At 35.8% G+C, this 72089-nt stretch overlaps 1 pseudogene; it reads left to right on the forward strand.

Moving 5' to 3' along the window:
• Positions 1-8774: 8774 nt before the first annotated feature.
• Positions 8775-45751, forward strand: LOC107865210 (annotated as a pseudogene).
• The last annotated feature ends 26338 nt before the right edge of the window (positions 45752-72089 follow it).

The following is a 72089-nucleotide window of genomic DNA, read 5'->3' on the forward strand; positions in this document are numbered from 1 at the left end:
AAAAACACTTACTCACTCTTTAAGCAAAGTACAAAGTTAAGAGCATGAGCAATGCTTGAGCAATATTGAAATGGAGTTTTTTCAGCCTTACCTCTCTCTATTTAGAATTGGCTCATTTAATAAAGAGGCATCTCTTTCCTTTTATAGTTGTATGATGATGGAGGATGGAATATTTTTAGACCAGCTGTCCAATTCGATACAAAATAGCACCTGCAAGTTTGTTACTTAAGAGAACAAAACTGTGCAGATACTGTGTGCCAACTTTATAGTACTTTGCACGTCCAGGGACCTAGCCCCTTGTAATTTAGCTGCTCATCATCGAAACTACATATAGTAGTAACTTTGTTCAACTGTCTATAGGTGATGCACATCCTTATAATAACATCTTTATTTTTAATAAAATATATTGGAGCACCCTAAGTTGAAGCACTTAGATGAATAAATCCCTTATCAAGTAGTTCCCACAACTTAGTTTTTAGTTTTCTCAACTCTATCGGAGCCATTCAATAAGGAGAAATAGAAATTAGATGATTTTCTTGCTCTAATTCAATATAAAAATCAAGACCTCTACCGAAGTCATACCAAGAAAATTTATGGGAAATACCTCCTAAAACTAAGAAACCATGAGAACTGACTTAATATAAGGGGACCCTGCACTGACATCCCATAGGTCAACTAAGAAGGCGTAAAACCCCTTTATAAATAACTTTATAGCACAAACAAAAGATATGATTTTCACTCACTTAGACTATATAGTCTTCCCAATCTCGTTTATCCCTCCCAGGCATTTCTAGAGTTACTATCTTAAAATTATAGTTAAGATAGCATGACATGGAGACAGCCGAGTCATTTCTAGAATAATTTCAAAATCAAGTATGTCTAAAATGATCAAATTAATCCAAGTATGAAAATCCATGAACAAAACAAAACATGCATGGTACACATAGGTCACAAACACAATATCTCTAACCAAAATAGACATACTTATAGGATAATTAAGTATATCACAGAACAAGTTCAGACCAAAGAAAAATCTAATAGATATATATGAATAAGTAGACCTCATTAAAATAAAATAGCAGTCATTCTGTCATAAATAGAAATAGTACCTATAATGACTACATCAGATTCCTCAACTTCGATCTTACCTGGAAAAGCATAACAGTGAGCTCTATTATCATGTTGGTCAACCTCCCTAGCAAGTTGCTCTCTAAACTTTATTGCATTACCATTACCTCTTTTTCCACCTTAACCTCCCTGATTATTACCACTTTCACCCTATAGGTGAACCTTATTGTTACCACCTTTACCTGTACCTACTAAGGACAAAGCCCTGGTCTGTTATTGTGCCTGATTACCTATTTCCTTAGAGGACACTCTCTATTGAAGTTCCCAAAAAATCCACAATAATAGCAACCCTAATTAAGAGAAGGCCTATTGTCCCAAGAATAAGAAGCCCTTTTGCCTCTAGGAACTGAAGGATAATAGCCCCTGAATGACCACCTATAGAGGCTGGCAACATTGACTGAATAGAGAGTAAGCTAGATATACCTTCTAGTTATGACCCCTAGAATAAGAACCACTAAATTTACCCATATTCTACAACTTCTTGGCTAATGTCTTAGCTTGACCAACCTACCAAATTACCTCAACAGATATCAAAGGAAAGGATAAACCTCTAGATGGTACTACTACTTCCTTCCCTATAACATCCTTGTCCCCTCCCTTAACCTCCTCAAAATTATCCTTGGTGGTTAGGTGATACTTACCTAATAAACTCGAATACCTATTTTCTGAGCTCCATACCTAGTGGGTGTTGCTCTCTTTTTTCCCCTTCCACTATACCTTTTTCATCTTTATCCCCAAACAGTAAGTGTCAAAGCTGGATCTACTAGTGTTAGGGTTGCTACTCTTACTTCATTTGCTCTAGCCAATTTGCAGCTAGAGCTTCTGGTGCTTGGGTTTCTACTCTTTCTCCATTCTTTCTAGTGTTCACTATCAATGGATAAAATAATGAAGAGAGTTAGATACCAATTTGGATCTACCAGATACCAATTAGAATCAAGTTATAGAATGGAAAAAAATAAATTATGGTCTCATAAAGTCCTATGGCCTTTCGAATAAAATTACAGACATTTTGGTGCTATTTTGGATACTCTACTTCACCCATTTTGGTATAATGAGTTCAATAAATGTGGCGCTCTGATACAAACTTTGTCACAACCTATACCTCATACACCATTTTTAGATTTCCCTAGACCATACCTCACTTAGATTTTGTTTAAGATTTCCCTAACCTAAAATTTCTAACTCTCAATTCAAGAAAAATCCTAACTCAAATTTTTGAACATTAGACTTACCCGTAACGATGAAAAGGGTTGTTATGAAATAAATATATATGAGAAGTTCATTGAAGAAAGAATCAAGTTTGAGTCCCACACCATTTTGGTGAAATTTCAGTTTTTCTAATAGGGAGGGATTTATGTGGATAGAAATGATTCTTTTAATTTTAAATAGTTTTTAAAAATAGTTAAATAAATTTAAATAGTTTTCTTTTTTCTTCATGTAACTAATTTTTAAAATATTTTTATGACACATATACTCTTTTAATTAGAGATCATGCGATATCATTGATAAGTTATTACACACATTTTGTAATTTTAGTTGACTGTGCAAAAGGTACTAAAATGACACAGCAAAACACTAGTTAAGGTGTTTAAAATGAACAACGTGTAGTTGAGGTGCTAACTTTAGAGGGCTAGCGATGTTCTTAGCCTATTTATAATACACAATACATAACATATATATATTATGATTATTTAAGTCAAATGTCTAAGCATGATAATAATGAGTAGTGAGTGGAATGGAGGCTTGACAACATCATGTTAATCTTCGGTCACTGCATGATAGTAATTTATCCTTCAAATTTTTATCAACAATATTAAAACCCCACCATTTTTGTTTCGTTTGTCATAAAACTAAGCTAAAATTTATGAAACAAGAAATCAGATAAAAACGTAGAAAATAGAAGACACTTTTCTTTCATATGTTTCTAGTGTCATCAAATATTTACAACCTGATTCTCAATATCTATATTTATAGGGATATAAAGAAAAATATCAAAGACTATCATGAATTTCACACTAACCCTTGAGAGCTCAAGGAATATTATGAAGGTGAGAGAGATCAATATGGAGGAGGTAAAGGTAAAGGTATTACTACACTTAATAGTTAAAAGTAGTGAAAAGATTACATTTAGTGGATTTCCACATAATGACATATTTCATAATATTCTTTGTTAAAATCTTACTACAAAAGATACAGTAGAAAAAAATTCAAGTTAAGTAAAAATAGTATGTGTAACTTCCCATATGCATTACTTACTACCTCGTGAAAAATTTTGTTAGAAAACCTCAATATTTTACTCCCTAAGCATAATGACACAAATCGTCACTAGGCTGATATAGAGAGTAAAACCTTTGCCTAATTTTCTCTAAGGCTAAAATTTGATAATTCTGGGTTGGTATAGTTTTAAGTGTTTTTTAAGTATGTGATGGCATAGGAAAATTTGAGAATTATTAGAGTGTTGATTTTATTTTTTTATTATATTTTATGCTATAGGATGAGTTTAGGAAGTTGTATCAACTTCAATTGCATAAAATGAATTTGTATAACTCTGATAATAGTTATTACATTGGTAAGGTTAGTTGTAATTTTTAATTTTGGGAAGTATTCTGTGAAATAGCTAAAGCTAAGACAAAGTCCCGAGCTACTAGTTTAGAACCACAATAGTGACAAAAGTGTAGCTATAACAAAGTTACGTCAATAGTAGAAGTGTTGTCCTAGAGGCAACACAATTTTACTTAAGAGCCGCTGCAATAGAAATCCTCCACTACAACAATCCACTATAGCGGCCAAAGTGCAATTTTAAATTTTTAAGTCTGAAAAAAATTTCATTAACATTATTTCAAAAACACATTCAAGGGATAGTAAAATGCAATTTTCTACTAGCTTGGAGGTTTTTCCATCTTTAAGGTATGATTCATACTTCTTCAACTTTAACTCACTCCCTTAGATCGTTAAGGTTGCAAGAATCAAAGCCTTAGTTGAATGGTAGGTTATCCCAAAGTTTATAATTTCATAAAATTAATAGTGAATGATATTATTATCAGTTGTTGTTGATACTATGGTGTTAGAAAACACTTTTTATGGAAGGGTTTATGTTTGTAAGTTACAATATTAGGAATCCAAAGAGTTTAAAGGGGTAAAAAACCCTAAAATAATGAACTAGATTAAGTTCATAAGTTATTTTGCTAAATATAAGTTTCAAATGCTTAGGAAAGGTGAATTGTTGTGTTAAATTTATGTAATTATTGTTTATACATCAAAATAGGCTAAAATTGAATGGAATTTCAAGTTTGTGGCTATATAGTGTTTACAAGTAAGGAATCAAGATAGGTTATGATTTAATAGTAGTAAAGACGGGCTTGAATTTATAATTCTATGTGAGTTGGATGTTAGTGATTAGATTTCGAGCATTACTTATAATTATGGACCATATCATATATTGAATATATATTTTTGAGATGGTATTGAAATGATATATGAATAGGGTTTTATGTTGATACTGTTATAAGGATCAAATTCCATGTTAAAACTGTTATTTTATTAGGTACGACACCGGTACTAGTTCATGGACTAAGCTAATCCCCTATAAGTCATAGCTGAGAGTCCTTCTGACTTTAGTATGTGTGTGCATCTTGCATGCATGCAATCATTATTTTATTATATTCATAATTGTGATGACTATTATTGAAGGAATTTTCCTAAATATGATTAATATACTTGTATACTTGTGTCCTAATGAGATGAAGTATTGTAATTGTAATTGCTTGTCAACTAATTATAAGTTTTGTTTTGATTGTTGCTACTTGCATTTAACTTGTCTATTTGTATGGTGTTGAGATGAGTCAGTTGGTGATTCATACTAGTACTCAGTTATTATAATGATGCTATATGTACCTTTTTGGTTGAGTGTTTAGCATGTTTCAACATTTAAAATGAAACCTCTAGTCCATGGGTTCAACATTGATTCAAGGGTAAACATCATATCTGGGTAGCCACCGGATCATCTCTACTTTGTTTATGTCCTTTGCTTTAAGACTATGAAACTTCCTTATTTAGTATTTTGGATAACATTATAGACTAAGTTTGTATACTATTTAGATGTTCTTGTACAATGACTTTTGGGTCTTGGGGGTTGTAACAATTAGAGATACTTCTGCACTCTATTTGTTTATGGATATTAAATGAGTTAGTAATTAAATTGGTTGATTATATTTTTTTTAGTGATTTAAATGGTAAGTATTTGAGTAAAGTAAATTTTGAAGGTATAAAATAGTTAGTTAAAGGTTGGGTTAGATGGTTCTCTCATCATAGAGCTAAGGTGTGAGCCACTCATGATCGTTTGAGCCATGAAAAAGATAATATCAAGGCATTACGTTCATCTATCTCGTCCTTTAATAATAGGTCAAGTAAAGTCTTTCAGAATGATTTGGAGATGTTTGTACTTTTCCTTGAGAAGCTATAGGATTTTAGGAAATAATTTTCACTTCTTTCTTCCATTCACGCCAGACTTGATTCCAATTGATATAATGGTGTTCCAAATTGGTATTTGACCTCTTTCACTTGTTTTTATAGATTATGAAAACTCATTTAACTAGAGAAACAACATCACTGGTTGTTGAGGTTGTGCTTTAGGGCATGTCACGATCCAATTCCATAAGCCATGATAGCACATACTTTAACCCACATATAGGTAAGCCAAACCATAGCCCAGAACATCAAGTAATGGGCTAGATATTAGAAGGTATAATAAATCCCGATATAAGGTATTTATCAAGTCTAAACAAGAAATGTATGAGAAATATCATAAACAAACGGGAAGGAATAAAAGAGTGCCCCACAACCTAGTAAGGTCGGTACAAGAGCCTCTAGCCAAAAGAATATGAGTATTGATAGTATCAATATACAAGTAGTCATGAATGAAAAGACTATCCAAATATAGTAGAGGGAGTGAGAATCATCTCCAGCTCTAAAAGCTTACCCTATCTCTAAATCCTGACAAATGCTAGAGTGGACATCAGCAGCGGCAACTAGTTCTTGGATCTGCATCAAAAAAATGTAGAAGTGTAGTATGCGTAAAAAATAATAAATACTTAGTAGGCATCATCGGTCAACTGAGCTAACTTATAATAAAATCATAATAAGATGTGATAAGGTAGCTAAAATCAGGATGAGAAGGCAAACCTAGAATGACGCTCAAAATATCTGAGAATAAATGATAAAATAAATAATATAAAAAGAATTAAACTAACTATAGCCTAGCTAGGCCCCTATAAGCCCAGAAGGAACAAACACAAAGAAGGTAACCCAATCGATACCAATATGCCCGATGGATACAATCAAAAGAGAAGCGGTGACGGTAATGATCATGACACAATCAAACATCAAAACAATACCTATGAATCCTTCCATACCATATGTATCAAACTCAAACCGGAAATAGTATCATTAATGGCGGACTCCAACTAGGTCTTAATATCATTAATGCCAGACTTCAATTGGTCTTAATATCATAAATTACTGACTCAAATTGATCTTAATATCATAAATGTCAGCTTTGAATCGATCTTGATATCATAAATGTCATACTTGAATCGGTCTTCATATCATAATGCCAGAATTAAACTGGTCTTAAATAAATCCAAGGTACAAGTCTAGTCAAAAGTCAGAAATGTCTAAATCCTCCTAGGATCTAAGAATAAATGTAAAATAATTAAATAAGGTTTTCTATATGTACAAGGGTCTAATTAAGATATTTGGTCTTAAGAGGGTTGGCGGAGCCTACTATCTAACCCCGAAAGTTCATACTAAGGAAATTTCTACCCAAAACTACGATAAGAAATTTAAGTCCTAATATGTGGTGTCAATAAATCTAACAATTCCTACAATGACAGTTTAATCCATGTAAAGGGGTGGATAGGTAGGCTAATTCTACCTAAAAATGGCTTACTATTTGACTAGATATTACAAGTTTTGTTACACATACAACTACATCATAATTTCCAAACCATGTCTAGCATAATACAACACTAATACCATAAAAAAGCTCAATATAAGAGAAAGGTAATCCTAGCCTACCTGGACACCAACCAATGCCAGACAAAGTCTACTTAATTAGAGATTTGCCTTTCCAAGATGCTTCTGCATGATACCATGCTACCAAAACAATGATCTACACATCAATATGAGAATAATGATACGCATATTACATAAAATTTCTTTAGGTCCAAAATTTGGTCCAAAAATCCCACGTGAGGCCGCTTATAAAATCACATCTTTAAAGCCATCAAAACATCCCTCCAGGTTTAAGGATCATTTGCCCTCATGAATGAGTAAATTTGAGCTCAAATGAGTTTAGAATCGACCCATGAGGAAACTATGGATTTAAGGTTAAATAGGATAATTAATCAAGAAATTATTTAAAAACTTATGAAAATCAAAATGCGGAAATGGCCCCAACGCACTCTCCAACATACGTTAAACCCCCAATGGTCATATTTTCTCTCTTTCTAACTGTCTAGGGTTTTGGTGGACTTAGGGCTTGAGAATAATAAGAACAAAATTAGTGAAGGGTGAAATAAATCCTCCAATGGCTGCAGCATAAACGACCATTTGACCACTTAAGTGGTCATCACTTAAGCAATATATGGTCCCTTTAAGTGACTCATGTCTTGACTGAGGCTAAAGGAACTCATGCCTAGACAGCCTCTGCTTAAGTAGGCAATATGTTGCGAATATGAAGTTGGCTAGAGTGGATAGGCAGGGACCCGACATGGGGTAAAAGATGTCACTTGGTCACATAAGTGATCACCACTAAGCGATCAAAGGTACTCTTAAGTGGCTACACCAGTTGAAACTTAGTTTTTACCAAGTTTTCATAGGACCCTCAGGATTCATTCATGTAATACCCAAAGTTTTCAAGCTCTAGACCCCTCAAAAGATAGGCCACCAGGTTATCTTTCCAATGCTTTAAGTCTTGCCTTAATTAATTGTCATGAAAAAAAGTTATGGGAAATTTCCCTGAGGGCCTAAACACACTATCGTGATGATGACTTAGGTAATGAATTGTTACCACACATGAAAATACATCATGAGTAAGTCGTAGTCACTCCAGTGAAGGCCCTAAATTTTGTTCTAGTGACTACAACTCATCCCTATAACCCATAACCAGTGGCTAGGAGTTGTTAGGAGGGACTCGTAGTCACAACAGTGGGTAATCAAGAAATTCCTTCCAGTGGTTATAAGTCCATCATACGACTCATAGTTAGACCTTACGAGTTATCATAAAGACTCATAACCCAACCAGTAAAAGACCCAAAAGCTAAGTTTTTGACTATGACTATACCTTATGACTCATAGTAAGTTGTAATGAGTCTTGAAGTGAGTCGTAACGACTCGACTCGGGTTTTCCTGCACATTTTCTTAAGGACTTTTAAGTCTTTTCCCACTCCTTTAAAAGCCTAACCCAGGTTATTTAGTCCTTCCAAAGGGGACTATAAAAGACCCAAAACCCCCTAACTCCATGATTAAGTATGATTTAACCCAAAGGGAATCAAGAGAGGAAGTTTTCTCTTCTCACAAGAATCAATTAGGGTCCTTTAAGCTCAAGAATGTTTCCAAGAAATTCTCCACAGATTCCACTCTCAGGTATGTGGGATTTCAGTAATGGTTCCATTCCACCCATTGATTCCTAAGAATTCCCTATTTTACAAGTATAACCCTTTTTCTTTTATGGAATTTCAAGTAAAACATGAAGTACTTAACTTTATATCAATTGCTTGAATACAAACCATAAGAATATGTTTCCCTATGTGAATTTTGTTTCCATATGTTTGATAATCAATCACCCATACCATGTTCAATTGATGCCATGTTGAGTATTATTTATGTTTTTCTATCTCATGATTACTTTATCATCACCATGACCAGTTAAATTAGTCTATGTGGGCGGGTTATGAACACCCGATACCTAGGTAATCGCATGTTACAATTCATTTATACTACACTTGTATCATTAAAATTTAGAACATTATTATGATAAGCATTTATCAATATCAGATCATGTTAAATAAATATCAATACATATGTCATTTAGTTGGGAGTAATACTTAGCACCATGTAAATACGGGGATGATGGCTCCTCTATTAGTTAGGCATGTGATTGTTAGTAGCATTCCTTGAGTTCCAGAACTATGCTGCCACCATAGGTTATGAGGGGTCCCCCATCAGTAGAGGTATGAAAGCCTAGTCCTTCGAGACATCAGATTAGTAGATCCACGCTAGCCAGTGTTGGTACCCTTGGAAAGGTACTAACACCCATCAAACCGAGTTACTAGTTGGGCCCTGGTTTAGCTTAAATTAGGGTATGTCAGTTGTAGTTAGCTCCCATAGTCTCTAGTTCAGTTTTAGATTATGTTTTTAGTAAGTTATACACGACCTTGTATTCAACTATTCAGTTATTCAGTTTATTCAGTACATGTATATACATGGTCTTACATTCAGTTACATGTTCATGTATTCATGCTCAGTTATATCAGTTAGACTTCCCATCCTACATACTCAGTATATTTAAATTACTGATCGTATATTCTTTGTGCTATATATCTTATAATATAGGTTCGGATGCTCAGTTCCTCAATCGTAATTAAAAAATTCATATATCATTTAACAGAAATCATGGTGATTTCTCATCCATCAAGGACTAATTATCAATCACTATTTTTAGTAGCTTATTCTATTTCAGTCAGTCAGATTTAGTTGGGGATATATCCCACAACTCCCTATGTTAGAGGCTTTCAGATAGTCAGACTTGTCTTTATTTTTTATCAGATATTATGGATGTACTAAGTGTCACCTTTAGTATTAATTGTTATTCATATTTTCAGTTTACCTTTTGCATATTACTTTTCTATTTTTCTTCAGTGCTTACAGCAGGTACCAGACCATAGATTAGCTTGGGGTCACTCGTGCCTCTAGGCACCATGTTACGAGATGGGGGTTTCCTTGAGTTATGACAAACTTAGTATCAGAGAACAAGTTCTATATGTAGTTTTGATGATGAGCAGCTAACTACAAAGAACCAGGTCCCTGATGTGCAAAGAATAGTACAACTGGCATGCATTGTCTGCCAGGTCCTTTTGTGTAACAAACTTGTAGGTGCTATTTTGTACTAATTAGGATAGTCAGTCCAATGGAATTTCGGTCATAATCATCACTCATCTATAAAAGGAAAGAGACACTTCTTCATCAAATGATGTTTTTGCAAATTCATAGGCAAAATATTGATAGAAGCAAAAATCCATTCCTCAAGTTCTTAGTTATTTATATGAGCTTAAATTAAATTGTTCTTGAGTTAGTACTGATTTGTAACTAAACTACTCATAGTATAAGAGTAGTGTTTTTCTCTTTGAGTAGAGAGTACTTAGGTAGAGTTTCCTAAGTGTGAGGCTGATTAGAGTTAATCAGCGTACAGAGTTCTGACAGCATAAGGAGATTCTTTTAGTGAACTGTAGTTGAGTATGCAGTAATGCAAGCTCTGACAGCATAAGGAGATTCTTTCAGTGAACCTGATGAAGATGAGAAGTTCGGAAATATTTCTATGCTAGCAGTGAAAGACAATCTAGTTATCTATGATTCCCTGTTTACATTTATGGAACACTCAAAAGATGAAAAATAAAAGGAGGTAATTCTTTTTTATATTAAGGATAATCTAGATAACTACTCGACTAAAGGGATAAAGAGACTTGCTAGTGTGTTGATAGACTCTGTATGTGAACTAACTACTGAGAAGAATGCATTAGAAGTAAAAGTAGAGAATCAATAACATGAGTTGAATGGTTTAACTTTCCAAATTTCTAAAATAAAAGAGTTGTTCACGAAGATAAAATCTAAAAGTCAGAGTTTGATGAGTAGTCTAAAGAAGGTAAATAAGGTATATAAAAAGGGGAAGAAAGAAGTTTCATGGCTTTAAATTGATCTTGAAGAAAGGCTGGGTGATACTCAAAAACACCTTTTTTCTGCACTTCACAGGAAGGGTGAATTGTTGTGTTAAATTTATGTAACTATCATTTATAGATCAAGAACGGGCTGAATTTGAAAGAAAGGGCAACTTTGTCGTTATATAGTGTTTACAATAAAGGAATCAAGGTAGGTTATGATTTAATAATAGTAAAGACTTTTTTGAATTTATACTTATACATGAGTTGGATTTTTGTGAATATATTTGGGCATTACTTTTAATTATTGATTATATTATGCATTGAACATATGGTTTTGAGATGGTATTGAGATGATATATGGATTGAGTGTTATCCGATACCGTCATATAGATTGGATGTCATGCCAACACTGTTATTAGATCAGGCACCACACTGGTACTAGTACATGGACTGAGCTCATCCCCAAAATCTCATAGCTGAGAGTCCATGCTGACTCTAGTATATGTGTACATCTTACATACAAGCAATACTAATTTCATTTTATCCATAATTGTGATCACTGTTATTGAAGGAATCAACCTTAGTGTGATTGATATATTGTATACTTGTGTCCTAGTGAGATGAAGTGTTGTAACTATAATTGTTTGCAACTAATTGTGAGTTGTGTTTTAATTGTTGTTACTTCCATTTAACTTATCTATTTGTATGGTGTTGAGTTGAATTGATCGATGATGTCAACCAGTAATTAGTTGTTCCATTAATACTACATGTACTCTTCTTTTTATTGAGTGTTGAGCGTGTTTTTGCATTTGAGATGAGACCTTGACTCTAGCTCTTGACTTTATCATAGATTCAAGGGTGAGCACTATGTCTGGCAACCATTGGGATCATCTCTACTTTGTTTATGTCTTTTATTTCAGTGCTAAACCACTTCTTTATTTAGTACTTTGGATAATATTTTAGACTTGATTTGGATACTATTTGGATGTTCTTGTATAGTGACTTTCAGGTCTCATAGGTTGTAATAATTAGAGATACTTCCATACTCTATTTTTTTATGGATATTAAATGAGTTAGTAATTAAGTCGGTTGATTAATATTGTGTTTAGTGAGTTAAATGGTAAATATTTGAGGAAAATGTCTTGTGAAGGTACAAAATAGTTGGTTAAAGGTAGAGTTAGATGATTCTTTCATCGCAGAGTTGGGGTGGGTGTCACTCATGACCAGTTGAGTCATGACACTAAGCTCAACAATGAATTTTCAATATACAGTAATCGATTTTTATTTCTAATAAAAGTGTAAACATTATTGTTTTGAGATATTATAGGATAAGTCTCAATGAGATATTTTTGTTGACCATAATGAATAATATTTTATAGTTTATGAACCCTGTATAATAAGTTGCTAATGTTGTAGTATATGTAAGGATGTATATCAAGTAAACTTATGGATAATTATCATAACTCGCATAGCATATTATATCATGGTATATCTGATGGGAATTATAGAAACGATTTATTTTATGCACAATTAATGAATACGCCGTTAAATATTCGCGTTATGTGGTCATCGGGTCAAGTGGAAAGTAAAACTTATTGTTTTATTTGTGGTACAATTAATGTAAAGCCCATTAATAATTAATGAAGAAAAAGTCTCACCGCGTTAGATTGATTATTGGATGAAGGTATAAAATTAATCTCAACCTCTATAAATTAGTTCTTCCACCACCAATTAGGGTTACCACATATATTTTAAATGATTTTTACCATTGACGGTTGTGATAACTTAAACTGGCGGGGGGAAGAAACCAGTTTTCAGATAACGATTTCGCTCCTCTATGTGTGATGTCTTCCTCTTCAAGTACTTTTTTTGTAGAAATTTTTATAAAGATTTTCATGTTCTACTATGCATTACGTTTATGTGATAGCATGAATGTCTATTCTGATGTGCATTAAGTTTGTGTGATACCATAAATGTTCGTATTTAAATTTAAGTTTATATTTCCAGTTCAAACTCATTCTTTAAGCATAATCAATCTCGAAATTCACCTAATTTTCTATTAATAATTTTAGATTGATATTAGAATTTTGAAGCATAATCCCTTTAGGTAAAATATTTTGACATGTAATAATTTTGAAGTCAAAATACTTTCATAGGTGTAACATATACTTCCTTAATTTACTGTTACTTCTCAATTTCCAACTTTGCACGCCACTTAAGAAATCATAATTCATATGAGATTTTTATTATAATATTCATATTAATTGATGTTTAGTAGTAATAAGCCTTCAAAAAGGATTTGAGAATTAAATAATTAATGCTAATAATAAAACATGGACAAAAAATTGTCTTTTCTCAATATGATTGAACGTGAAAGGAAAGGACAAAAAAAGGAGTGGACAAAAAAGTACTCCTTTAGTCCTACAATTCTTGTCCACTATTAACTTGGCACACATGTTAGGAAATAGTAAATAATATAGGTAGTTTCACATTATCATCCTTTGTATTGCTTTAGAAAATTTATTGGATAATGAATAGTATTTACTATAAAGGGTAAAATGGATAAAAATGAGTAAAATATCCATTGATTTTTCAAACTAACAAGTATTATTGCACATCTATTTTTCATATAATGAACAAATATTATTGGATGGAGGAAGTACTATATATGTCACTAAAATATCATCATTATTAAGATCTTTAATTTCTAATTAAGGATTTATTTATTTATTTATATATGTTTTGAATTCCATTTTTTAGTTCAAAGAAAGTTGATAATGTATATGGATCATTTAAAATTGAATTATCATTTTACCTTTATACTAAGAGCCCATTTGGATAGGATTAAAATCTGGTCAAATCAACTTTTAATTTTATTTTTAGCTTTTTAAGGTGTTTGACAAAACTAAAAAGTGCTTAAAAAGGCTAAAAGCTGATTGAAAGAATCAAAAAGTGAGAAGCTGGATACCCCTAGCTTTTTGCTTTTTTAGATTAAAATTCTTTTAGGTTTGACCAAAATATTTACCTTTTTATCCCTTATATTTTCCTCCCTTCCAACAATATTCTAAACTTGTAGCCCTTAAATATATATTAGTTTTATTTTCTCTTTGTTGCTTCACTTCATCTCTTCCCTCCAATTTTCTCTTCATCTTTCTTCTTTATTTTCATTGAATCCATCATTATGTTGGAGGTTTGTTCAAAAATTTTATTTTAGAATTAAAAATTATAAATAATTTACCATATTTATGATGTTGACAACTTCAAGGACATTTAAGTCATTTTAACAATAAAAAAGTTCTTAACATCACTTGTTTACAAAACATATCAAGAATTTTTTTTTTCAGTCAACACTTCTATCCAAACACTTATCTGCTAGGTATAAGCACTTCTTTTAAACTTTTAATCACTTAAACTAAAAAAATATTTTTAATCCTATCCAAACGGGCTCTAAATCAAAAATCAAAATGTCATAAACCTTTTATATAATTAAATATTAAGTAGTAATTATATTGTATTATACTAATGCTAATACTATATACACCAACACTAATAATACTAAATGCTAGAAAGTGGAAAGGTGTTAAGCAGTAAATATTTAAAATAATTACTCCCCAAGCCTTTTCCATTCCATCCAAAAACAAGGTTAACAGTTTCAAATTTGTATAAATAACATAAATACTAACCCCTTCGGAAGTAATTACACTTTCTCCCATTTTTTTAATTATTTTACTCTCTCTCCTTATTAATATACATAACATAGCCGACATAGACATAACATTCTGTGTATATGTTGGGATTTTTGTAATATGTTTAGGGGGTTGAGATTTTTGATAATATTGAAAACATAAGTTGTGTATTTGTGTAATTTCTAGTTCAAATTTTAGCACGCATTTCATTACTATTCCAGTTCATTTTTCCCTTAACAGGTTCAAGTAGCATAGTTTAACAACTCCACTAACATTGGTCATAAAAAACATAAACCTGAAGGTATTCCTCACTAATAGTTTCTTAATGACTTAACGGTAATAACTATGTAGACATTAAAATTTTGTTGACTCTACAAAAAGAATTCAAATTTTGTTAGAGTATTTGGGGCTACGTTACCATAAATCTAGTTTGGTGGCTACTCTACCTAAACTCTAAATTACGTCTATATAAAGGGGGCAAATATCCCTTTAAAGAGGCATCTCCAAGATCCACAAATTCATGAGATATTCATAAATAAATCAAATATCTCTAGATAATTCCACAAACTCATGGAATATCACAAAAGGATCAAAATCTTCTCTTCTTGATAATCAAATATATCAAGAAGATCCAAAAATCTTCCTTTCATAGAGATCAAATTCAAAAATTCCTATGTTCGGAAAATACGTCACTAACAGCCCTTGAATTATTGTAAAATTCATGTCCAAATCTTCTTAAATTCGAGAAATAAGCTACTGACGACCCTCAAATTAAGGAGAAAATCAAGAGAGAAGAAACAAGGGAGGAACGGATTTGTACCCACATTGTTTAGCAACAAAATTGTTGTTTCTTCATATTTTTATTAATGGTTGAAGTTTATTTTCCATGAATTAAATTATGTTGTAAACAAATTGGCATGCCCAGTGGGACCAAATCTGCCCTTCATCTCTTTTCTCATAAATTAAATATGCAAAATCTGATTGTAAAGATGGAAGCGGTACTTCAATACTCGTCTTTGAGTTTCATTAAGTCTACACTCCGATAGCCTTGAAGTAGGGGACATTTGTAGACATTGAAATTTTGTGGACTCTACAAAAAGAGTTCAATTTTGGTAGAGTTTTTGGGGCTACTTTACCCTAAATCTATCTTGGTGGCTATTCTACCTGAACCCTAAATTACGCCTATATAAAGGGGCCAAATATCCCTTTAAAGAGGCATCTCCAAGATCCACAAATTCATGAGATATTCATAAATAAATCAAATATCTCTAGATAATTTCATAAACTCATGAAATATCACAAAAGGATCAAAATCTTCTCTTCTTGATAATCAAGTACATCAAGAAGATCCACAAATCCTCCTTTCATGGAGATCAAATCCAAAAATTTCTACGTTCCGAAAATACGCCACTAACGGCCCTCGAATTATGGAGAAATTCATGTTCAAATCTTTCTACATTCGAGAAATATGCTACCGACGGACCTTGAATTAAGGAGAAAATCAAGAGAAAAAAATCAAGGGAGGAACAGATTTCTACCCACATCGTTTAGCAATAAAATTATTGTTTCTTCATATTTTTATTTGTGGTTGAAGTTTATTTTCCATGAATTAAATCATGTTGCAAACAAATTGGTACGCTCAGTGGGACCAAATCTTTCTTTCATCTCTTCTCTCATAAATCAAATATGCAAATCTGTAGCTGCAGGATAAAGATGGAAGCGGTACTTCAATACTCATCTTTGAGTTTCATTAAGTCTACACTCCGATAGCCTTAAAGTAGGGGGCATTTGTAGACATTGAAATTTTGTGGACTCTACCAAAAGAGTTCAATTTTTGTTAGAGTTTTTGGGGCTACTTTACCCTAAATCTAGCTTGGGGGCTACTCTACCTAAACCCTAAATGACGCCTTTATAAAGGGGGGAAAATATCCCTTTAAAGAGACATCTCCAAGATCCACAAATTCATGAGATATTCATAAATAAATCAAATATCTCTAGATGATTCCATAAACTAATGGAATATCACAAAAGGATCAAAATCTTCTCTTCTTGATAATCAAATACATCAAGAAGATCCACAAATCCTCTTTTCATGGAGATCAAATCCAAAAATTCCTACGTTCGAAAAATACGCCACTAACGACCCTCGAATTATGGAGAAATTCATGTCCAAATCTTCCTACATTCGAGAAATATGCTACTAATGGCCCTCGAATTAAGGAGAAAAATAAGAGAGAAGAATCAAGGGAGGAACAAATTTATACCCACATTGTTTAACAATAAAATTGTTGTTTCTTCATATTTTTATTTGTGGTTGAAGTTTATTTTTCATAAATTAAATTATGTTGTAAAAGAGCTAAATTGTAAGTATTCAATTACCTTTCATTTACAAGGCCTTCTAATTTTTTGGCACTGAATAAAGAAAAATAATAATAATCATTAAAACTCTATATAGTGTATGATACGTGATGAAGTGAGTATGATGGAACAACAAATGACAAGTGATATGAAGTCAGAAGCTATCAAAAGACAACAAAAGTTTTGAGGGAATGTTTATTTTGAATTTTATTCCATGAAATAACTTCAATTATCATGAATTTCTTGAGTCTGTTATGGTGTTAAAAGTAATTTACATGTCAAATATTGTTATGGTATTTTAGTTGTAACGAAGTTCTCATATATATTTTGATATATACATTGATACATTTATTAATTTTTTCTTGTATTTTCCAATTTAACTCTTTCAAGCCTTAAGACTAGTAGAATTCATTTGAGTATTACTCATTTTTTCAAAATATTGGGTAAGTTTGTATTGCCTAAATATAAAAGTGACTATCCAATTGGTTTATGTAGTGGTATAGTTTGGTACACTCTACCCTTTCCAGACCCCACTTTATGAAAATACACTGGGTTTGTTATTATTGTTGTTGTATCCAACTGAATAATTCTAATCGATCAAAGAGGAAAGATCGACTTCCTATTACTATGGAAGTACAATTATATGTTTTGTCAATATGGCGTATGTTATACTCTTCACCATAAAGCTACCAGATCAAAACCAAACCGTCTTTCTATGGCTCAAGCAGAAACTGGATCAAAAGGCCAAAAGATTTGCCTACTCACCAACCATTTCAAAATTGGGATGACCATCTGGGAACTTTTTCCACTATCGTGTAAGCTTTCTACTGCTCATACTACATTGCAATTTCATTCAGCTAAAGTACAATGTGTGATGCCATGTGTTTAGCTTGAATAAATTTCAAACTAAAACTAGATAATAATGATCATTATTGCCTCAGGTTGCTCTAAGTTATGATGATGGGAACCCCGTAGAGGTTAATGGCATTGGACAAAAAATTCTTTACAAGGTCCACCAAACATATGCAATGGAACTAGCCAGGAAAGACTTTGCCTATAACGAGGAGAATAACATGTTTATTATTGGTCTATTGCCTGGGAACAAGTTTGAGTTTGATGTTGTACTCGTGGATACTTCTTCCTCTAGGTGCAGTAGTGTTGAACTTCTTTTTGCATTTCTATTAAATTCTTTTCTTTTAATGTAACCCAATTGTATTTATCAACTAAAAATTTTTGCTTTATGTACAGAACCATTCTAGGCAGCCCTGGAGGGAGCCTCGATGATGATGACCCAAAAAGATTAAAGACGCAACCTTGGTCCAAGGCATATAAAGTGGTTATTAAGTATGCTGCCAAAATACCTATGCAAGCAATTGCAAATATACACTATCGATAAGATTCTGAACAGTATCAAGAGGCAATGACAGTGCTTGACATAATTCTAAGACATCAAGATGCCAAACGGTATGGAATTGCTTATTTTTCTGTTGTGAGAACTTATTCTAGTTTTCTAAACTCATGTTTTTTTTGTTACAGGGGATGCCTTATTGTGCACCAAACTTTTTTCCATAATAAGCCTAGAAACTTTATTGGTCTTGGTGGAGGAGTTTGAGGATTTTAGGATTCTGAGGTTTCATAAAACATGGGTAAATTTGCAAATGGGTAAATTGTTATCCATAAAATCACTACATTTTCTCACTCTCTTATGGTTATTGAATTTGCAGATGTGTCAACCACAATGATACTACAGCCAAGGCCAGTGATAGAATTCCTTCTTGAAAATCAAAATACAAGAAATCCTTATCAAATTGATTGGGCCAAGGTAACTTCTACTCAATTCTTTTTCATTACAACATTAAATTTAAATTTTCATATTTGCTCATTTGTCCAGGCAAAAAGAACATTGAAGAGTTTGAGGATCATGGCTAGCCCCTCAAATATGGAACACAAAATCACCAGCCTCACTGATAATCCTTGCAAAGAGCAGATGTCAGTTTGTTCATTATGAATCCATTTTTCCTTTTCACATCATTTGCATTGATGTTATACCGAGTATATATTCAATCTCAGTTGTTTTGTGTTTCAGTTTTATGTTGAGGCAAAAAAATGGGGATGGGGGTTGTTTATTAGTATTTCACTCATCATCGTCATATTCCTATACCATATTCAGGAGATTTTACTTGCATTAATGTGGGGAGACCTAAATGTCCATCTTTTATTCCTCTAGAGGTACTAGAAAATTAATAATTAATATATGTAACTTTTAAGGTTGTGACCTCACAGTTTTTCTGTAACACCTCGTATTTTTCTAGCATAATCTAAGTCCTAATATATGAGTATTTGTATATAAAATTTTTAAAACACTCATTATTTTTCAGTTTAGAGTCTATCATTGCATAGGAAATTCAATTTTCTTTCCAACAATATAAAATTCGCCCAAATCCGATAATTGGGTAAGAAGTTATGGCAATTTTCAATTTCAATCATTAGACCCTGTCATTTTAACCCTTAGCGTGTCACGGAGAAAGTACAAATGAAAATTGTCAATTTCCAGTATGACTCCGCGATCATGGCGCATCGCGGAGTAGGCCAATTTTCTGTTTGGCAATTTCCATTGTGCCTCCGCGATGTTGGCGCATTGCAAACGTGGCCAAATTGGCATTCCAAAGGCTTACCGCGATAGCTCCGCATCACGGTGTTCGTCCAGGTCCCAATTGTCCATTTCCAGTGGCTTAGCGCGATAGTGGCACGTCACGCCAAGGTCAAAAATTGGGATGGTCAATTTTCAGCTTACGTTTTAAATCCATTTAAGGGTATTTGGGTCTTTTTTCTAAGCCCTAAACTCATCTAAAACATGAAATTTAGCCCTAATTGACCTAAATAATCATTCATTATTCAACTTCCTCTCAAATTAAAGATCCTCTTTTCCAAGAACTAGAAACCCTAGCTCTCAAATTCAAGATCAATCCTCAAGAACTCACCAAGAACCTCAGGAAATTCATTATCCTAGGTTTGTTAGATGTTCATTCATGGATTTCTTTCATCCATGGAGTCCAAATATCCTATTTTAATTACCAAGTTATAATCTATCCTAGTTATTATGTTTTAAATTATGGTTTCGTACATGAATCTCCACGTACTATTAATTTTATACCATGCTACCATGAAATTATTGTTATTATTCAATCCTCCATATTTTAATATTATTATGTATTTAATTAAACCATAATTTAGTACTATTATGTTGAATTCATGCTATTTGTATAAGTTTCACGGCATTCCTATGATTGATTTAAACCTTGAACTATAAGTGTTTGATAAAATGCTTACAAGAGTGATGATTTAAATAAAAGCCTTCATGTTTTGTCCTTCAAGCTTTAGTGTCATTTTACTATTATTGTTTTGATTCCTCGGGGTATTGAATACCCAAAATCCATAGTTGTTTACTTAGTCTAGTATCAGTACATTACAGAATAGTCTTCAGAACATACTATGAGCATTATCAGAACAGTCAATTACCAGTCAGATAAACTCAAAATAGTCTAGTATTTCAGTGTCTTTCAGTTGAGAGTAGGATTTAGCACCGAGCGAGTGTAGGGATGACGGCTTCCCCGTCAAATAGGCAGAGTCGTTAGTAGAAGTCCCTATACTCCAGAACTATGTTGCCAGCATAGGATATGAAAAGTCACCCATCAAATTAGGATTGACTATCTCATAAGGGTCACCCGTTAGTTCAGGCTTGACACCCTTAGTCTTTCGGATATTATATCAATTTAGTAGATCCACACAGCCAGCGTTAGTATCCGTGGCATGGTATTAACATCCTTCCAACTGGGGTTACAGGTTGGACCCTTATTAGCTCAAATTAGGGAATATCAGTTAGATAATACCTCCCACAGTCTCAGATATAGTCTCAGTTATAGTCTCAGTTCAGTTATGCAGTCTTAGAGTTGCTTGACCAAAGCATACATATATCAGTATTTTTTTAGTATTTCAGTTTACAGATTTTACTCAGTCCATGTTATATGCTTGGTCATGCATCCCCAGTGTCTACAAATTTTCATGTATCTTCAGTATTTATAGACTTTCATGCATACTCAGTATTTATAGATTATTTATATTTTTAGTATCTTCAGATTCTATGTTCTCTACTCAATAATCCATGTTTTACATACATATTCAGTTAATTATTAGTTTTGTTCATGAAACCATGTATATCAGCCTATCTCATTTAGCATACCAGTACATTCAAAGTACTGATCACATACCTTTCTTTTATGCTATGATGTATTATATCATAGGTGTTGATGCTTAATTCCCAGACCACACGTAGACCTTAGTCCTCAGGCTATTAGTTGTACAGTAGCAGTGGTGAGTCCTCATTATTCGAGGACAGATTATTTTACTTTATATCTCTATTTTAGTAGTTAGCAGAGTTAGTTGGGGGCCTGTCCCATAAACTCATATTCAATCAGTTAGTTTTATAGGCTTTTCAGACATTAGAGTTAGTTATCCAGTATTCAAAATTTTAGTTGACATGTCAGTTTATCAGTATTTAATCAGATTCAGTTAGTTTTTTTATAGATTCATATTTCAATATTGATTCAGTGATAAAACCTTATAGAAATATTAGATGTTTTTTACAATTATGCTATTATTATTCAGTGCTCATAATAGGTACCAGCTCATGGGTTAGCTCGTAGTCCCTCGGGACTGTAAGCACCGTGTGATGCCCAGGGTGTACTCTTGGGTCATTACAAACTTCGTATCAAAGCTAGGTTTTAAAGTGTCCTAGAAAGTCTAAAAGCTGCATTAAGTAGAGTATTATGCATGGGTGTGTAGCGCGTAACACTTATAGATGAGAGGCTACAAGGTGTTTAGGAAAATTTTCCCTTCATTCAGTATTCATGTCATGCAGGTGAGCATAAGCTCAAGTTAAACTCTTTGTCTAATCTATTTTTTCCTTCTGTTTACAGAAAATGCCTCCTAAGAACGTAAGAAGAATGGAAGAAGAATAGGAAACCAGCCAGCCCATCAGCCCATCCAAACAGATCCTCTGAATGAGCATGTCTCTCACACAGAATTAAGAGTTGTGTTTACTACTCTAGCAAACTCTGTAGAAGCACAGAATAAATAGCCAGCTACTATTTTGGCCAACCCAGTGGCCAATACTGCTGGAACCAAAATTTGGGATTTCACCCGAATGAATCCTCCTTCTTTCACGAGATCCAAGTCTGAAAATGATCCACATGAATTCTTAAATATAGTTCAGAAGGTCACAGATGATATGGGGGTGACATCTAGTCAGAGTGTTAAGTTGGTTACATACGATTTGCTGGATATAGCCCATACTTGGTTTAAGCAGTGAAAGGTTGATAGGGGTATACATGCAGGGCCTGTAGAATGGGAAGAGTTTACCACAGCTTTCTTAGACAAATTCTTTCCATTGGAGTGAAGGAAGGCCAAAGTGTTATAGTTCATTAACTTGAGGTAGGGTAGCATGAGCATGAGGGAGTATTACCTTAATTTTACTCAAATAGCTAGATATGTTCCTCATGTGGTAGCTAATAATAGGTCTAAGATGAGAAAATTTGAGTCTAGAGTGTCTAATAGTGTGGTCAAGGAGTGTAGGACCACAATGCTGATTAGTGAGATAGATTTTTCTAGACTAATGGTCAATGCTCAATAGATAGAGGAGCGAAAGATTAAAGAGAGGGAGAGAGAAAACAAAAAAGCTAGGAAGATTAATTTAAATTTCAGTCAGCTAAAGTCAGAAGGTGGTAACCATTCTTAATTTCACCAAAGGTCTCCAGTCCCAGCCCCATCTTTGGTCAGTGCTCCAGTACCCAAATTTAGAAATGACATAGAGATAGAGCACCAGGCTCTAAGTCCCAGGTCAGTGTTAGTAGTGCTCGTACAAATCTCATATGTCAAAAATGTGGCAGACACAATCAGGGTGAGTGTAGAACGGGTAGTGATGTGTGCTTCAGGTATGGAAAGTCAGGCCATAATATTCGGGAGTGCCGGGTAGTTTCTCAGAAAGGTAGGGATGTGCACCAACAGGGCTAGTTCCATCAGTTGTCAGTTTCATTCAGTCGCTGAACTCAGCAGGGTGCCGCTTCCAGTCCTATCAGTGGTCAGCGTCCAAATAGATTATATGTTCTTCAGTCTCGCCAAGATTAGAAGAGTTATACAGATGTAGTTACTGGTACATTGCAGGTCTTTTACTTATATGTTTATGCTTTACTAGACCCTGGGGCTTTTCTTTCTTTTGTAACTCCATATATAGCCATCAACTTTAGAGTCAGGCCCGAAACTCTAGCAGAGCCATTTTCAGTGTCTACCCTAGAAGGCATTTCTAATATATCCAGACAGCTATACAGGAACTATCTAGTCATAATATCTCAGAAAGTTACCTCAGTTGATCTCATGGAGTTAGTGATGATGAATTTTGACGTCATTCTCAGCATGGATTGGCTCCACTCATGCTATGTCTCAGTTGATTGTAGAAATAAAATAGTTCATTTTTAGTTCCCAAATGAACCAGTCCTTGAATGGAGGGGTAGTACTACAGCTCTTAGGGGTCAGTTGATCTCATAACTTAGAGCCAAAAAAATGATATCAAAGGGGCGTATTTACCATGTTGTGTAAGTTGAAGACTCTAACATAGAAACTTTAGCCCATGAGTCAGTTTCAATAGTCAAGGAATTTCCAGATGTGTTCCTTGAAGATCTCCTCAGAGTTTTCCCCGAAAGAGAAATCGACATCGAAATAGACCTTCTTCAGATACTCAGCCTATATTTATTCTGTCATATAGAATGGCTCCATCTGAACTCAAAGAATTGAAAGAACAGTTGAAGGATCTCTTAGATAAGGGATTCATTAGACCCAGTGTCTCCCTGTAGGGCGCACCTGTTCTATTCGTGCGTAAGAAAGATGGTTCTCTCAGAATGTGCATAGACTACCGTCAATTGAACAAAAGTCGTAGTCATAAATAAATATCCACTTCCTAGAATTGATGACTTGTTTGATCAACTTCAGGGTGACAACTATTTTTCAAATATAGACCTTAGATCAAGCTATCATTAGCTCAGGGTCAGGGAATGTGATATTCCAAAAATAGCTTTCCAAACTCGGTATGGTCACTTCAAATTTCTAGTCATGTACTTTGGTCTAACCAATGCCCTAGCAGCCTTCATGGACTTGATGAACCGAGTGTTCAAACAATACTTGGACATATTCATCATAGTCTTCATTGATGACATTCTTGTTTACTCTCTAGCAAAAATGATCATGCAAACCCGCTCAGAGTAGTGATTTAGACTCTTAGATCTCACCAGTTGTTTGCTAAATTGCGTAAGTGTGAATTCTAGCTAAGATTAGTAGCTTTCCTTGGCCATATTATTTCTAGTGATGGCATTAGAGTTAATCCTCAAAAGATTAAAAGGGTGAGAAACTGGCCTAGAACCATTTCTCCTTCAGACATCAAGAGTTTCTTGGGTTTAGCTAGTTATTACCATCGGTTTGTTAAAGGATTTTCATGTATTACATCCCTCATGTCCAGATTGACTCAGAAGAAAGTTAAGTTTCAGTGGTCAGATTCATGCTAGAAGAGTTTTCAGGGGTTGAAGAATCGACTCACCTCAACCCTAGTCTTAACTCTACTAGATTGTTTTTTTGTATACTGTGATGCATCCAGAGTAGGTTTGGGTTATTTCCTCATGCAGCGAGGTAAGTTTGTAACGTATTCCTCCAGATAGCTTAAACCCCATGAGAAAAATTACCCTACTCATGATCTTGAGTTAGAAGCTGTAGTGTTTGCCTTAAAGATTTGGAGGTATTACTTATATGGAGTGTATGTGGATGTGTTCACAGATTACAAAAGCCTTTAGTATGTGTTCTCTCAGAAAGATTTGAATCTGCGTCAGAGAAGGTGGTTAGAATTATTAAAGAATTATGACACAAGTTTCTTGTATCATCAGGGCAAGGCCAATGTATTGGCTGATGCTCTCAGTAGATTGTCCATGGGTAGTGTAGCTCATGTTGAAGATGGTAAGACGCAGTTAGCTCAGGAAGTCCATCAGCTTGCCCGACTAGGTTTTCTCTTAGTCGACTCAGCAGAGGGTAGTGTGTAGGTGCAGAGTAGCTCAGAATCATCGCTAGTTTTTGAGGTGAAGGAAAAGCAGGATAGAGATCTTAGTCTAGTTAAGCTGAAAAAATCAGTTAGAGATCAGAAAGTGGAGGTAATACCCCACATTTTTGGGCTAGTCTATGAACCATTATTCTTATGTATATAAGTTATTATCCAAGTGATTTTATGTGACTATAAGTTTCATGATCTTTATACTAGTGTGTGGAATGCTCATGACCTTAAAAATGTTCATAGAAATTATTTAGAGCCAAGTTGAGCTAAGATCCTTTGATTCGTCCAAAATTCGATATTTGATTCTACAAGGATCTACTTCAAATGTGTATAAATTTTTATATACATCGAATTTTTTAGCTCAAGACCTGCCAAATTGTAGATAATTGTATTATCTTTCCAACGATACCTATTTCACCAAAATATGATACCCGAGCTAAAGGTTATGGCCATTTTTGTGAGAGAGGCAGTAGCATCACATGATTAGCATGCAACGCACGCCCTATCGTACGCACCTAATTTTTAGGTACTATTTTTGCATTTTTAAGGGCAAAAAGTTCATTTACTTCACTCAAGCTCGTCCATAACAAATAATTAAAGTCTTAGGGAGCATTATTTTCCCCTTTACTTATAATTTCTCTCCAAGCCTCCCTCAAAAACAAACCCTAATCTCCATTCAAGAAATTCAAGCTTTCATTACAATACCTTCAATAAAAACTATGACTTTGATTCACTAATCCAAGAATCTCAAGAAGAATCTTCAAGAACACCATAATAGATTCAAAATTTCAAGATTTACATTCAATTCATCCTAGGAAATCTAAGATTCAAACTTTCTCATCCAAGATCATCAATTAAGGTATGTGGGGTTTCAACAAGGACAATCCTTTTGTCATTGTGCACAAAACTTGTTTTAACTTATAAATTACTGAATTTTAAGTGATTTTCTATGAAATTGAAGTTAGGGTTTACACCCAATTTATATTGTTTAAAGATTATGAGTTTACAAGTGATTGAATATTGAATTGCATGACTAGTTTCATGTATTTAAGTGCGTAACGCAATTTTCCAAATTTTTGAAAGTGAGTTTAAGTATGATATTGAGATTCTTGATCTTATTATTTTGATGGTGTTTAAGTATTTTCAAGAAGCATATTGAGTTGGATGTTTTTCTATGATTTTGAATGTTTATATATGAGTTCTAAATTGGGATTCATACTCATTATCACTATTTACAAGATTTTGAGTTTTTGAGAGTTGTTGAAGATAAATTTTATGAGTTTGTTTATATTTTTATGAGCATTGCTGAAATTTCATGATTTTAATATGATTTACGAATGTTTATGTTATCAAGCATGAATTGTGAGATATTTTGACATGAGTTTGAAGCATGAGCTTTAATCCCTAAGACTGAGTTTTGATATTTCAAGAAGCTTATATTTTTAGCATGCTTTGATAAGCAAGATTTGATATTTTGATCCTAAGCTAAGATAAAGAATCCACATTATTCATATAGTTCATGATTTATTGCAAAGAGAAGCATAATTGGTTTTTATTATAAACCCTTATGCTATTTTAAGGTGAATTTCCTAAAAGTTCCAAGCCTAAGTATGGAAGTAGTATTTAACACGGAGTTAGGTATGATTCCAAGGTCTCATGTCCCAGTACTACGTGCCATCATAGGATTGAGATTTATGGGCTCGAGGCCGAGATAGTGATCACTAAATTTAAGGTTCTATTCCGATGGCAAGGGTAGAATAGCTCTCCCCAATGTGGGTAAGAAGTTGGACTCTATGTCAGCTCACATGGTTTATGTCGGTTAGAAGAAACTCCCAATCCTAAAGTTACAAAGTTCTAAATTCCCAAAATTCCATAATCTCAAGTCTTTTAAGTCCTCAAGTTTAAAAAAAAGTCTTCTATTCTCCTCAGGATAAAAGCATAAGGTTTGAGAGTTATTCTTTTGAGATCTCTTTAGTTTGTAAGTTTTAAAAATAAGAGGAGAATACTGATTTTAGAAACTAAGTATAATGACTCACGAGATTTACAATATATGTTTCATGATTGATGATTCATGAGATTTATACTTCAGATTTATTCAAGCTATGTGAGTCATTTATATCAGCATGCATGATTTCTATAAAGAGTGATGATATTGTTTAACTATTGCATACACCCCCATATACTTAGTACATCCTCAAAGTACTGATCAATATATATGTCTATGTTTTACATAGTCTCATAATGTTGGTATAAGTTGTAGCACATATACTATATTCAGTCAGTTCGCAGCTTCCAGTCAGCAGGTGATGAGTCATTTTAATTCAAGGGAAAGTTATACAGTTTGAGAAGTATTATAATTTTTTTATTCAGTCGTATTGAGTTAGGATCATTAGGAGTCATGACTCGGCTACCTATAGTCAGTACTAGTAGAGGTTTCATAGACAATCAGTAATGTTAATGTATTTAATTTCAATTTTATTTGTAACTGCAGAGTTGTAATCTTATAAATTTAGATTTGTATTGATCCAGTTTAGAAAAGTTTTATGCTTTGACTAATTTTGTTCAGATTTATGTATTTTATTCAGTTTCTTATAAGTATGCCATTAGAAGGGTTAGTTTGGGATCACTGGTGACCCTAAGCACCGTGTGACGTCTTGGGATCCATTTTTGGGACGTTAAAAACTTGGTATCAGAGCACAGAGTTCAAGAGTCCTAAGGGGTCTGTGAAGCCGTGTCTAGTAGAGTCTTGCAGAACGGTACGAAGACATCTGTACTTTTCTTTGAGAGGCTACAAGGCATTTAGGAAATTTCTCCATTCTTTCAAGTCTCAGATCATGCCATAAAAAGTTCTTTAAAAAGCTTATGCAGATTCCCATCTTACTTTATTCAGGCCATATCTTCCTTATTTTCAAGGTACCAAAAACAGTCAAGCTTAATTCTCCACAGATAGTTATGAGAGTTATAACAAGGCTAAAATGTATCACATCGGTGCTTTTGAGTTTCGAAGATTTAAGTGCTTTATCATTTTTATAAAAATCATGCACTAAGCCCAAGTTAGATGTGCTTTCAGATTCCTCCTCTAAATCCATAATGATAATCTATAGTTCTCTATTTATGTACTGTTCTTGAGATAATATGATTGGCAAGTTCTAATTTCCTCCCCTTATAATTCTCTCAGACTTGCTAGCAAGAAGTTTCAAAAGTTTCACAAAGCGGGTTAAGAGAAGCCTTCTAGTGTGTTATAAGTCCCTCAAGTTTAAAGTTATGTCCTCATTAAGATGTGTATTCTTAGATCATCGAATATTGTGTGTCAAGTTTCTATCTCTTGTAATCTTGTTATCATTATGTGGTTTAAACTAAAAGTACAGTGACGCTGTGTGGGGCTCTTTTGATTCACTGGCATAGTTGCTTTTTTATTCTTCTTATTTTCTTGTTCAAAATACAAAATCAAAGTCTAGTGAAGCCGTGTGGGGCTCTTTCGATTCACTAGTATAGTTGCTTTGTTATTCATCTCATTTTCTTGTTCAAAACATAAAATCAAGGTCTAGTAAAGCCGTGAGAGGCCTATTTCGATTCACTAGCAACTTGTTGTTCATCTTGTTGTTCTTGTGTTGTTTGAAACTGGGGGTTTAGAGGTGTAGTGACAATAAAAGTGGTAAGGGTAATTTATTAAATATATGTATAGCCGAATCATTTTGCATAAGATTGAGTTAGTAATGAAGTGATATGTCCTTGTGTGTTAGTTTAGTAGAAGGTAGAGGAGAAATTATTAGTTAAGGTGAATTGTTGTTTACTTGAAGTATGAAAATAGTTGCTGATGGTGTTTGTTGTGCAAGAAAAGTATAGGTTATTGATGAAGGTACTTGGTGGATGAGTTTTGTTAATTTAGGCTTTCTTGAAGTTACAAAAAGGGAGTTTAGTCGAAACTTATAGAGCTATGAAAGAAGTTAGGTGTATAGATAGGTGATTAATAATGTGTAGAAGGAGGATGTGTTGATGGATTGTAATAAGATAGTCCATATGATTATGATCGATTATTATTGTTATAAAGTTTTAGCGAACTAGTGTTTCCAGATGTTTGGCATGTAAGAATATTATGTGAAGTTGCGGTTCATCATATCTAGAACTAGACACTAAGTTTGAATAGTAGATGGCGATCAAGGTGGGTATAATGATTGATGTGTCGTGAATGTTAGTTGTATGGAAATGATCTAGTAGGTTTGAACAGTGTACATAAGAGCTTAAGTTTATTTTATTTGTAATCGAGTCTGATGTTGTATGATGACATAGAAGTACACCCAAGGTGCTATGGGGCTACATTAGTTTCGAGGATTATTGCATGCGGTGTAGTTAGTAGTACCGTGGAGATGCTAGGTGGAGAAAGACTAGTTAGATAATTAATGATGTTCATGACAGCTAAGTTAACGAGTTATGATTATGATTAACGGTGTTGAGCCTTTTTAAGTATGCTTTTGACTCTCATGATTTAGAGGACAAATATAAGTTTTGAGATGCGATATTAGTAGATTTTGATGGAAGAAGTATAATTTATTAGAGGTTGATGATATCCATGTTTAGTGTTAGAATCTAAGTTGGTGAATGTTTAAGTTGTTATATGATGACTTTTGGGGCTATAGAAATCTAAGAGTTGAATCTTAGAAGGAGGTATTAGCATTAGGTATTATACATGAAGATACCATCTTTCAGGGTAAGTTTAGTTTTATGTGTATTGATTGTATCCCAGACTCTAGAGTAAAATGATTTCAGTTTAGATCAGACCTTATACACTGATTCACAGAGTTAGAGTAGTGGCTTAAAGCTAAGGGAGAGATGATAGAATGAGTAATCAAGTCAGCCTTCCAGATTTTTAGTAGTGATGCCAGAATGTTATAGAACATCAGGAAGTGAGGATGAGGCTCAACCCACTCCGATTTTAGTGTCTTTAGTTATCTCGATATCTAATTATTCCATACATGTTGGCTCTATGACTACAGTTCATATTTATAAACCTTATAAAAAAAATTATTTATACTTCTAGTTCCTAGCATAAGCAGTCCAGTTCACTCAGCAGTATAGATTACATTCCATAAAACTATGGATTCTAAGCTCAGGCCATGCAGATCATGACTCATGTACTCATGCTTTACAGTAAGTTCAGCTTCAGTACTTAAGCGATACTCTTTATGATCAGCAATATGTACGTCCTCAGATTAGATCTCTTTAATGAATCCATGTCGTGAATGCTCTATTCCTCAGGCCTCAGTAAGGTGTTAAGTTATGCTTAGTATCCCTTCATGTTCCGGATCCCGATATTCCAACCTTTCAGTGACCTTCCCTTAGATCAAGATAGTGATGATGAATAATTGTGTAGATGGAAAGGAGTAATTGTGTCATGTTGGGAAAGATTAATGTATGTTTGTTTTATGTAAGTCCATGAGTAGAGAATATTGAGGTAAAGTCCTGTGCATGATTTGATTAGTTGAGAATAGCTTATGTATATCTTTCGAAGAATTGAATGGTGTAGATATGGATATGAAGATAGTCTTGAACGTCATGTCGGTATGTAAGAGGTTGAATTTAGTTGTTAAAGTGATGAGTAAAAATCATCCTAGGGTGAGTAGTTATGATAGTGCTTGGAGTGTCATGTCTTAGATTTTTATTATGGTGTGGAGTTATGTGTAGCATCTTGTGGTTTTGAGTTAGGCCTTACCATGATAAAGAGAATTAGTTCAGTTTAGACTTTAGTAGATGGATTTATCAATGCCACATGAAAACTTTAAGTTGAATCAAGCGAGTGTGATATTTGATGGGAATGGCATAGTCAAGGAAGAATTTGAGAAGTGTTTCTAAGCTTGAAAGTAAGAAGTAGCATTTCTTTAAGGCCTAAAAATTCTATCCTAGCTTATGATTTATGGGTCTATGTTCCAGGCCACAGAGGGGTAGCAATGTTGTAATTGCTTATTCAGATGTTTTATTCAGATCATGCCCAAAGTTCTTTACTCCCTAATATCATTAGAAATTTCTTAGAAGAGTGTTGGAGAAATACCCGATTTCGGTGTAAGCATCCATTATGATTCAGTTTGTAAGTATCCTATGTATCATCTCAGTCTTTTCCTAGTCTTTCAACTGAATCAGTATCATTCGGGGACAAATGATCCCAAGGGAGGAGGTATTATAATACCCCAATTTTTTTTAATTTACAAAACCTCTCATCTTTTTCCATGAGATTAGATCCAGCGTAAATAAATGATTACTTATAAGTTGACTCTCTTGTTTCTATCTTAGACATATATCTATGTTAATAAGAATTCATGCACTTCCAGATCAGTTCAGGAGCTCATTATATTTGAGATTCAGCTATTCAATTTATTTCAGTTGTGCATCATAGCTTATAGCCTCAGATTCCTCAGTGTTTCAGCTTAATTAGCCGCATTCGAGGATGAATGTTTCCCAAGGGGAAGATAATGTAATACCCCGCATTTTCGGGCAAGTTTATGAACCGTCGTTCTTACATATATAAGTTTTATTATCCAAGTAATTCTCATGTGAATATAAGTTTCATGATCTTTATACTAGTGTGTGTAATGCTCATGAGGTTAAAAATGTTCATAGAAATCATTTAGAGCCAAGAACCTTTGATTCGTCCAAAATTCGATATTCGATTCTACAAGGGTCTATTTCAAACGTGTATAACATTTTATATACATGTAAGTTTTTATCTCAAGACCCACCAAAATGTAGATAATTGAATTATCTTTCCAACAATACCAATTTTGCCAAAATCCATTATCCGAGCTAAAAGTTATGGCCATTTTCCTGAGATAGGCAGTAGCATCGCGCGATTAGCGTGCGACGCTCTCCCTATCGCACGCACTCAATTTTCAGGTTCTGTTTTCGTGTTTTTAAGGGTAAAAAGGTCATTTACTTCACCCAAGCTCGTCCATAACAGATAATTAAAGCCTTAGGGAGCATTATTTGCTACTTTACTGATAATTTCTCTCCAAGCCTCCTTTAAGAACAAACCCTAATCGCCATTCAAGAAATTCAAGCTTTCATTACAATAACTTCAAGAAAAACCATGAATTTGGTTCACTAATCCAAGAATCTCAAGAAGAAGCTTCAAGAACACCATTAGAGATTCAAAAGTTTAAGATTTTACATTCAATTCATCCTAGGAAATCTAAGATTCAAACTTTATCATCCAAGATCATCAATTAAGGTATGTGGAGTTTCAACAAGGACAATCCTTTCGTCCTTCTGCCCAAACCATATTTTAACTTATAAATTACTGAATTTTATGTTATTTTTCATGAAATTGAAGTTAGGGTTTATACCCAATTTATATTGTTTGAAGATTAAGAGTTTACAAGCAATTGCATGACTATTTTCATGTATTTATGCACGTAACATAATTTTTCAGATTTTCAAAACTGAGTTTAAGTATGATATTGAGATTCTTGATCTTATTATTTTGATGGTGTTTAAATATTTTCAAGAAACATATTGAGTTGGATGTTTTTCTATGATTTTGAATGTTTATATATGAGTTCTAAATTGGGATTCATACCCATTATCACTATTTACAAGATTTAGAGTTTTTGAGAGTTGTTGAAGATTAATTTCATGAGTTTGTTTATAATTTTATAAGCGTTGCTGAAATTTCCATATTTTAATATGATTTACGAATGTTAATGTTATCAAGCATGAATTTTGAGATGTTTTGACATGAGTTTGAAGCATGAGCTTTAATCCCTAAGATTGAGTTTTAATATTTCAAGAAGCTTATATTTTTAGCATGCTTTGATAAGCAAGATTTGATATTTTGATCCTAAGCTAAGATCTAGAATCCACATTATTCATATAGTTCATGATTTATAGCAAAGAGAAGCGTAATTGGTTTTTATTATAAACCCTTATGCTATTTTAAGATGGATTTTCTAAAAGTTCTGAGCCTAATATAGGAGCAGTATTTAGCACCGAGTTGGGTATGATTCCAAGGTCTCATGCCCAGAATTATGTGCCACCATAGGATTGAGATTTATGAGCATGGGGCCAAGATAGTGATCACTAAAGTTAAGGTTCTATTCCGATGGCAAGGGTAGAATAGCTCTCCCCAACGTGGGTAAGAGGTTGGACTCCATGTCAGCTCACATGTTTTATGTCGTTTAGAAGAAACTCCCAATCCCAAAGTTACAAAGCTCTAAAGTCCCAAAATTCCATAATCTCAAGTATTTTAAGTCCTCAAGTTTCAAAAGAATTCTTCTATTCTCCTCAGGATAAAAGCATGAGTTTTGAGAGTTATTCTTTTGAGATTTCTTCAGTTTGCAAGTTTTGAGAATAAGAGGAGAATACAGATTTTAGAAACTAAGTATAATGACTCATAAAATTTACACTGTATGTTTCATGATTCACGATTTATGAGATTTGCATTTCAAATTTATTCAAGCTATGTGAGTCATTTATATCAACATGCATGATTTCTATAAAGAGTGATGATATTGTTTAACTATTGCATACACCTTCATATACTCAGTACATTCTCAAAGTACTGATCCACATATATGTCTATGTGCTATATTGTCTTATAATGAAGGTACAAGTTGTAGTGCATATACTATATTTAGTCAGTTCGCAGGTTTCAGTCAGCAGGTGATGAGTTATTTTAATTCAAGGGCATGAGTTAGTTATACAGTTTGAGAAGTATTATAATTTCTTTATTCAGTTGTATTGAGTTAGAATAGTTGGAAGTCATGACCCGGCTACCTATAGTCAGTACTAGTAGAGGCTTCATAGAAAGTCAATAGTGTTAATGTATTTAATTTCAGTTTTGTTTGTAACATCAGAGTTGTAATCTTATAAATTCAGATTTGTATCGATCCAGTTTAGAAAAATTTTATGTTTCCACTGATTTTGTTCAGATTTATGTATTTTATTCAGTTGCTTATAAGTATGCCAGTAGAAGGGTTAGCTTGGGATCACTTGTGACCCTAAGAACTATGTGACATCTCAGGATCCATTTTTGGGGCGTTACAGAGAGATGATGTAATGCGTTGTCAGGGTAGATTGTATGTGTCTGGTATAGATAACTTGATCCAATGAATTCTTGCGAAAGCACATAGTGCACGTTACTTAGTTCATCTAGGGGCCATTAAGATGTACCATGATTTGTGGGAGATCTATTGGTGGAGTGGGATGAAGAGAGATATTGCAAAGTTTGTGGCTAAGTGCTCTATATGTCAGCAAGTTAAGATTAATCACCAGAAACCTAGTGGGTCCATGCAGGAGTTCAGTATTCCCACTTGGAAGTGGGAGCAAGTGAACATAGATTTTATGATAGGTTTGCCTCGTACCCATTATCAGCATGATTTTATTTGGGTTATCGTAGACAGGATGACCAAATCAGCTCATTTTTTGCCAGTCCATACCTCTTATTCAGCCGAGGACTATGCCAAACTCTATCTCAGAGATTTGGTTAGGTTGCACAGTGTTCCCTTATCTATTATCTCAAATAGAGATTCCCAGTTTACCTCTCATTTCTGGAAAGCATTCTTAAAGGGTCTTGGTACCCAAGTCCATCTCAATATAGCCTTCCATCCTCAGACAGACGATCAAGCAGAAAGGACCATTCAAACTCTTGAGGATATGTTGAGAGCATACACAGTTGATTTTAAAGGTAGTTGGGATAACCACTTACCTTTGATTGAGTTCGCATACAATAACAGTTATTATTCCAGTATCTGTATGGCTCCATTTGAGGCTCTCTATGGTAGGAGATGTAGATCTCCAATTGGTTGGTTTGAAGTAGGTAAGGCTGCAGTAGTAGGGTCTGACTTGGTGTTTGATGCATCATAGAAGATTCAATTGGTCAGAGAAAGGTTTAGAGTTGCATAGAGCTAACATAAATCGTATGCAGATATGAGAAGAAAGGATCATGAGTTTGAGGTTGGTGATTTTATGTACTTGAAAATCTCTCCCATGAAGGAAGTGAAGAGATTCGAAAACAAAGGAAAACTCAGTCCCTGATACGTAGGTCCCTTCAAAGTTCTCTGTCATTCTGAAAAGGTATCTTACAAGCTTGAGTTGCCTTCAGATCTAGCCTCAGTACACCCAGTGTTCCATGTCTCATTATTGAAAAAGTGTATTGGTGATCCAACTGGATCCAGAGTATGAATCATAATTTAAACTTATTGGTATAAATAACGTTCTTTCTCTAATGTTCACTCTGCAACCTAACATTCACTGTGCCTAAACCGTACAACTCGAGTTGACTAGACGACCGTCTCCGATGCCGACACCGGTGTAGACGCGCCGGCAACAGGTAGGGTACTTTTTCCCCATTCTCTCTCTCTTCCCTAAGCTCTCTCTACCCTTTCTCTCTCTTTCCCATCCCTTTATGTACTCTCCCCACTGCTATCGCTGGTGGGATTAGGAGTTCCCACTGGCTCGACTCCAGTAATTGTGTAAGGGGGCAGCACCAGTCATAATAGGTTGAGACGATGACGTACAGTAGGCCAGCAGATTCCAGACTTGCGGTAATAGCCAAAAAAAAGCTCCAGCAAACTCTGGTGATGCACTGGCAGCTACTTGCTGGCGACTCTATTTCGGTAACCAGATTCGACTCCAAAATTGCCAGAACCAGCAGCACGCAGGAGTACCCCGGTGATATCTAAACTTTGATATTTAGTTATTTCTTATCATTTTGATTCCTTGTATTACTCTGTTGTTTTTTATTTTAGTTTTGACGGGCTACTTTTACGTATTGGTGGCTAGTGTTGTATTGTTCTAGATATTAGGTCGGATAGAATATTTTGTGCATGCCTTCTGTTTTCTTACTATTTTCCTACGGCTGCTTTGTTTGTTTTTCATCTTGCGGATTTTTTATTTTTTGAGTGGTGGCTGTGAGGATTAATGGTGGAATAGGGTCATGTCCAAGGGAGCTGGGATTGAGGGTCATTTTGGGTGGGGGTAAAGAGAGAAGGGCAGGGAGGATGTGCGGTCCAGGTTGGATGGTAGGGATAGTACGACGAGGGGTGGTAGATTTAGGTGGGAGGTGAGAGATGATAGTTCTTAGGGTCTTGAAACATAGGGACCCTTCAGGGTAAGTCCATAGAGCTGGTGAAGATTCTTAAAAAGAGGAGGATTAACATTGCGTATGTTCAGGAGACTAAGTGAGTAGGGTCTAAGGCTAGGGATGTGGATGGGTATAATTTATGGTACTCAGAGAGTGGGAGGCGTCGGAATGGAGTAGGAATTTTATTGGATAAGGAGCTTAGAGAGAAAGTGGTGGAGGTTAAGAAGATCAGTGATAGGCTGATGACTATTAAGTTGGTCATTGAGGGGTTTTCGCTGATTGTCATTACGGGAGACTTTAATAGGCACATTAGGGCTCTTCCGGGAGGTTATGATGATGTGCATGAAGGTTTTGGTTTTGGTGATAAAAATGGCGATGGAGCTGCTCTGTTGGATTTTGCGAGGGCTTTTGGGCTGGTGGTGGTGAATTTGATCTTTCCGAAAAAGGAAGATCACCTGATTACTTTCATAAGCGCAATAACCAAGACTCAAATTGACTTTATGCTGCTTAGGAAGGGGATAGGATTTTATGTAAGGACTGTAAAGTCATTCTGAGTGAGCATCTTTCAAACCAGTAGACTTTGGTGATGGACTTGATTATCAAGAAGAGCAAAAAGAAATGGGTCGGGAAGGGTTGACTTAGAATTAAGTAGGGTGGCTTGACGTCAGTTAGTATGTTAGAGATAGAAAAGAAGGTATTGCGGTTGGGGGTGTGGGAGTATAAAGGAGAGGTGGATGTTAGATAGGATAAGGCTGTCAGCTGTATCACGAAGACTACTAGAGAAGTGTTGGGTGTTTCGAGGGGGCGAGTAGGAAGGCATAAGGGGGACTGATGGTAGAATGAAGAAGTTAAGAAGAAAGTAGAGATTAAGAAGGAAGCGTATGTTAAGTTGATTAAGAGCAAAGATGAAGAGGAAAAGCGGGTGAATAGGGAGGTTTACAAAGTGGCAAAGAAGGAGGCTAAGTTACCAGTTATGACTGCTAAGACAGCAGCTTTTGAGAGCTTTTATGCGGGGTTAGAGGAGAAAGACAGGGAAAAGAGGTTGTATAGGCTTGCTAAGGCTAGGGAGCGAAAGGGTCGTGACCTCGACCAAGTGAAGTGCATTAAGGGGGAGGATGGTAGAGTTTTGGTGGAGGATGTCTATATTAAGAAAAAATGGCAGAAGTATTTTCATAAACTTTTAAAGAAGAAAGGGGACAGAGGCATTGAGTTAAGGGAGCTCGAGCATTTGGAGAAGAGCTGTGATTTCAGTTACAGTAGACGTTTTAAGATGGAGGAGGTCAGGGAGCCTATTCGTAGGATTAGGAAGGGTAGGGCGACGAGACCTGATGAGATTTTGGTGGATTTTTGGAAGTTTGTGGGTGGGGCAGGCTTAAGGTGGTTGACTGATTTGTTTAATGATATTTTCAAGACTACGAGAATGCCTGAGGTCTGGAGATGGAGTACGATAATTCCGTTACATAAAATAAGGGGGATATTCAGAGTTGCAACAACTATAGGATTAAGTTGGTGAGTCATACTATGAAAATTTGGGAGAGGGTAGTTAAGCGGAGATTGGGGAGGAGCGTGTCCATTTTGGAGAATCAGTTTGGTTTTATGCCTGGTCGCTCGACGACAGAGGCAATCCACCTGGTGAGGAGATTAGTCGAGAAGTATAGGGAAAGAAAAAGGGATTTGCACATGGTGTTCATCGACCTGGAGAAGGATTATGACAAAGTCCCTAGGGAGGTTCATTGGAGATGCTTGAAGGTGAAAAGGGTTTCGGTGGCGTACACCATAGCTATTAAGGGCATGTACGATGGAGGGAAGACTCGAGTACGAATGGCGGGAGGAGACTCAATACACTTTTCGGTCGAGATGGGGTTGCATCAGGGTTTGACTGTTAGTCTATTCCTATTTGCGTTGGTGATGGACGTGTTGATGCAGAGTATTCAAGGTAAAGTGCCTTGGTGTATGTTATTTGCAGATGATGAAGTGCTGATTGATGAGACGCGCGGGAGTGTGAATAAAAAATTAGAGGTATGAAGGCAAACCCTAGAATCTAAGAGGTTCAAGTTTTGTATGTCCAAGACGAAATATTTGAAGTGTAAGTTTAGTGACTTAAGGCAGGAAACAAAGTGGTGGTGAGGTTGGATTCCCAAGTTGTATGTAAGAAGGATAGTTTTAAGTATCTTGGGTCTATGATTCAGGGAAATGGTGAGATTGACGAGGATGTCTCTAATCGTATTGGAGATGGTTGGATGAAGTGGAGGCTCGCCTCTGGAGTGTTGTGTGATAGGAAGGTGCCCCTTAGGCTTAAAGGCAAATTCTATAGAGTGGAAGTCTATCAATCCACGTTGTATGGAGTAGAGTATTGGCTTGTCAAGAACTCTCATATTCAAAAATTGAAGGTGGTGGAAATGAGAATGTTGCGCTGGATGTGTGGGCCTACAAGAAGGGATAGAGTTAGGAATGAGATTATTCGAGAGAAGGTGGGAGTGGTTTCGGTAGAGGAAAAGATATAGAAAGGAAGGCTGAGATGGTTTGGGCATGTGATGGGGAGGGGCGTGTATGCCCTAGTTCGCAGGTGTGAGAGGCTAGCCTTGGATAAATTTAGGAGGAGTAGAGGAAGGTCGAAGAAATACTGGAGGGGAGTGATTAAACATGACATAGATCAGCTTCAGCTTACCGAGGACATGACCCTAGATAGGAAGGTGTGGAGGTCGCGGATAAGGGTAGAAGGCTAGGGTGAGTACATGGGTTGTAGCAAGTAATTAAGAAAGTCCCTGTTTATCCAGGGTAGTAATTGTAGAACTATGTCGATAGGTAGGAGCCGCAAGTCAGGAAAGACTGGGTGTGGTGGGTGGCTTTGGTCTGTGAATGTTGGTAACTACTAGGCGGGTACCCTATTCTAGATTTCATTTTTATTATTTCTTATAGCTTATGGCTCTTAGTTCGCCTATCTCGTATTGCTCTGGGTTCTATTTTGCTATTTCTTATTCTTTACTTCTGTTAAGCCACCCATCCTGCTTCATGTTTCATTACGACTTTTATTTACTATTTTTTATATATATTTATCTTGAGCCGGGGGTCTATCAAAAATAGCCTCTCTACTTCTTCGGGGGTAGCAGTATCGACTGCGTATATTTTACCCTCCCCAAACCCCGTTGTTTGGGAATACACTGGGCTTGTTATTGTTTTTGTTATAATCCAACTGTAGTTGTTCCCATAGAGAGTGTAGATATTCAGAATAGTCTTTCCTTCAAGGAAGTTCTAGTTAAAATTCTTGATCATTAAGTTCGTAGACTAAGGAACAAAGAAGTTCCACTAGTCAAAGTTTTTGGTGGAATCATTCCATTGAGGGAGCCACTTGGGAAGCAGAGGCAGATATGCAGACCAAGTACCCTCATCTTTTCTCTGCGAATCCAGATTCAGTATAAGGTACTAATCTTCTTAAGATTTCTCTCTTTCATGCTCAATTTTAGCTGCACATCATGTTCATGTCAGTCATGTAACCCATGCATCATATATGCATGTTCAGTCTGTAAGCTCAGTCCAGCAGTTTTCCTCAACTTAACTAGTTTCATTCGGGACGACTGATCTTAAGAGGGAGATATTGTAACACCCCATATTTCCCTAGCATACTATAAGTCACAATACATGAGTATTCATATATAAGATTTTCGAAACACTCATTATTTTTCAGTTTATAGCCTGTCATTGCATAGGAAATTCAATTAGCTTTCCAACAATATAAAATTTGCCCAAATCCGATAACCAGGTAAGAAGTTATGGTGATTTTAATTTTCAGTCGTTAGATCCCATAATTTTAACCCTTAGCGTGTCGCGGAGAAAGTTTAAATAACAATTGTCAATTTCTAGTATGACTCCGCGATCATGGCGCATCGCGGAGCATGCCAATTTTCCGTTTGGCAATTTCCAGAGGGCCTCCGCGATGTTGGCGGATCACAGAGGTGGCCAAATTGGCATTCCAAAGGCTTAACTCAATACCTCCGCGTCGCGGTGTTCGTCCAGGTCACAATTGTCCATTTTCAGTGGCTTGACACGATAGTGGCGCATCACGCCAAGGCCAAAAATTGGGATGGTCAGTTTTCAGCTTACGTTTTAAATCCGTTTAAGGGTATTTGGGTCTTTTTCCTAAGCCCTAAACTCATCCTAAAACACGAAATTTAGCCCCAATTGACCTAAATAATCATTCATTATTCAACTTCCTCTCAAATTAAAGATCTCCTTTTCCAACAAGAAATCCTAGCTCTCAAATTCAAGATTAATCCTCAAGAACTCACCAAGAACCTAAGGAAATTCACTATCCCAGGTATGTTAGATGTTCATTCATGGATTTCTTTCATCTATGGAATCCAAATATCCTATTTTAATTACCAAGTTATAAACTTTCCAAGTTAATATGTTTTAAATTATGATTCTATCCATGAATCTCCACGTACTGTTGATTTTACACTATGCTATCATGAAATTATTGTTATTATTCAATCTTCCGTGTTTTAATATTATTATTTATTGAATTAAACCATGATTTAGTACTATTATGTTGAATTCATGCTATTTTTATAAGTTTTATGGCATTCCTATGATTGTTTTAACCCTGAACTACAAGTTTTTGATAAAATACCTACAAGAGTGATTGATTTAAATAAAAACCTTTATGTTTTGTCCTTCAAGCTTTAGTGTCATTTTACTATTATTTTTTTGAGTCTTGGGGGTATTAAATGCCCGAAATCCATAGTTGTTTACTTGGTCTAGTATCAATACATTACAGAATAGTCTTCAAAACACACTATGAGCATTATCAGACCAATCAGTTACCAGTTAGATTAACTTAGAACAATATAGTATTTCAGTGTCTTTCAATTGGGAGTAGGATTTAGCACCTAGCGAGTGTAGGGATTGCGGCTTTCCCGTCAGATAGGCAGAGTCTTTAGTAGCAATCCCTATACTCCAGAACTAAGTAGCCAGCGTAGGATATGAGAAGCCACCCGTCAGATTAGGCTCGACTATCTCACAGGGGCCACCCGTCAGTTCAGTCTTGACACCCTTAATCCTTTGGACATTAAATCAGTTTAGTGGATCTACACAGCCAGTGTTAGTACCCATGACACGATATTGACACCCTTTCAACTGGGGTTACAGGTTGGACCCCGATTAGCTCAAATTGGGGAATGTCGATTAGATGACACCTCCCACAGTCTCAGATATAGTCTCAGTTACAATCTCAATTCAGTTATGCAGTCTTAGAGTTGATTGACCAAAGCATACAGATATCAGTATTTCAGTTTACAGATTTTACTCAATCTATGTTATATGATTGGTCATGCATCCCCAGTGTCTACAGATTTTCACGTATCTTAAGTATTTAAAGAATTTCATGTGTATCAGTATTTACATATTCTCCATATTTTCAGTATCTACAAATTCCATGTTCTCTACTCTATACTCCATGTTTTACATGTATATTCAGTTAATTATTAGTTCTGTTCATGAAACCATGCATATCAGTTTACCTCATTTAGCATACCAGTACATTCAAAGTACTGATCGCGTACCTTTCTTTTGCGTTATGATGTATCATATCATAGGTGCTGACGCTCAGTTCTCGGACCGCGCTTAGACCTCACTCCTCAGGCTATCAGCAGTACATTAGCAGTGGTGAGTCCTCATCATTCGAGGACAGATTAATTTACTTCATATCTCTGTTTCAGTAGTTAGCAGAGTTAGTTAGGGGTCTTTCCCATCAACTCATATTCAGTCAGTCAGTTTTAAAGGCTTTTCAGACATTAGAGTCAGTTATCTAGTATTCAAATTTTCAGTTGACATATCAGTTTATTAGTATTTAATTAGATTCAGTCAGTTTTTCTATAGATTCATATTTCAGTATTAATTCAATGATAAAACCTTATGGCAATGATGTTTTCCGTAACTATGATATTATTATTCAGTGCTCATAACAGGTTTCAGCTCACGGGTTAGTTTGTGGTCCCTCGGGACGGGAAGCGTGTGACGCTCAGGGTGTAATATTTTCCTTCTATCTTGTCAGCAGCACTACACCAAGACACTATCCAATCTATAAAGGGCTTCGCTGGTAGAAAAATAAGCCCCAAAAAAAGATGAGATCATTGATCGATGTAAGCTTTTGAATCTATTGTAGCTTGTACTTATTTCATTCAAATTATGCATTTCACTATCACGTAAACTTGTAGGCTGTAAAGACCAGCAACTATAATGTTGACCCTCTTCTTGAATCTGCTGGAATTTGAATCTGGGATCAGTTTTCTTAAGTTGAAAGTCGTGTCTTCCTAACTCCAAAGACGATATATTTGATGTTCAGTGTCCTACTATTGTTGCTTTCTCGTTGTTTTTAATTGCCAAATATTTCTCTGGTTGCACTAAATCTTATAGAACTCAAGCTTGTACACTATTGACTGACAACACTAAATATTTCTTATGACTTAAACAACAGTTGAGGGTAGAAGATAATCAAGAATTGTTTCACAATAGGGGAAGGTAGAATTTTAACCAGAAGGTAGGTATCCTGCTCAACATTTTTAACTTTCTCCCCATGATTAATCAATGCTCATCCTTTGATTTGAGTCTTGCCAACACAGCGATTGGTTGAACCAGTCAGACTTGAGAGTTGGGCAGCTGTGAACTTTTCTTCCCTGTGTGATGTCCGTAAGCTTTGTATGGATCTACAAAGTTTTTGGGAAAATGAAAGGAATTGTGAGTACCTTTCCAACTCTCGATTGCAATTTGTGCTTTTGTTTTTTGGTAAAATCATTTTTCTGTGTCATTAACATGTTCCATCATTTATGAAGTTCATCAATCTGCCATTTGAAGGGGAGCCTTGGAATAACTGGTAAAGTTGTTGCCATGTGACCAAGAGATCACAGGTTCAAGCCTTGGAAACAGCCTCTAGCAGAAATGCAAGGTAAAGCTGCGTACGATACACCCTTGTAGTGGGGCCCTTCCCTGGACACCGTGCATAGCGGTACCTTTAGTGCACCGGGCTGCCCTTTTTTTATCAATCCACCATTTGAACATATTTATGAGGAGAATCAGTCGTTCAGGCACAACCCTGCTCCTATGAGAGTTGAGAAGATGTTAGAAACATTGAAATCAACACTTCCATGCTCACCTCAGTTCCTCCTATGCATTCTACCAAAGAGAAAGAACTCTGACCTTTATGGTTGCTGCCTTAGAACCCACTAATCTTTGTTTGTTTAGGATCTTAAATTTAATACGTTTTAATTGTCTTTTTTCTTTTGGGTAATTTTCCCTATTGAAGGCCCCTGGAAGAAAAGGAATTTAGTTGGTCTTGGAATTGTTACGCAATGCATTGCTCCTACAAAGATCATCGATCAGTACCATCAAAGATCAGTACCTTACCAATGTTCTCTTGAAAATAAATGCAAAGGCAAGAATTAATACTGATGGTTTTTTACAAGAGTTATTAGTGAATTAATTAAATAACTATTTCCATATCTGGTGTATCTTTGCAGTTGGGTGGCATTAATTCCCTTTTGACTATGGAGCTTGCCCCTATACTACATCAGATTTCACAAGTCCCCACTATTATTATTGGGATGGATATCTCTTATGGCTCACCTGGACGAGCAGATGTTCCATCCATTGCAGCGGTAGTTAAAGATATTGCTCATTTTATTTATACTCTGCTTACTTCTCTTGGTCACATGACACTGCTTTTGTGGATTTGAAGCACCAGGAGGTCAGTTCTAGACAATGGCCCTTGATTTCCCGCTATAGAGCTTCTGTTCGTACACAATCACCAAAGATGGAAATGATAGATTCTCTGTACAAGAAAGTATCAGATACCGAAGATGAGGGCCTTTTCAGGTAGTTTCTGTAGATGTATGTATTATATATTTTGTTGAGCTTATTATAAATGATACTACAATACTCTTTGTGTTATGTAGTATATTGGATGTCCCAATTTTTGTTGCTTAATAAGTGTGTTGTATCCAGGGAGCTGTTGGATGACTTCTACTTAAGTTCAAACAATGTGAAACCAGAGCATATCATCATTTTCAGGTATAATTCCTAAAAAAACAAGTTTAATTACAACACATTAGAATCATTGCTAATTATTAAGTTGTCAGTAATGTACAGAGATGGATTTAGTGAGTCCCAGTTCAACCAAGTCATAAACATTGAACTCTATCAGATTATTGCGGTTTGAATGTGCAGTAAATGCAGCTTACCTTTTCTATGAAACCGTTCTCTTTCTGATCACAAAATATGATTGTATTCTCTAGGCCTGCAATCATCTGGATGAAAGTTTGTCTCCAAGTTCACAGTCATTGTTTCACAAAAGAACCATCAGACAGTTTTTCCAGACCAAATCACTAGACAATGTTCCTCCTAGTTTAAACTTTTAGCTACGTAGATTGTGTATTATTGAGTATAATTTGATTGATTGGCTCAGTTCCTTGACATATCTTCTTATGCCAGGGTCTGTGATTGACAATGCAGTTTGCCATCCAAAGACCAATGACTTCTACATGTGTGCTCATGCTGGGCCTATTGTGAGTTAGTAAATCCCTTCTTTTGAGTCTGCTCTACTATTCAAATCAATTGCTCCCATGATGATCTTCTGTCATCTTTGTGATATTCAGGGAACAACAAGACCCACACACCACCATGTTTTTATGATGAAATTGGATTCTCAGTAGATGATGACATGCAAGAGCTGGTCCATTCACTGTGTTATGTGTAAGCAAGCAATCTTCTTTTACGAATGGATGTTACTACTTGTTTAAAATCCTTCCTTGAGAGGTTTTATGTATCTTTTCTACTCTACTAGACTGCGCAGGTATTAGAGGAGTCCCACAGCTATCTCTATTGGTAAGATCTGAAATTATGATCCTCTACTGGCTTTAATGATGTTAAAGATAGAAAATCATCACATACTACTACTACTATGCTGATCTGATTAACCTTTTTATTCAGCACAGTGCACCTATCCGTATGCCCAATTGGCAGGATGCACAGAGACTTCCTCGAGCCACGGTGGAGTTACGGCAACTGGTGGTGTTCAAGTCCCTGTATTGCCTCGGCTTCACAAGAATGTTTGCAATTCGATGTTCTTCTGCTAGAAATTCTGGTTCTGTATTGATTAGTCTTAAACTCAGTATATCATTGGAGTATAATTTGTGTCAAACATTATGTCTAAGTTACTGTTGGTGGAGAAAATTAACTTAAAGCTAATTTCTCGTTATGTTGTGATGAAATGCCACAAATCTGTAAATTATAGTCCTTGCGTGTTTTTTGTGTTGTGTCCCTTCTGTAAGTCATTGCATTGGCTTTCTTTGTAAGATAGAGAAGTTTTGGGAACATTAGTATTGCTGCTTAGACCTTTCAGCAAAACATTTATCTACACGACAAGAATTTAGGTGCCTCTTATGATTTGCTATGACAATGTGTATCTTTGCTAACTTCATGCTTTTCCTCTTTTTTCCTTCATTGTGTTTTCACCTCGGCTGTTTGTTTTATTTACAAAGGGACAATCCAAAAAGATTAAGTCGTTATACTATGGACGGAGTTTCTCTTTATATTATTACAAAACCACAATCGTTGGCTACTGCCACTGCCAACTACTACCATGTATCAACCATCACAGCCACTATCATCGCCCACAACCACTGTCGCTGTCGCCAACTACTATTAACCACCATCATTTCCTAACACCACCGCTCTCAACCACCATACTATGACTACCAATGCCATATTACAGCACCACAGCAATCACCGACATCATCTTTGATGTGGTCCTCAAAAACTCCAGCATATCATACTCAACTGACAAAAACAGTCTTAAGATGTTGAACAAAAAGTTCATCGAGATATTCAGGAAGCATTAGAGAACGACAGAGGTGTTTTCTTATCATAACCAATTCCTCATAACTATCTTTCAGCAAGAATTTCCCATATGCCAAATATACACAATATCAAAGTCACTATTTTTAAGGTATTAAAGACGAGTTTTATATATTATGAGCTCACACAACTCCTCTATTGTTAACCACATACACATATTTACCTTGTAATTCATCAAGTCATACAAACAGAAAACACCCATCAAGGGATCCACACAAAAACATAACAACACCCAATCATATCTTTATTACATTAATTTCATTTTTGTCCATCAAAACTTTGTGCCCACGGGCCTAAGCATTATTTCTCCTGTCAAATCTATGATGGTAAACAAGCATACTCAGAGGAAGCAAATCGACAGGATCAGTTACATGTAATGTAGACAACCAACATAACCACGTAGTTCACACAAAGTGTACTTAAAATTAACAAAGAAATACCTCTTGAAGCATGAGCAGGGATCTTGAAGCAAGTCCGTCTGCGGTCTGCTACAGTTATCCCAAATTCACAGTCAAACTCTCTCAATACTTGGGTGGGCAAGTACTAATAGAATACTACTCAATTGAATTTCTAGGCTAGGGCAATCCCTATTTATAGAGTTACCCTCTTAATCCAAGGTGGACGGGCAGTGACTTCTCCTTTTCCCATATAAAATAGAATTCTGAGTTCTAGTTTAATATGGGCACTATAGGGACCACGAAATTAATTATTGAGATGAGACTCTATATTATGGAAATAATTCAAAATACTAATTTCAATTATTTTTGTAATAATAAATTACAAATCATTCCACTAAAATTCGTAATCACATTCCTCTATTTTTATTTTGAAATTCCCCATAAAATAGTTGCATAATTTCCTACATTAAGATTAAAGATACTAATCAATAAATCAAATTACTGACAAATTTAATATAATGATTAATTTCTTATAGAGCAATGCTTAAATTATTTCATATTTTTGATTCATAAACCCATCGGCCTGGTTTACACGTGAAAACTTATAAGCTTCTCATAAAAGATGTATTATCAATCTCTATACCGAGACATGGATTTCATCAATTAACTTATTATTCCACCAGTATATATTATTATTATTATTATCCAAGCTATCAGGAATATTGACTCATCTCAGAATCTCACCTTTTAATAAATCAAAATGATAAATAATCTATACAGATCATAATAGTTATATCAAGATTGAGAATATAAGTATTTTTAATAATTTAGAGAATATGTTTTATCAGTCAGTCTAAAACAACTATCACTACTCGGTCCAATTCAATACATACAAAATGCACTAGCACGAGAAGGTAGAACTATATCACAAAATGCACTAGCACGAGAAGGTAGAACTATATCATTCTCGTAATCAAGATAAATTACATTTAATATTATGCTACAATCATTCTGATTGTTTGTCTGAATTGTTATCTACGATTGTGAACTATAACTTTAACATATAACAACAGATGATTTAATCTTATATGTATAAGCTAAACTCTATACACTATATCATCTACTATATAAGTGTCACGATCCAAATCCAAGGGTTATGATACCACTTGTCGCAACAAGCCATGACAAGGAAGCCTATCAGCCAAACTGATACAAAAATAAAAATAAGATCAATACCCAAGGTAAGTCTTCTAGAATGAAGCCAAACTGCATAAATAGGATGAGAGCGGAGATGTAGATATAACTAAGGATACCATACAATAATCCCAAAACCTAGTGTCACAGTGTAAGAACTAACTAGTACAACTCAAAGTCAATATTCATAGGATGTACAAAAAGGAATAACTCTATCTCTGCATACAAATAAAGACATAGTCTAGATAGGAGAACATAGTAGTCAACTCTGGATCCAAGGATCAAATACTACCTCAAAATGGGCTTCAAGTATCGCCTGAAATTAATTATCGTGAGGTATACTCGAACCTAGATGTGCACGAAAGAGTGCAGTAGGAGTAAGTATGGTCCACTTGTACTCATTTGGTATTATAGGCTAACTGAACAAAGTAAAAAATGAAGCATACAAAATACACACTAAGGGCACGTCACCTACAATCAAAAAATGTCTCAAATGATATCCCATATCGTATCTACTAACAGTTCTATCATATTCATATATATTACATTCAGATTCAACAAGGAAGCACAAGTATACGAATATCACACATACAAGTAAAAGAAAGCAATACAAATAGACAAGTATTATGTCAGATATAATAATACACATAAGAAAGCACAAGGTATATAAGAATGCTTGATGAGGATGATGATAGGATGTGATGTACGAGGTCGTTGCACAAACTCCGTATACATCTATCGAGCTCTTCTCCCAGATAGAACCCATTGGGGGTTAGTCACCCCATATACAACTAAATCCAATACCAATATACATATCTCCTATCCGGCATATCCATCAGTAGAGGTTTTTTAAAGATGTCATATTTTTTGTCAGGAAAGTCAGTATTTCCAGTATTTCCATGATGGTACCAATATTTTATAAATTTATATGATATGAGTATGTAATTCTCAAAACCAATCAGAATGATAATTTCTATATCCAACTAATATACCAACCAAGTGAGCAAAAATTCACTCAATATTCCAACCATCTAAGAGATCCAACATTATCCATATGCCAATAGGGTAAATACACCAAAATATACCATTGATACCACATTAGGCTTTTTCATTAAACAATATACAACTAATTTTACATACATAAGGTGAAACACCCCAAATTTTGGTTCCTGAGAAATTCTTGAGTTTTTAAACTTACTACCCAAACTATCTCTCTTTACTAGTCGTAGGGTATCACTATAGGTCATAGGACCCCAATCATAAGATATATAGGGAAAGGTTTCTTAAGTTACTATCCTAATTATAAGTGGCTCCTAATGAGTAGTAAAGACTATACGATTTGTATATTCCTATCCAAAGTCAAACCAGTGTGATGTCCAAAATATTCTGTCTTAATTATGACTTAGATCCTACGAGTAGTAGGGTCACCGAACGAGTTGTGTGGAATGAATAGTAGGGTCAATAGTGAAGCGTCTTTTAGCTACTATCATGACTACTACTCATGATGACGATTCATAATGTGTCCTTACGAGACGTATAATGAGTTGTAGTCACTATGATAATTTTTCAGCTTTTAATTAAGGGCACTTTGGACATTTTCTTCTTAACACACTTATATCCCATATACATATAATACATTGGGGCTATTATTTCCAACCTTTATAAATCATAAACTCTCTCTCAAACTCTCTAAATTCTCCAAGGTTAAGATACTTAGGATTTCCAAGAAGTTTATCAATTAGAGCTCTCAAGGGAGATTTCTTTCCATAATTGTGATACTTTCAGGCATGTTACTCTTTCCCAAATATTATTTTATGAAAAACATGTGTTTAAATAGTTTAATTGTATGGATTTAAATGTGATCTTTGATGTAGTTGAGGGTTTTGAAATGATTGATCCTTGAATTGTTTTACCATGGTTTTTATGAGTTGTACATGCTTTTAAACTGTAATTTTGAACTAATAGAGTGCATGGGTGTGGGAATTGGAGTGGGGGTCTAGGTATTCCCCCAAATAAATGTTTTGAACTTGGAATTGGTTTTAAATAATTGTGTTCCCTCAACCAACTTGTGTAAATGGCTTTGAATTATGGAATTTCCACTTGGTTTGACCTATATTATTGTATTTCCTACATAGATAAACAATGAATGGATTTTGAAGGCCTTAATGGCTATGTATTGATTTAATGAATAAAGGGGGTCGATAAATTCCCTAAGTTCATGTAATTGTTATGGCATAGAGATAAACTTGCAAGTGTAAGGGTATGACGATACCCATGGTGTGCCTTAACGGTTGATTCTTTGTTTAATACATAGGTTATGTGAAACTTGATTTAATGGGGTTAATGTGTGGGTCTTGGATGACTTATACTATAAACTCATGGTTGGCAATATGAGGTTTGGTATTGATGACCATATGCATGGTTCACACTAATGATATGTTTGTATCTTGGATTGACGTGGGATTGAGGTATTCCCCGATTTTCCTTGATACCTCTAGTTCTTTGCAAGGGAGATTAATGATCGGGCTTCTAGTACGGATATAAACTTTGCCTTCCCATGTTTATTAACTTTGATTTTCTTTGTGGCTAACACATGCTGGGGCTCCTTCAACTGAGAGATGAATCCATATAGCGCATTGGTGCCTGTTATGAAGGATGAGCTACACGATATCAGATAACGTTTTACTTTATGCTAAGCCTTAGTTTCTTTTCCAACATATTATTTATTTATGTATATGATGTTGATGTCCACTTGGATTTGAATTGGACTTGACTTGGCATTATTTTATCCCCTATTTAGTGAGTTCAACCCACTAACCATATCTATATGTTGTATTCCTATGTGATGTAGGGTCTGGAGGCAATTTTACTTTTCCAACATAATGTTAGATGAATCATCTCGGTTCATCGGTCGACTACGATGAAGTGGTAGGCTTTCATTCTCTAAAATACTTAATCATTTCACTGATTTTCTTTCATAAACTAGAATTGAAAAGCTCACATTAACAATATCATTAACATTATCTTTGTCATTGTCATTGTCATTATCATAGTCGGGGACATGTCCCGATATTAGTTGTTCTTAGATTAGTAGAGGCTTTATGGATATTACTATGGATTTGGTATGGATATTAATATTCTTAGATATCTTTGAGTTTATTACTTATCTATCTTGTTATATGTTTGGAATTCATCCATTTCTAGGTGTTATATTATATGTTAGCTAAGCAAAGGGGTTGGTCTCTTCTCCTTTGTTGACTTAGGATACTTGTCACGTCCTGGCCCTGGTTTAGGTCATGACAAATTTTGTATCAGAGCCTAGGTTTGGTGTCATTTGGTGTCCACAAAGTCGTGTCGGGCAGAGTCTCTTTTATGGGTGTGTAGTGCGCCATACTTATAAGAGAGAATCTATGAGGCATTTAGGAATGTTTCCCTTTCTTTTGGTTTACTTTCAGGTTGTAGAGTCTAGGGCATTGAAATATCCTCTGATTCTCGTTTGTTCACTTTTCAGATCATGTCTCCCAAAAGATCTAATATTCGTGAAAACTCTTCTTTCGCAATTGAGAACAATATGGATGAGGCTCATCTTACTTATGGAGTTTAGACATGGTCTAGAGTTGATACTTCTAATTTTCTTAGTGGGGTTCCACCGGCCCCCCACTGATTCTTATTTCGCTGGTGACCCTCCTACTCAGTCACCTCCAGGAGATATCACTAGTGCGGAGTTTCGCCGTTCTATTCATCTATTGACCCAGTTGGTGACATCTCAGTCATGTCAATCCAGTCTTATTGGTGCTGCTGTGAGTTCTTCTAAGGCCACCAGGGTTATCCAGTTTATAAGGATGAATCATCCGACCTTTACTCTTTCTAAGGTTGAGAAGGATCCTTAAGGGTTCATAGATGAGATGGATAAGATTTTTTATGTGATGCATGATTCTGATTTTAAGGGTGTGGAGTTTATTGCATATCAGCTGATGGATATGGCGTATCAAGTGGTATGAAGAGTGGGACCAATCTAGGGGTGATGATGGGGAGTTGGCATTATGGGAGAATTTCTCTGGTGCATTTCTTAATTGCTTCTTACCTCAAAAATTGAGGGAGGTGAAAGTTGAGGAGTTCATGAATTTGAAGCAAGGCAAGATGTTTGTGAAGGAGAATATCTTAAAGTTTCATCAGCTATCCCGTTATGCCCCTGATCTAGTGTCTAGCTGAGGGCTAAGATTAGTAAGTTTGCTTTGGGCTTGTCTTGAGAATTAATGTTGGAGTGTAAGGCTACCTTACTGAATAATGACATGGATATCTCTAGGCTTGTGGTGTACATCGAGCAGGTGAAAGATGAAAAGAAGATACAAGCCAAAATAGGGGAAAGGCAAAGTAGGAGATCCTGGTATTTTGAACAAGGTGAAGGACAGAAGAATAGTGATAGAGATAGAAGGTAGTGGTCTAAGAAGAAATAAAGAAATTTTGGTTCTTATTCTACGACTAGTTCCCAATATACTAAGTTGTCCGGTGATCATTTTTTTCAGAGCAATAGTGAATTTAAGGCACAAAGTTCCCAATCTCATAATAGTGGGGCTTAGTCAACTCCATCACATCCTCCATGTAGATTTTATGGATAGTTGCATCATGGCTTTTATGATAAGGGAAGGAATAAGTGTTTTAGATGTGGCTAGCCTAGCACTTTCAGAAGAACTGCCCATTAGATGATGTTGCTACTGGGGCTAATAAGTTGTTTCTTCTTCAACCCCTGCACCAAAGGGTGCTACTTCTATCTTCGACACTGGTCAGAATTATCTCTATGCTTTTGCCACCCGTCAGGATTCTAAGGCATCTCCTGATATTGTTACTGGTATGCTAAAACTTTTCTCTCATGATGTATATTGTCTGCTTGATCTCGGCTCTACCCTTTTCTCTCATTGCAATTTTTCCATGTGGTCAGTGTGTTTTCTGAGATATTTTTTGATGATCTTCCTGGTGTTCCTCCCATTAAGGAAATTTATTTTAGGATTGATCTTATTCCGGACACTGGTCCTATCTCTATCTCGCCTATAGAATGGATTTGGATAAGTTGAAAAACTAAAGGAGAAGTTGAAAGATCTTCTAGATAAGGGTTTTATTCGCTCTAGTGTTTCTCTATGGGGCACTCCGATACTCTTCGTGTGTGAGAAGAATGGGTCCCTTTGGGTGTGTATAGATTACTGCCAATTGAATAGAGTGACCACAAAGAATAAGTATCCGCTTCCTAGGATTGATGATCTCTTTGACCAGCTTCAGGATGCTGAGTAATTTTCTAAGGTTAATCTTCGGTCGGGTTACCATCAGTTTAAGATTAGGGAGGTATATATCCCTCAGATAGCCTTTCGAACCCGGTATGGTCATTTTGAGTTTTTGTTGATGTCTTTTGGTTTGGATAATGCCCTGGCAGAATTCATGGATCTTATGAATCAGGTCTTCCGTTAGTTGTTGGATTTATACATAATTATATTTATTAATGATATTTTGGTGTATTCTAAGAGTGAGGCAGATCATGTCGATCACCTTTGCATAGTGTTGTAAACCCTTAAGGATCATCGATTGTATGTGAAATTCTCAAAGTGTGAGTTCTGGTTGAATATCGTGACCTATCTAGGTCATGTTATTTCTAGTGAATGGATCATTGTGGACCCATAGATTTTTGTGATTTTTAAGAAGTGGCTTAGACCCACGACTCCAATCGATATTCAGAGCTTCTTAGGTTTAGCCCAGTCCTATAGGATTTTTATGGAAAGCTTCTCTTCTATAGCTACCCCGTTGACTCAGAAAAAGTTGAAGTTCCTATAGTTTGATGCTTATGAGGGTCGTTTTGAGAAGTTGAAGGATAAGTTGACTCCGACTCTAAATTTGACCCTACCCAAGGGTATAGAGGGCTTTGTTATTTATTATGACATGTTTCGTGTGGTATTGGGTTGTGTCTTGATGTTGCATGCAAGGTGGTTTCATATGCTTCTAGGAAGTTGAAGGTGCATGAGAAGAATTGCCCGACGCATGACTTGGAATTATTGGTTGTGGTCTTTGCATTGAATATTTAGCATCACTATTTGTATAGGGTTTATGTTGACATCTTCTCAGACTACAAGAGTTTGTAGTATGTGTTCTCCCAAAAGAAGTTGAATCTCATGCAAAGGAGATGGCTTGAGTTTCTCAAGTACTGTGATATAAGTCTCCATTATCATCCAGGTAAACCTAACATAGTTGTTGATGCTCTTAGGAGGTTTTCCATGGGAATCTTGTCTCATGTGGATGAGAATAAGTAAGACTTTGTGAAATATATTCATTGGTTGGCTAATCTTGGAGTTCATCTCTTGGACTCTAAGGATGGTGGTGTGATTATGCAAAAAGTGGTGAAGTCATCTCTGGGTGTTGAGGTTAAGGAGAAGTAGGTATTGGATCCTACCTTGATGCAGATCAAGGGCAATGTGGATCACCAGAGGGTGATGGCTTTTGAGATTGGTGGTGATGGTATCTTGAGGTACCAAAGTAGACTATGTATTCCCGATGTTGATGGTCTACGAGAAAGAATTTTGGCTTAGGATCATGAATACGTTGTTCATCCTGGTTCTACAAAGATGTATTATGACTTGAAGAAGATTTATAGGTGGAATAACATAAAGAGGGATATGGCTAATTTTGTGGCTAAGTGCATGTGTGTGAACAAGTGAAGGTTGAGAACTTAAGGTATGGTGGTTTGTCCCAAGAAATTAAGTTGCCTGTGTGGAAGTGGGAAATAATCAATATGGATTTCATAACTAGTCTTCCGCAGTCTTACCCATAATTTAATTTGATTTGGGTCATTGTGGATAGGATAACCAAGTCCGTTTATTTTCTCCCAGTGAAGACTAATTATTAGGCGGAGCATTATTCTATGCTCTTCATTCAGGAGATCATGAAGTTGCATAGTGCTCCAGTTTCTATCATATCTGATCGAGGTACTCAGTTCATATCTCACTTTTGGCGTTCCTTTTGAAGAGTTTTTTGAGCTAAGGTGAACTGTAGAATCGATTTCCACCCTTAGATAGATGGACAAGCGGAAGGATAATACAGACTTTGGAGGATATGCTAAGGTTTTGTGTGATTGATTTTGGTAGTAGTTGGGTTGATCATTTGCCTTTCATAGAGTTTGTGTATAATAATAATTATCACTCTAGTATTGGGATGGATCCTTTTGAGGCTTTATAGGGTAGGAGGTGTAGGTCTCCCATTGGGTAGTTTGAGGTTTGTGAGAATAGGTCTTATGGTCCCAACTTGGTTCACCAAGCTATGGAAAAGGTGAATGCGATTTGAGATAGGCTTATGGTCATCAAAAGTCCCATGTGGTTGTTAGGAGAAGGGATTTGGTGTTTGATGAGGATGACTTGGTGTTCTTGAAGGTGTCTCCCATAAAGGGAGTGATGCAGTTTAGGAAAAAAGGGAATCTTAGTCCCCGTATGTTGGTCCATATCATATTTTGAGGCGAGTGGGTAAAGTGACTTATGAGTTAGGATTTCCTTTGAGTTTAGGTTCCATCCGTCCGATCTTCCAAGTGTCAATGTTGAAAAAGTGCGTAAGTGATCTTTCTTTAGTCGTTCCTTGGGAGAGTGTTGGTGTCTCAAATTTCTTATTGTATGAGGAAGTCTTGATTGAGATTTTGATAGGCACGTCTGTCGTTTGAGAACTAAGGATGTGGCTTTGGTGAAGGCTCTATGGAGGAACTAAAAGTGTGAAGAGTTACTTGGGAATTCGAAGAGGACATGAAGTCCAGATATCCATTCTTTTTTCCTGCTTCAGATAATTGTACTTGAGGTATGTGTATTCCTTCACATCGTTATTTTCAGACTTTGTTAAAGGAAATTGTGATTTCCTTGATATCTTTATTTTCTGTCTTTTTTAAAGTTAAGTGTGGATGTATTTTTTGCTAAATAGTACTAATGAATGCGTTGTCCCATCATTTGGGGACGAATGATCCTAAGAGGGGAGAATGAAACACCCCGAATTTTTGGTCCCTGAAAAAATTCTTGAGTTTTTAAACTAACTGCCCAGACTATGACCCTCCTTAGGAGTCATAAGGTGTCATCACAGGTCATAGAAGCCCAATCATATAATATTCAGTGAAAGGTTGCCTAAGTTACTACTTGAATACGAGTGGCTCCTAACGAGTCGTAATGACTCTATACGAGTCGTATAGTCCTATTCGTAGTCAAACAAGTGTGATGCCTAAAATATTCTATCATTATTATGACTTGGACCCTACGAGTCATAGGGTCACCTAACGAGCCGTATGAGGTGAATTTTAGGGTCACCAGAGAAGGTTCCTTTAGTTATTGTTATGACTATGACTCATGGTGATGAGTCGTAATGTGTCCTTACGTGTCGTATAGTGATCCATAGTAACTGTGACAATTTTTCAGCTTTTAATTAAGGGCACTTTGAACATTATCTTTTTTACCCACTTAGACCCCACATACATAAAACATATTGGGGCCATTATTTCCAACCTTTATCAATCAAAAACTCTCTCTCAGACTATCTAAATTCTCCAAGGTGAAGATACTTAGCATTTCCAAGATGTTTCTTAGTTAAAGCTCATAAGGGTGATTTCTTTCCATAATTGTGATACTTTCATGCATGTTACTCTTTCCCAAATCTTATTTTATGAAAAGCATGTGTTTTAAATAGTTTAATTGTATGGATTTAAATGTGGGTATTAATATGGTTGAGGGTTTTGGAATGATTGATCCTTGAATTATCTTCCCATGGTTTTTATGAGTTGTGAATGCTTTTAAATTGATGTTTTGAACCAATGGGATGCATGGGTGTGGGAATTGGAATGGGGGTCGAGGTATTCCCCTAAATGGATGTTTTGAACTTGGAATTGGTTTTGAATAATTGTATTCCCTAACCCACTTGTGTAAATGGCTTTGAATTGTGGAAGTTCCACTTGGTTTGACTCACTTACCTATATTGTTGCATTGCATAAATGGTTAAACAATTATTATGAATTTTGAAGCCCTTTTTGGCTATATTTTGATTTAATGAACAAATGGATTCAAGGCATTCGCCTAATTTAATGTGATTGTTATGTAACAGAAATAAACATGCAAGTGTGAGGGTATAACGATACACATGGTGTGCCTTAATGGTAGATTCTTTGGTTAATAAATGGGTTATGTGAAGCTTGATTTAAATTGGACTTAATGGGGGTTATGTAGCTAAGCTGTGAAGGTATGGGTTTTGGATAACTTATGTTGGAAACTCATGTTTGCCGACATGAGGTTTGGTCTTGAGGGTCATGTGCATGGTTCATACTAATGATATATTTGTATCTTGGATTGACGTAGGGTCGAGGTATTCTCTGGTCTTCCTTGATATCTCTAGTTCGTGCATTTAGCACACGCTGGGGCCCTTTTAGTAGGAGGAGATGAACCCATATAGCTCGTGGGTGCCTGTACTGATGGTTGAGCTACGTAGTACAGGATAACATTTTACTTCATGCTAAGCCATATTTCCTATCCCGACATATTATTTATGTATGCATATGATGATGATGTTCACGTGATTTTGAATTTGACTTGACTTGGCATTATTTTATTCCCTATCACTGAGTTACATGCTAGTACTCAACCCACTTACCGTCTTTGGACTCTGTATCCCCATGCAATGTAGAGTATGAAGGCAATTCTACTTTTCCTGTACAGTGTTAGGTGGATCGGCTCAGTTCGTCGATCGTTTATGGTGAAGTGGTGATTATCCATTCTCCAGAAGACTTGGTCATTTCATCGATTTCCTCCTAAAAATTAGAATGGAAGACTTTATATAAATAATATCATTATTATTGTCATTGTCAGAGTTGGGGGCATGTCTCGGGGTTGGCTGTTTTCGGATTAGTAAATGCTTTGTGGATATTACTGTGGATTGGGTATGGATGTTGGCATTCTTGGATGTCTTTGAGTTATTACTTTCCTATCTCGTTATATATGTAGAATTCAACCGCTGCTAGGTGTTATGTTCTGTGTTGCCTAAGCAAAAGGGCTGATCTTCGATCCTCAGTGGGCTTGGGATACCCTTTACGACCAGGCCCTAGTTTGGGTCGTGGCACAAGGCCAACAATAGCAAATAAGACCTCACATGGTCACACATAGCAAATAATATCTCAAAACTACCAACAAGTAATAATACAAGCCCCCACACGGGTACAACACAATGTTATAACCATTTTCATGATCCTTTCCCACACCCTTAACATGATTTTTGTATCAATATCAACTATCCAACCCGATCTGAAGAAAGTTAAGCTATAACCTATCTAGAACACCAAAAACTAATCCAAAAGCCTTTAAAATGGAATTCCTTCCCTTACAAACAAATCTGGAACCAACTAAAATATACAAATATAGAATATATTAATCAAAAGAAGACCAACGATACCCATATTGCCTATTTTAAAGTCGGGGTCAAAGCGGACCCCCGAAATGGATTTTTGAGAAAGCAGGGTAGTATTTATATTTTATTTAGAAACATTTTCTCCATAATCATAGGTGTCTACAGCTGAAAACCCATGCAAAAATGAGTTAAAGACGAGGTTCAAATCAATGAAAAATCATTTGCAAATTTTACCGACAAAAACCCCAAAATCTATTTTAAAAATCAAGAATATGAAGTTGTTTTGAAGATAAAATTGAAGAAAAATAGTTGAATAAGGTCTTTTGGAGCTTACTCAGGCTTAGAAATGAAAGGAATTGCTCAAAAGTTCAAAACCTGAAGCTCCAAGTCTCAAAAATGGTGAAAAATAGCGAAAAAAGGGGTATTTAAATGACCTATGAATCGTATAAGCTATCACCGAGTTGCTTAAACGGCCAGGTGTCGAGAATATGATACATTAACTGAGGGCAGATGTCACATAAGCGACCCTATCATCCCTTAAGCTATGGTTGCTTACGCGACATAGATGTCGTGTAAGTGACATTTTGCTGCACGGTTGGGTAGCACAAGCGACCATAATGCCGCGTAAGCGAGTACACCAACGGAGTGGTGCACCAACTGAGACTTAGAGAATTTCAAATCCTGTGGGTCCCTCAGAATTTATCCGGAATCCCGTGAACGGAAACAAACAATGCTACTCTATCAAATTCAATTATCCTGACTCAATATCTATCTAAGAGATTTTAAAAAGCATCATTTTCATAGAGTTGGCCTTCAAAACCTCATTTCACAAATTTTCGAACCAAGGGTCGAAATGAGATATGTAAGCCATAAAACTACACCAACCACGTTAACATCCTAAAATAAACGTTTTGGATCAGTTGGCACAGTCATTTTTGCCATCCGATGCACCAATCAATAAATGTTGACCAAAGTCAACTATAACTATAAGGCTTTTCAAGCCACCAAAAAACATAATCCCACATAAATCACACCAAATTTTAATTAAAATTGTGCCAATCACCTCCACGCCCCAAAAACACCACAAAGTAACCACAGGGAGGAGTAAAATGGTCAAATTACACAAAATTAAATATTTCACATAAATCACCAAAAATTAAGTCGTTACATCATCCATTACTATGAATTTATTTCATCCCCAAATTAAAGGCTAGGGGAATAATTGAACCCGCAAAAAGCTGGGGGTAACTATTATGCATATCAGGCTCGACCTCTGAAGTAGCCTCATCTACAGGTCGATGACTCCACTAGATCTTAGCTACTGGAATATCTCTAGAATTCAACCGTCTAAAATCCCTAGCCAAGATTGAGATAGGCTTCTTAACAAAAGACAACCTCCCCTCTAACTGAACTGAATCCTAACGAATGACATGAGACTCTTTCGAAATATACCATCGAGGTATGGAATCATGAAAAATTGGATGAACATCTGATAAATATCGAGACAAATCCAACTCTTAAGCCACATCCTGGTTCGAAGGATCTCAAATGGGCTAATATACCTAGAGCTAAGCTCGCCTTTCTTCCCTAACTTCATCACACCCTTTATGGCGAGACTCATAGGAAAACACGATCACCAACTTCAAAACTCATGGAAAGAAGTCTACGATTTCCATAGAACTTCTGCCTACTCTAAGTGGCTCACAGTTTATCCTGAATGATCCAGACTCTAACCAAAGACTCACAGAGTAATTTTTTACCATGAGGTCTAATCTCAAAAACCTCAAACCAACCATCTAGAGATTGAAAAAGCCTACCATAAAAAGCCTCAAGAGGAGCCATGTCAATACTGAAATGGTAATTATTAATATGTGCAAACTCCACCAAAGCTAGATGTTGCTCCCGCTGGCCACCAAAGTCTATGATATAGGCGCAAAGCATATCCTCTAAAATCTTAATAGTTCGCTCTGACTTACCATCGTCTGGGGGTAAAAGGTTGTACAAAGATCAACTCAGGTACCCAACTCCTCCTGAAAAGTCTTTAAAAAGTGAGATTTGAATACTTAACCTCAATCTGAGATAATACACACTGGCACACCATGAAGATGCACTATCTTACGAATATAGATACAGGCCAACCTCTCAGCACTGAAGGAAACCTGAACCAGAATGAAATAAGAAGATTTGATCAATCGATCCACGATGACCCAAACACTATTAAAACTATAAGAAGTATGAGGAAAACCAGTCACAAAGTCAATAATGATCCATTCCTATTTCCACTCGAGAACAGGTAATCGATAAAGCAAACCACCAGGTCTTAAATACTCAGCCTTTACCAACTAGAAACATAGGCAACGAGCTACAATGTCCACTACATCCTTACTCATACCACCCTACCACTAATGTTGTCTTAAATCATGATACATCTTATTCACTCCCAGATGGATAGAATACCTAGAACAATGAGCCTCCTAAAAATCAATCTAATCTAGTTACCTACTCTTGGCACACAAACTCTGCCTCCAATCCATAAAATGCCATTTATATCAAGTAAGGCCTCCTTAGCCTCGCCACTCAACACCTTATCCCAAATTAATCTCAATCCATCATCATTAAACTGATGAGCCCTAATCTACTCTATTAAAGAAGACCTGGCCTTCATGAACACCAAAACACCCCTAGGTGTCGAAATATCAAGCCTAATCATTTGGTTTGCCAAAGACTGAACCTCTAAGGTCAAAGGCCCCTCCCGAGTCAAAAGCTAGCCTAAGATACCCATGTTAGTTGACTTTTGGCTTAAGGCACGCCTCATATTAAAAATCTTATTAGGTGAAGAGATACTGAAGGCTATGATGATTAGATAAAATATCATAATAGACTCTACACAAATAGTGCCTCCATAACTTCAAAGCATATACAACCACACACAACTCCAGATCATAGATAGGGTAATTCCTCTTATGAGGCTTTAACTGACAAGAAGTATACACATTCACCTAACTCTTCTGCATTAGCACTGCACCTAAACCAACACCTAAAGCATCATAAAAGATGGTAAGACCTACACCCTCTTTTGGAAAAGTCAAGATAGGAGCTGATATCAATAACTCCTTAAGCTTTTAAAAGTTTGCCTTGTAAGTATCGGACCCCTGAAAAGAAATATTCTTATCAGTTAACTTGGGCAGTAGACTGATAGTGACCTGCCAAGCCAATATAACTCTAAATCTTAGTTGGTGAAGTAGGCGTAGACCAATCATGAGCCACTGTAATCTTAGCCAGATCAACTATAATGCCATTTTTAGTCACCACATGACCTAAGGAAGAGATAGAATATAACCAAAACTAACCCTTAGAGAACTTAGCATACAACTTCTCATCCCTCGGTCTCTGAAGCACAATCTACAAATGCTTCTCATGATCAACCTCACTCTTGGAGAAAACCAAGATATTATCTATAAATACAAGAACAAAGAAGTTGAATTTCCCATGGGGTAGATACATGGATAGGCGTGGCAAGAGTCTTGCTAGTAGAATCAAAACCCAAAGCAAAATATGTAGACATATAGGAAAAGGTCGATCCTGAGTCAAATAACACAGATGCAAATCTGAAATAAATGGGGATGATACTGGTGATAACAATATCGGAAGCTTCTTCCTTTGTTCTGACAGGTAAAGCATAGCACTGTCCATGACCACCAACTACCTGAATGACCCCGTGACCACCACTATAGGCACCACTACCTCTGCCTCGCACACCTTTGATAAAACCACTGCCTCTTACAACCAAAATTGGAGTATCCTGGACACACAAAGGGCCTACTCCTTGGCCACATGGTCTATCTCATGACACACAAAACAAGCCCTAAGTCCCACCTTAATAGAAGAAGGTGTGGCTGGTCCAGAATAATTACCTTAAGCTGATAAACCAGAAAACCCACTACCTGAACTCTGCAAGTCTTACTGGACATCTACTATGATACCCATAGAACCCTCTAGGATCCCTACCTCAAAAAGTGTGGCCTCTAACTCACCCTGATGGTGCACCTTCTTGGCGACTCGCGGAGATGTTCGAATAAAAGCCTCAGTCATCTTAGATACACAACCATCAGAGTCATTACTAGCTGAAGAGAAATATCCATCCCTTTTAAAAACTTTTGAATATTCTCAAATTTGGTGGCAATGGTGGCATAAAAATATCTAGACAAGAAATAAAAGTGTGCCTTATACTCTACCATAGTTATGGAGCTCTGCTCCAGGTGACCAAACTCGTCTCTCATCCGATCCCATAGACTATAAGGAATGAAGCTCTCTAACAAGACCTCAATGAACTAATCCTAAGTCATCTTAGGAGCATCAAGAGGTATGCAACTAAAAAGTGACTTTCACCAATCTCTAGCAGTATTTCTCAATTGATAAGTGGTATATAATACACCATGCAACTCCAGCGAACCCAAGTTAAGAAAATTATCATAATAAACTATAAAGAAGTTATAGGTATCCTCACCTATAACACCACTGAACCTAGGAGCCTAGACGAGTGAATCTCTCATACCTCTTCTGATCCTTAGAAGATATAACTATACACGCAATAAGAGTAGGCATAGTGAATCTGGCTAGCTAAGATCCCACATGAGGAGGTAATATAGAGTAAGGTTGAACTCATGAACTCAAAATACCGTACTCAAATATAGGTGCTGAAGGACTAATAACACACCTAATATGTGGGGTACGAAAAGAAAAAGCATGTACTACTAGAGAATCCACGCCTGAGGCTGGAGGAACACTATAGGCAGACTCTGGAATAGACATAGGTACAATACTCAAAACTGAAGAAAGACCAAAAGCTCCCAAAGGAGCACCCGCCCAATGGTTCAATAAGTGCACCAATAACCTCTCCAAGATTGGGGTAGAAGAACTCGGTGGGACTGGAGTAGGCCTTATATCTCCAATATGCTCAACCCAACGCTCAGGGGACATTTCCATAGTACTATATATATACGATTCATATCCATATGCCTATAATCTACCTCGAGCTTATCCATGACTCACAACTTTCCCTCTAGACTGGGCCTTTTTTTATATGAAGGCTCCACATCTCTAATATTATAAGTCTAGTCATTACAAAATATGCAAAAAAGATTAAAATATGACTTAAAACAAAAGTTACAAAGGAAATCCACACGATAAGGAATAAAATAAGAGAAATTTCCTAAAAACATTCTATAGCCTTTCAAAGATAGATACAAACGTCTACACATTGATCTGTGAGACTCAATTAGATATCCCGTTCTTACACTATTGAGACCAATGAAAATGTCTATGATACTAATTTATCATGACCCAAAATACAAGGACCATGATGGCACTTATCGCAACAAGTTTTGATAAGTAAGCCTATCACCTAAACTAATATAAAAAGGAAATGACACTAATACCCAAGATAAGTATTCTAGAATGAAGATGAACCACACAAATAAGATAAGAGAAAATATATACATATTAACAAAGATACCAAAAAAATCCCAAAATCTGGTGTCACGGCGTAATAATGTAAGACCCTTTAAATTTTCATTATTTTATTTTTGACCTTCCAATATTCAAAATATCAATTTTTCACTTTAATCGTGTTTAGGAGATGTTAAAAGGGTGTTCGAAGAAGGTTTCAAAAATTTTAAAAATGGTTTGGGGAAATTTTGGAACATTGAAGCAGTAAGACTCCGTGTTTTTGCTATGTAACAGAGATTATCCTCTGCGATATTGGTGTGGCATATAGGATAACCTCTACAATATTGGAGTGCCATGCCAAGGCATAATTTTTGAGTAGTCTTGTTTTTATTCACCTGGACTTTTGGGGCTTTTGGGGCTTTTCACTCTTGTATGACCCTTAAAGATAAAATAGGCTTATTTCTTTTATTTTTCAAAGATCAAATTTCTCCCTTTCATTCTCAAACTCAAAACCCAAGAAAAACTCAAGGGTTTCATAGAAAATCCATCATTTGGGCTCCAAGTTTCAAATTGATTACAAATTCGTATATGTTTCAGGCATGTATCTCTTTCCTAAATTGATTTTATATAAAAGCATATAATTAATTATCATCCATGTGGTTTAATTGTTGGTTTTTGAATATGGTTTGAGGTATTTGGAATAGTTATTATGTGAATTGAATCCCCATGGTTTTGAATTGATTGTTTATGCTTTATTCTCATAATTTTGTACTAAATGATTGCCTGGGTTTGGGAATTGGAATGGGAATATGGGTTTCCCTAAATTTGATAGTTTAATAGTTTGGAATTAGCTTTAACCTTAACCCAACTTGTGAATTTTTTTGGAAACATGGATATATTCATAAATTACTTCACTTTTGAAACCTTGCGTTACATAAAAGTTAAATGGAATTTAAAGGATTTTTAATGGCCTCAGAGGCCATGGATTGATTTTTAATTGGATTATGGGAGTCAAATGGGGGTCGTGGATTCCCCTAACTTTTGTGGGTAGATGGAGGGTTATAGATTCCCACATCTTACACTGATTAGGTTGTAAGCCTAATGATGATACCAAACTATTAGTGCCTTCATAAATGAATCGTTGGTAATATAGTTGGGTTTATGTGGAAATATTTTAATTGTTCTTAAAGGGAATTATGTAGTTCGTTGTTGAAGGTTGAGTTCCTAGGGGGACCAATACTGGAAACCATGTTTGCCAGCGTGGGGGTCTTCATGACCATGTGCTTAGTTCACACTTGATATAATTTACCTTGGATTGGAGTGGGGTCATGGATTCCCAATCCTTTCTTTGAACTTCTCTAATTAGTGTAGCTAACACATACTGGCCTTTTTTATGATGGAAGTTGGACCCATATAACCCGTGGGTGTTCTTAGAATGGTTATGAGCTACACAGTCCAGGTTAATGATTTTAAAATCTCATGCTTAAAACTTGCTCCCTATCTCGATATCTTATTTATATGTGTATATATGAATGTGTGCATATGGCTTTTAAATAATTTTGGACATGGAATTATGCTATCATATTCCCTAAGTTAATGCTAGTGCTTACCCCTCTAACCATTCTCTGATGGTATATTATTTTATAATTTAAGGTCCAAAGATACTTCTTTTACCCCTGTGTAGTGTTAGGTAGATTAACAAGTTCACCAAGTAGCTGTGAAGTGGTGAGACTCCAACCTTCGAAAGGACTTATCAGTTCCATATTCTTTTATTTTGACTCAGTAATTTTCAATTCTTTTGTCATGGTCGAGGGCATGTCTCGAATTAGTTACTATTCTGGTTTTAGAGGTTATTTTGGATAGATGTGGGTTTGTTTGTCATTATTTTACACTTGGTTTCTTTGAGTCATTTATCCATCTTATTATTACTATTTATTTGATTTTATATTATTCTTTTACTTATTATTATTATTGTGCTCTTGAGGTTGGGTTAAAGGGGTAGTCTCCGGTCCATGGTGGTCTTGAGTTACCCATTATGGCTAGGCCCTAGTTTGAGTCGGTCTAGGGTCCTTACTCTTGATAGTTCACTCGTTGTAGAGTTTCACCAGTTCTCACTGGTCCTTCTTAGGCTTTTCAAACTAATGATACTCATACACAAGCACCTTAAGGTGACTCCTCTAATGTGGATTTCCATCAATCCATCGATTTACTTACTCAATTAGTGGCATCTTAGTCTAGTCAGTCAGATTGTATTGGTTTTATTGCTTCTTCTTTTGAGGTCACTAGAGTTGGTCAATTCATGAGATTAAATCACCCAACCTTTACTGGCTCTAAGGTTGACGAGGATCCTCAAGGGTTTGTGGATGAGTTAGAGAAGATATTCAGTGTGATGTATGCTACCAATTTTAAGGGTGTAGAGTTTGTTGCATACTAGTTAAAATATATAGCTTATTAGTGGTATGAGAGGTGGGAGTAGTTGAGAGGTGATGATGTGGATCCATCTTTATGGGATGAGTTTTGGGGTGCCTTTTTTTATTATATCTTTCCTCAGAAGTTGAGGGAAGCTAAATCAAACAAGTTTGTAAATCTGAAGTAAGGCAAGATGAGTGTGAAAGAGTATACCCTAAAATGTCAATAGCTATATCGTTATGCTCCAAAGTTGGTGTCTTCTATGAGGGGAAGATGAGGAAATTTTCTCCTAGGTTTTCCCATGACTTAGTATTAGAGTGTAAGGCAACAATGTTAAATAATGACATGAACGTCTCTAGATTTATGGTCTATATACAACAAATGGATAATGAAAGAAAGAGACAGGAAGAGATTGGGGAAAGGCAGAGTAAGAAGTTTAGGTATCCAGAGAAAGGTACAAATCAACAAAATAGTAGAAAAGATAGTAGGCAGTAGAGCAAGAATAAGACATAGGGAAATTTTGGTTCATATTTTTTGACTAGTGCCCCTTATCCTAAGTTATCTAGTGATTAACGCTTTCAGGATAATAGTGGTTTTAAGGCACGGGGTACCAATCTCAAGCTAGTGGAGCTCAGTCAGCCCTATCTTATCCCCTTTATTAATTTTGTGGACAGATTCACCGTGGTCAGTATGATGATGGGATAAATTAGTGCTATAATTGTGTCCATCTTGATCATATGCAGTGACAATATTCGATAGCTAAATTTGCCATGGGATCTAATAAGGTCCTAGATGAAACTTCTTTAGCTCTTGTCCCAAAGGGTGCTACTTCTAGTACCGGCACTAGCCAAAATCATCTCTATGCACTTGCAACCCATTAGAAATCTAAGGCATCTCCTAATGTTGTCACTGATATGTTACAACTCTTCTCTTTGGATGTGTATTGCTTGCTTAATGTGGTCTCTACCCTTTCTAATGTGACCCCTTATATGGCTGTGCATTTTAGCTTTGGTCCCAAAAGTATTTCTGACCCATTTTCAGTGTTTACCCCGATGGGTGATTCTATTATGACTTGAAAAATCTATAAGGATTGTGTGGTGTCTATTCTTCATAAGAAGACTTTGATAGATCTGATAGAGTTAGATATGGTAGGTTTTGATGTGATCTTGGGGTTGGATTGGCTCCATTTATGTATGTGTCTCTAGATTATAGGACCCAAAGGTTAGTTTTCACTTTTTAAATGATTCGGTATGGAAGAGAGTTTCATAGTGCCAAAAAAGAGGTTTATCTCTTATCTTAGAGCTCAGAAATTAATTTTAAAAGAGAGTCTATATCATCTAGTTCGGGTTAAATACTCTAACTCTGAAAGTCCTTCATTGCAATCTATCCCTGTGGTTAGTAAGTTTCCTGAAGTGTTTCCTGATGATCTTCCTAGAATTTCTCCTGATATGGAGATAGACTTTAGGATTGATCTTCTGTCAGATACTAGTCCTATTTTTATTCCTCTTTATAGAATGGCTTTGTATGAATTGAAGGAGCTAAAGGATAAGTTAAAAGATCTCCTTGATAAGGGTTTCATACATCTTAGGGTTTCTCTATGGGGTGCTTATGTGCTTTTCGTGCGTAACAAAGATGGGTTTCTTTGAATGTGTATAGACTACCATCAGTTGAATAAGGTGATAGTGAAGAATAAATACCGTATTCCTAGGATTGATGATCTTTTTTACCAGATTCAGGGTGCTAGATGTTTCTCTAAGATTGATCTTCATTCGGGATATCATCAGTTGAACATTAGGGAGGTTGAGATTCCTAAGCCTATTTTTTAAACCTGATATAGTCATTATGAGTTTTTGGTTATATCATTTGGGTTGACTAATGCTTCAACTGTATTTATGGATCTTATGAATTGGGTTTTTAGGTAGTTTTTGGACTTATTTGTGATAGTTTTCATTGATGACATCTTAGTGTATTCTAAGAATGAGAGGGATCATACCAATCACATCTGAATTGTATTATAGACTCTTATGGATCAAAAGTTATATGCTAAATTTTCTAAGTGTGACTTTTGGTTGAATGTTGTGACTTTTCATGGTCAAGTTGTTTCTAGTTAGGGGATCAAGGTGGATCCACAGAATGTTGAGGTAATTAAAAAATGGCCTAGACCCACGACTCCGATTGACATTAGTAGCTTCTTGGGCTTGGCCAGGTATTATAGGAGGTTTGTGAAGAGTTTCTCATCTATTGCTACTCTATTGGCTAGATTGACTCAAAATAAGGTTAAGTTTTTGTAGTTCGATGTTTGTGAGGGTAGCTTTGAGAATTTAAGGGATAAGATGACTTATGCACCAGTTTTTACCTTGCCCGAGGGTACTGATGATTTTGTTATGTTTTGTGACACATCCTAGGTGGAACTAGGTCGTGTATTGATGCAGCATAGTAAGGTGGTGGCCTACTCTTCTAGGCAGTCTAAGGTTCATGAGAAGAACTATCCGACTCATGATCTAGAGTTGGAGGCTGTGATTTTGCTTTGAAAATTTGGCACCATTATCTATATGGGGTACATGTGGACATGTATTTGGATCATAAGATCTTGCAGTATGTATTTACTCAGAAGGAGTTTAATCTTAATCATAAGCGGTGACTAAAGTTACTAAAGGATTATGATATGAGTCTTCACTACCATCCAAGTGAAGTTAATATTGTTATTGATGCTCTTAGCAGGTTATCTATAGGGAGCTTATCACATGTTGATAAGGATAAAAAAGTATTAATGAAGGACATTCATAGATTGTCTAACTTGGGAGTTTGTTTTTTAGACTCTAAGGAAGGAGGAATTATTATTCAGGAAGTGATCAAATCATCTCTTGGTGCTGAGTTGAAGAAAAAGCAGGCTTTGGATTCTATTCTTATACAGATTAAGGATGGGGTGGGACAACAAAAGGTTATGTCCTTTGAGATTGGTGGATATGGTATTTTGAGGTACCAAGGTATGTTGTTTGCTCCCAATGTTAATTGGTTGTGGGAAAGGATTCTGACTGAGGCTCATGAGTCCTGATACATAGTTCATCTAGGTTCTATTAAGATGTACCATGACATTAAGAAGATCTATTGGTGGAGCAATATAAAGAAGGATGTAGCAAATTTTATTGCTAAGTGTATGGTCTGTCAGCAAGTTAAGGTTACGTACCTGAGGCATAGTAGCATGTCTTAAGAGATAGAGTTACCTATATGGAAGTGGTAAATGATCAATATGGATTTCATTACGACACTTTCACGGTATTATCATTATGATTTGATCTGGGTCATTGTGGATAGGATGACTAACTCCCTTCACTTCTTGTACGTGAGGACTAACTACTCAAGAGAGGATTATGCAAAGTTGTTCATTTAGAAGATTGTGAAGTTGCATGGTGCACCAGTGCCCAAAATTTCAAACCAAGGTAAGTAGTTTTCATCTCACTTCTGTTGCTTGTTTTAGAAAGGTTTAGGTACACAGGTAAACCTTATCACCCCTTTTCACCCTCAAACAGATGGACAAGCTGAGCATACTATTCAAACCTTGGAGAATATGCTAAGGGCCAATGTGATTAATTTTAAGGTAAATTGGGTTGACCATTTTTCTCTTATTTAAATTATGTATAATAATAGTTATCATTCAAGCATTCAGATGGCTCTTTTTGAGGCTCTTTATGGTGGGAGGTGTAGGTCTCCTATTAGATGGTTTGAGGTTAGTAAGACTAGGTTGTTTGTTCCTAACTTGGTTCACCAAACCATGGAGAAGGTTAAAGTGATCAGGGAAAGACTTAAGACTACTCAAAGTCATCGAAAGTCTTATATGGATGCGAGGCAAAAAAAGTTAGAGTTCTAAGTACATGATTGGGTGTTCTTGAAGGTGTGTCCTATGAAAGGAGTCATGAGATTTGGGAAGAGGGGTAAACTTAGTCCTCATTGCATTGGTCCATATCATATTTTGAGGAGAATTAGGAATATTTCTTATGAGTTGGTTGCCTTTGAGTTTGGGTTCTATACATCGTGCGTTTCATGTGCCCATGCAGAAAAAGTATGTGGGTGATCCTTTCTTGAGAGTGACTATGGAGCATATTGGCATTATAAATTCCTTTTCTTATGGGGAAGTCTCGATTGACATATTACATAAGCAAGTTCGCAAGTGGAGGACCAAGGATGTAGGTTTGGTGAAGGTCTTTTAGAGGAACCAAAAGGTAGAGGAGGCTGCATGGGAAGTTGAGGAAAATATAAAGGCTAAATACAAGTTCTAGTTCATCGAGTTGGATTAAACCTTTTAAGGTTTGAGTTTCATTCTCCTATTGTTATTTTTTGAGGTTGTCATTTGATTCTGGTGCATTCTTGCTATTCTCGTGCTAAAAGTATCCTAACTTGTCATTCAGGGAAGAATGATCCTAAAGAGGGATAATGTAAGACCCTTAAAATTTCCATCATTTTATTTTTGACCTTCTCGTGTTCAAAATATCTATATTTCACTTGAATCATGTTTAGGGATGTTAAAAGGGTGTTCAGGGAAGGCTTTGGAATTTTGCAAAAAGTGTTTGGGCTAATTTTGGAACATCGAGGCAGTGAGACTCTGCATTTTTGCCATGTCACGAAGGTTACCCTATGCGATATTGGCATGGCACGGATGATAACCTCTACGATATTGGCTTGCCACGCCAAGGCAAAATTTTTTTACGGTTTTGTTTATTCACTTGGGGTAAGGTTCTTTTGGGTATTTTCACTCTTGGATGACCCTTAAATATAAAATAGGCTTATTTCTTTTCGTTTTCAAAAATCAAATTTCTCCCTTTCACTCTCAAACTCAAAACCCCCGAGCTTCAAGCTTCAAATTGATTACAAATACTTGTGTGTTTCATGTATGTATCTCTTCCCTAAATTGATCTTATACAAAAACATGTGTGTAATTGTTATCCATGTTGTTTAATTGTTCATTTTTGTATATGGATTGAGGGATGTGGAATATTTATTACATGAATTGAATCCCCATGGTTTTGAATTGACTGTTTATGATTTATTCTCATGATTAGGAACTAAATGAATGCATGGGTGTGGGAATTGGAATGGGGAACATAGGTTTCCCAAATTTGATGGTTTAATGGTTTGGAATTGGCTTTAACCTCAGACAAACTTGTGAAATTGGTGAGGAACATTGTTTTAACCAAATTTGTTTGTTTAATGGTTTGGAATTAGATTAACCTCAAACCAACTTATGAAATTGGTTTAAAACATGGATATATGCATGAATTACTTCACTTTTGAAACCTTGCATTGCATAAAAGGTTAATGGAATATAAATGATTTTGAAAGGTCTCAAAGTCCATGGATTGATCTTTAATTAGAGATTAGGAGTCAAATGGGGGTTGTTGATTCCCCCAACTTAGATCGGTAGAAGGAGGTCATGGATTCCCCTATCTTACACTGATTAGCTTGTAAGCCTAATTGGTATGACGATACCAAACTGTTAATGCCTTGATAAATGACTCCTTGGGTAAATGGATTGGTCTATGTGCAAGTATTTTAATTGGGCTTAAAAAGGGTTTTGTTGCTCACTGTGGAAGGTTGAGGTCCCGGGGGGATAGATACTGGAAACCACGTTTACCAACTGGGGGTCTTCGTGACCGTTTACATAGTTCACACTTGATATATATTTACCTTGGATTGGCGTGGGGTTGTGGATTCCCTTGCCTTTCCTTGGACTTCTCTGGTTTGTGCGGCTAATACACACTGGGGGCCTTCCGGTGGAGGGAGCAGGACCCATATAGCCCGTGGGTGTCTTTAGAATGGTAAGCTATATGATCCTAGTTAATGATTTTAAAATCTCATGCTTAAACCTCGTTCCTTATCCCAACATCTTATTTACATATGTATATATGAATGTGTGCATATGGTTTCGAAGTAATTTTAGACATGGCGTCATGTTATCATATTTCCTGAGTTACATGCTAATGCTCACCCCGCTAATCATCCTCGAACACTACATTGTTT

This window comes from Capsicum annuum, chromosome 3 (genome assembly GCF_002878395.1).
Source record: "Capsicum annuum cultivar UCD-10X-F1 chromosome 3, UCD10Xv1.1, whole genome shotgun sequence".
Lineage (NCBI taxonomy): Eukaryota > Viridiplantae > Streptophyta > Magnoliopsida > Solanales > Solanaceae > Capsicum > Capsicum annuum.